Raw genomic sequence first — 72,089 nt, 5'->3', positions numbered from 1 at the left:
AACCATATCAACTCTCCCCTCCCCCCCCCCCCCAAAAAAAAAAAAATGTGAAAAGGCGGAATTTTTCTTTCAATTCAATTCAGTTCAAAATGATATTTTTTTTTCCACATAAAGTAATACAATGTAATATACATGACGCTTACATGAGTACATAATATTCAAAGGAACTTTGAATCACGTAAGTTTCAACAAAACATGAATACAATTTTTATGATGATATCAACTCTGGTTTGGATAAATAAACAAGTAAGCAATACAATCTTGATTTATAACTCTACATGGAAAGAAGGAATTCACGAGAAAAGCATAGCTTGTAAAATTTGTGAATTACTCTAGAAGGTGAGGACATCTCAAGATCCATCAAGGACTCCATGTATAAAATTTTGATATCCTGATGTCAGGCAAAATAATCAGAAAATGAAAAAAAAAAAGGACTATGACAAGGACAAGAACAAAAGCAGGGACAGAACAGATAGAAAATAAAACTAAAGATAGGCATGACAAAGAAAGGGAGTGAAACAAAACAAGACACTGTCTACATTCCAACTGTTCAGCATTCGAAAGACATCATGAAACCCTCTCTGATCTATTGCAAGAGTGCCGCATATATATGACATTGACTCACACTATCAAGTGCACTGCATGTTTTATTGTGCAATTCAAATCTAATTCCACCATGATTTGATTGTCATCTATCTCCCACGACAGATGAACACACCAGAAAACACACACACACACACAAACAAGACAGAAAATAACTCATGTATGTATGTTGCCTTTTTTTCTGAATGTCTAAAACAGCTACTTTAAACTGTCCAAACAAGGTGTGAAAAAGATTGTCAGTTCATGGAAGGCACCTACACAAGTATCAGTGAAGGACTCACTCGAGTACTAACACTGGAAATAATTGCGGAAACCATGGTTACTGCCGGAAATTACCTAATCTGCCATTAGCATTGGAGTAATTGCTATGTTATGACTAACCTTGCAAGCTTGGATGTATACTAAAGTAACATTAACCCCACTTTGGCTTCAACACAAAATAGTATAAAAATTAGACAGACAGGGCCATGAAAACTCTTTGATAGGAGATAGAAACAAGGACATTATTGAATTTGAAAATTTCAATTTTCCAGAAAGTTGACCGAAAAGAGAAATCAGTGAAGCTCAAATAAAAAGATATGCTGAGGTGAGATGTCATGAGTTCATATATTCCAAATTTTACACAAATCCTGACTTTTTCTTTTACATGAAATCAACACACACACGCGCACACACACAAACACACAAACACACACACACACACACTATAGTGAAAGGAATTAGACTTGAGGTGGACGTTGCTCTTGATCAAGATTGAGAGCAATGTCCGCCTCAAATCTAATTTCTTTCACTACTGTATACGCCGAATATTTCACGAGGTTTTTATCTTCGCGAATTTCGCGAGTCAGGTGCTATTCGCGAAATTAAAAACATGCGAAAATATTGACTCTGATCCCGATGTGGATGTGAGGTTTGCGTGTACATTTCTTCGTTCAGTACAGGACTCCACGATCGCGAATTTAACCACTTGCGAAATCGTCGGGAATTCCCGATTCGCGAAAATTTAGATTCATGAAATGTATGGCGTATACAGTATATGCTACCCACAATGAGGCACCGCGTATGTTTGGGAAGGGAACAATCTCTCGCACTTATATGTATATGTCTTTTTAGCAGTCCCCTCCATTTCCAATCTTTTTTTTTTTTTTCTGTACTGTACTTGTCTTGAAATTACAAAATTTTACTTTTGTTCACAGTTTACTTTTCATTGGATTATTGTATCATTAATATACATGTATTCAAATGTTGTAATCATATGTGTTGGACATGAAATACATATACTCCCTACAGTGTACTTCCGTTATAACGAAATCCTTGGGATCGCTGATTTTCTTTTGTTATGCTGAAATTTTGTTATAATGAGAGATAACAATGATAACAAAAGACCAGTTTAACACTATGAGATCGATTTGAATAAAATATTTTGAAAAGTTTTGGTTCTCTTTATCTCTTTATAACCTCAACAAAAAAGTGGATAACTGAGGGGAAATAGGAATTTTCTGTCAACTCAAACTTCTGACATAGGGAGCAAAGGCACAAAGAGAATTTAAACAGAAATTCTTTAGTTCATTCTTAATTTAGGAATTTAAAAATTCAAGAGACAAACATAGGTACCAAATATAAAGTACAATTGTCCAAATTCTTAATAAAACAATCAAATTTCTCCCATTTTTTAAATATTGCTTCTCTTATTTCTTTTGAATTTGGATGTGACAAAAGATTCTTCATATTCCTCCATTATTTTTAGCCTTTATTGATTTTTGGGCTTCAAAGATATTCTAGAGATCATAGGTATAATTTTGCAGATTATTTGATTCATATTTCTTATTGTGTTAAATTTGGTCTTTTGTTCTTATCGTTATATGGAAGAGCACTTACGCATGAGTGACACATTGTTCATTATTGCAACTTTTACTTTTGTGCCTTGAAAGAGAAAAACAAAGGTGTTGACTCATGCATAAAGTTTCCCTTTTTATTGTCATACCAGGTTGATAGCCAATCAAATTACCTTTAATATGGTATATGATGCAGGGCATTAACTTTTAGCCAAATATTCTATGAGAAATATAAAGTTGAAAAGTGTTCATTTTCTGTTTTTGCTGAGTGTATTATATATCTTTCAGATCAAATTATCGTACACTTGCAACACCTTCAAAAATAACTCTTCATAGGAGAGGTGGAAAAGAAGCAGCTGCTAAATTATGACCAAATGGAATTATGTTATATTTCTATACAAAACAACAGAGCAGACTTGGGCAAAAATCATAGCACTGACTTTTCCAGTTGCCATGGATATGTAACTGTGACCTAGAGTGCTATTTTCAAACTTTAAAAAATCAACAAACTTTCTACACCCCCTTATTTCAATGAAACTCGAACTTCTCTCTTTGTTTGGCTTAACCTTTCTCATCACAGTCAACTCAACTGAATCCCTCCCCCTCTTTTTTTTTTAATAGAACACCATGATTGTGTTACACGTGTCATGAGATACACCACTAAAATGTCCAGGTAGTGAAACATGATCATGCTGTACTAAATGTCTATATCATAATGTCATGTTTAGAGAAGATGATGTACAGTAATAGACACTCAGAGAAAAGTACAAATAAAGCACAGGGCAAATACATCTCTTGTTCTGCTTGATATTCTTTAATATATAACTTTTCATTTTTTTTTTCAGAACAATTACAATGGATACCCCAAAAATTTCAGTACTTTTTGAATGGAAATTATAGTCGAAATCCATGGTTCATCTCCAAGTCAGTGCACACAACTGATATAATGTATACGCCATATATTTCGCGAGTCTAAATTTTCACGAATTGGGAACTCCCGACAATTTCGCGAGTTGTTAAATTCGCGATCATGGAGTCGTGTACTGAATGGACAAAATGTACATGCCTACGTCACATTCACATTGGGATCAGAATTAATATTTTCGTGTGTCTTTAATTTCGCGAATAGCACCCGACTCGCGAAATTCGCGAAAATAAAAACCTCGCGAAATATTCGGCGTATACAGTAATAAACGTGATGAACCATCAAGAGAGAAAATATTTTACACATGTAAAATGTAATCCGCTTCCTACTCGCCTGGATAGAATGGAATGGAATGAAAAAGGAATACACAGACACATCCCGAGATGAAACCATTGCACAGAAAATAAATATTGCTAGACACGTAGCCTCTACACCGACAGCCTGCTAAAATATAAACTCTAGATAGAATGTCATGGTAAAACCACTTTAAATGAATACCAGTAAACTGAGCAACTAAAGGTGTATCAATATATGTATCTGCAAGTCTGAAAATATATTGCACTTAGCAAAATGTAACTGAAACCTGATGAAGCCCGAAAGAAGGAGACTCTATTGTCTTAAAACATTACAATACATCCAAATCACTCAACATTTTGGTTTTCCCTTGGAATGACCATTCAAGAAACCAAATAAGAGTCTTCTGATTCACTGAAGGTAATTGACACACATCTTGAACAAACTAGAAACAGTGGGTATACAGAATACATTGCATGTACACACTCAAAATGTCATCATACCTGCAATACCTGCATTTATACAAAGCAAGCTAACATCTAACTCATTGTGCATGAACACCCTTCTGATGTATCAAAAAATAATATATTAAGCACAATGCGTTGCAGAAAACAAACAAACAGAGTGTTTGAAAATTTAAGGAAACTGCCACAAATCCGCAGTTTGGCAGAACAACAAACAGAATCCCTGCACTTGCCAATTCATAACTCTGCCATGCATGACAATTGGCTAGGAATAAAAACAAATACAGTCAAGCTTGCAGACACATTGTATCCCAACATTATGTACTCATTGGAGTCTACAATAAGATATGATGTCTTCACTATTTAAAGCCACTGAAATGATCAAAGATATGTTTCACATGCAATCTTTCCTCCCAAGTCAAAAAGTCAAAGTACATTTATCAAGGTGGTTTGGTTGCTTACTTCATCACTCAAATGTATATGACACACTGAAGTTGTCACAGATGAATACATATATATGTACTTTGTTTGTGTGTGTATATATATGACACTAGGAATGAAAATGCTAACTACATCAATCAAAAAAATATACTTAACTTAAAAGAACATTACAAGTATTTGATTTATTCATAGAATCTAATAAATCAGACATGAATTGTTTTATTCAAACCTATACACCACAACATTCAATAAGTTTTTACCTGGATTGAAACCTGGTTAATGTCTTCACACTGTGAACCAGAAAAAATAGAATACATGAACCATTTTACCATTCCACCTAAATATCTCACTAGCATCATGACAACAGAGCCAAGAAATCCCTCCCCTGTGTTGACAGTCGGAAATGTACGCACAAATTACAGGTTAACATGAAGAAAACTGCTCTTTGCAGACTCGCTCCAACCATGACAAAGGACAGGAAAACGCAGAGGATACATACATGATATTTGCAGTGTCAACACCCAAGTTTCGGTTGGAGAAAAGGCCCCCTGGTCATTGTGGGATTCCTGTTACACATCAGGTTATAAGTACTACACGAGAAAACATTTGGCAAACACATGACAGTAAATGTTCACTAATATTTGCAAACTGCAGCTTCTCTTCATATTTGACAGTGACAGCCAGCGATTGCAGCTACAAGAGGCAACTCTGTAAAATCAGGGCCCACTAGTTTGGTGCTTTTTGTGCCACCTCTATTTAAATGCTGCGCTCTCTAAAAGTAATGTGGGCATTGCAACACAAGGCAGTTTCAAATACGAATACCACTATAGGAATGTCAGCCTCCACAGAGATATAAATCAAGTGCTATAACAGTGGAAATAATGAACTCCCCACTCTCAAATAAAGATGAATTTCACACTTGAGTAAGATGAATCTCTCAAACTGCCAATGCATTCAATACAGGGAATAGTCATACTTCGTGTAAAACAACAGCAACATACAAAGCATTCACATGTTTGTATTTGTGAGCTGCATTCACACGCTGCTAAAAAAATAAACATCACAAACTCTTCTACATCTACAGTGTATCAGTAACTGATACAATTACAGCTAAAAGTATAATTGTCAGAGTAGACTGTTCAGTATCATTTTCTACTAGAGGATCAGCCTAAGAGAAAATTGTTTGACCTGAGGAGCATTCAGAATTTGACTGGTGATAATCAGTATGTGTACAGGTAGGGGATCAATCATCATAATACCCTACACTGACCAACACATAACTGTGGTGAAAAAGACAGAAGTAAGCCTCCCTGCAGCTAAAATATTCAAATACTTTCAAACTTTTGAAGTAAAACTCTGATGAAAGATAAAACAGTCCAATATTTAAGTAAACAAGCCCAATGTATTCACAGAATCCACCATACACTACAATACTGTACATAGACACTAAAGCCAATATCTGCCTCATTTAACATACATAAGCATATATAGTAGATATGTACACATATTCCTGGAATTGGTGGGTACACCTTTAATTGAAGTGTTTCTTTGTAATACTATCTATAATACTATCTATAATATAGGAACTTTCACAGATAATATTTCCAAGGCATGAAAGACCTCGTGCGAGACAGTGCGAGGCTCGGCCGCGGCTCGGCCACGGCCGAGCCCACCTTCATTTCAGTGTAAACGCCCAAAAGGCCAAATGCGAGGCCAAAATTGGCCTCGCATTAGGCCACGCTCTGGAGGTGGTCTCGGCCGCGGCCGAGCCGCGGTCGCGCCCGGCCTTTTTCTCAGTGTAAACGCAAACTGGGCTAAATGCGCGGCCAATTTCAGTCTGGCTTCCAAACCCTCTGCCTGTACTATTTTGCTATTCAGGATATCAACCCCCTCAACGTCAAAAACTAGTATAATTTAAGGTGGTTTTGTCCTGCAAAGGATTTTTTCCTTCGGCAAAGGCCTTTGCCCGAACGGCCGAGCCCACCTTCATTTCAGTGTAAACGCCCAAAAGGCCAAATGCGAGGCCAAAATTGGCCGCGCATTTGGCCACGCTCTGGAGGTGGTCTCCGCCGCGGCTGAGCCGTGGCCGAGCCACGGCCAAGCCTGGCCTTTTCTCAGTGTAAACGCAAACTGGGCCAAATGCGCGGCCAATTTTAGTCTGGCTTCCAAACCCTCTGCCTGTACTATTTTGCTATTCAGGATATCAACCCCCTCAACGTCAAAAACTAGTATAATTTAAGGTGGTTTTGTCCTGCAAAGGATTTTTTCCTTCGGCAAAGGCCTTTGCCCGAACGGCGACTTTGTCGCCACGGAATTCAGTTGGCAAAGGGTCTGAAAACCAGACTATACCAAACTGCGTTTATTTACAAGCAGAGCGCCACTACGATAAAATATTGAAAGGTTTGAATCAAAAGCACGGCCGAGCCCGGCAAAATTGCGGGGCTCGGCCTCGCAATTGAGGTTGGGCTAGGCCGCGGCTCGGCCACAGCTCGGCCTAGCCCCGCACTGTAAACGGGGTCTTATACGCTTTGATATCAAGAGGGCCACCATATGAGGGGTGACAACTTTGTAAACAGCACTGCAATATTCAGAGGGCTGAAAAACAAACAAACAAACATATTTTTTGGGGAAAAACAGTGTTTTCACCTTTCCTATAAAATACATGTGTAGTATTACAATTTGGGAAAAACAGCATTTTCCATGAAACCTGCAGTATTTTTGCAGAAACGGAAAAAATACAGCGAAAAAAGTAACAGTTGGCATCTCTGCCATTTGGTCTCAAGGACTACAAGAATCCAAAAGAGAATTAACGGCCCAATTCATAACCTGCCCCTATTTTGTAGAAGTAGTCTGAGCTCATATCTGACACCCTTATATGTTACGCTCATACCATACTTATCTGCTAGGAAAGATTTTATGGACAATGGCTGGGCTAACGAGAAAGAAAGGGTTGTGACATTTTATGCAAAGTTTCCGAAGATACTTTCAAGAATATGCTTGGCTACATCATGTGGAGACTACAGAGGTATTTGGAGGCTTTTCATTGCCTTGCAGATGAACAACCCCTCCCCCATCTCTCTGAAGATATGTCTAATCGCATTTTCATTACTCCGCAACAAATATGACTAGAAATGTCGCTTTGGCGACTGGTATGCCTCCGCCATAATGCATGATTTTCCCAATAGGTCTAGATAGTACATGTGGACACTATGTGATTACATTTTCACAAAATTGGCAAAATATTGGAATGACAAGTTTGTCACAAATGTGTTGAATGTTCACCTTCCTTGACGTAGGTTTAATTGGATGAATAGGAGAGCATGTATCTAGGGATTTAAGGACTTTAACTTGACTTTGACCCATTCATACATTTAGGCATTGAGTAATTTTCAAGGTACAGGTGTGGAGAAAAAGTGCAATTTCTGAATTGAATAGTAAATTGTTACCATTTTCATCTGGCCCTTGACCCTAAAATTCATAAGATAATTACTTTCAGGTAGAACATGCATAATATGTACTAAGTTTCAAGGTAACTTGGGCCACTTCCGAGATATGGAGGAAAAAGTTAGTTCAGCACTTTCACTTGATCTTTGACCTTTTGACCTTCGAGGCAAAAAGAGAAAAAAAAAACTTTCCAGAGAATTTCTATTAGGTTACACACGCATACACCAATTGTAAAAAAATAACCCTGCTGGCATTGCATAAATATGAGGGTAATAGTAAAATTTTGAAGTCTTGCACTTGACCTTTGATCCCTGACCTTTGACCCCATGAACCCTACATTCTCTAGATAATCACTTACAGTCAGTACATGTATATACTATGTTCCATGAAGATACCTTGAACAATTTTCCAAGGTACGGAGAAAAAAAAGAAGTTTTAATATTTTTACTTGACCTTTTGACCTTTGACCTCATGACCCAAACTTTCACCAGAGAATCTTAATTGGGTAATACATGTATACACTAAGTTTCAAGAAAATATCTTCAGGCATTCAATAGATATGGTGGAAATAGTAAAATTTAAAGTATTTGACCCTGACCTTTTGACCTTTGACCTTTGACCTCATGACCCAAACTTTCACCAGAGAATCTTCATTGGGTAATACATGTATACACTAAGTTTCAAGAAAATCTCTTCAGGCATTCAATAGATATGGTGGAAATAGTGAAATTTTATTTATTTTACCCTGACCTTTTGACCTTTGACCTTTGACCTCATGACCCAAACTTTCACCAGAGAATTTTAATTGGGTAATACATGTATACACTAAGTTTCAAGAAAATATCTTCAGGCATTCAATAGATATGGTGGAAATAGTGAAATTTTATGTATTTGACCTTGACCTTTTGACCTTTGACCTTGAGCATGTGCATCCAAAAGTTGATAGGCACAACTTCACCCCCTAATACACATACATGCCAAGTTTCATTAGGATACCTCAACAGGTTTCGATAGTTACCTTGTCCACAAAATTCATTACGGACGGACGGAAGGACGGACGGACGGACAACCCGAAAACATAATGCCTCCGGCACCACTTCGTGGCGGAGGCATAAAAATGTGTATCATTGTTAAAAGACAGATTTCTAGGAGCCAGAAGGACCACAAAAGCCAATAATGGTTCACTTTCAGTAAACTGCAACATAAAGATATAATATATATATACAGTGTATATATATATATATATTTATATCAAGAGTAAAAACAGTATATATGTATACATATGACAGCAATAGAGAGGATCAAGTCCCAAAGACACTTACATACACTGCAATCCTGCTGGCTCACAGGTTATTAAACTTTGTTGCCATTTTTGGCTCCTTGCGTGATTAACACTGTGTATTCAGGCCGTTGTATGAAAAGCAGCATATTACAATGTATCATAGGCAAACAAACAGAGGCTCGAGATGTTGACATTGCATCTATTTGCTGATCGGCACGCCACAATTTGACAAAGTGTCTAGATGAAGTATGCGATACAAGATTACGAGGAAATGCATTATGATGAGATAAGCTCTGTAAAGCAAGAAACTTGACAGTTCAATTAGCTGCTGTAGTAACATCGATCATATTGATGGAAAAGAAAAACGCTAAATTTCTTCAAAAATATGAATAAACCAATTACCTGAACAATATCACGCTTTCTGTTCTCATTTGCAGAAAATATTGCTGGTTGTTTTCAGCACCTTTGGGGGGTAAAAAAAAAAGATAAATCAAGAATCGTGTAAATACCGTTATCACAATGCTGGATAGAGTCCAATTCTACTTCAGCTGTACTTCAAGTTTGCTCTGGAAATTTGGCAGGAACTCTTTGAGTTCAGTCATAACAATGTACTCGTGTGCTTTATCAATGACATTTTTTTTTTTTTTTTTTAGCAAATTGTTGGATTTGCTGCGACCTTTAGACATGAAGAGTGCATCAGCAATTCAAATGTACTACTTTAAACCCTTGCTACACTGAGACATTTAATGCTGAATTGTGTCAAAATCCAAGCTTATCTTCTCTATCTGATTAACAACATGCTTATAACATTTTACATCATGTGATTCACAATAACAAGGTGGGTAGACTTCATCCACTGACAACAACAGTAATGGTAAACTCATTTTGAATGTACATGAGTACCATAGGATAGGAATAAAAGTCATTCCAAACATACAATGTCAACACAAACAAACCCCTTGTACAGAAGTTGCGGCAGTCTCCAACGGCATCACTGCAGTGGCAAGAATAGAAACTATTATATACCTCATATATAGATTCCTCTCATCTGATTGGTTAAAAGTGGAGTCATGAAAATAGCTGTGCCCCATTTTTTATAAAAATGACATCATGATTTACTGTGCCCGGGGCATAGAATCAACTGTGCCCTGTAAATAGGTTTGGAGACAGTCGCAACCCCGTACACATAGATCACTCATATGTACGCACCAATGATACGACCGCCGCGCTGTCGATCAGCGTTGATTACGAGTGCTGTAAAAGAGACTAGAATCTATATTTTTGGTATTTATATTTTGGAATCTATATTTTTGGTATATAAAACAAATAATGACAGCTTGATATTCGGGGCACAGTTAAAATTATGTAGGCCCTCGGTGATGTGAAAACCATAACCGTGCCCTCAGCTTCGCTTCAAGCATAGTTATGGTTTTCACATCACCTTGGGCCCATAATTTTAACTGTGCCCCTCATAGCAGTCATTATTTGTATACTGTTGACCTCGCTAAAGTTGAATCCGAAGGGACCAGAGAAAATTCGACCGACGAGAATTGCGACTTACAATGTACACAATATCATCGACACTTGTTTAATACATCTCTTCCCGGACAGAATTCATCACCGGCGTAGCCGATTTTCGACTTGTTCGAGGTCAACGTAGGCAAAGGTTGACTGCATGTCATACTCATGATTTATACATGTATGAGTAAGTACATTAAGTATTCATGTGCGATATCCTAGCTGTAAAATAAGAATGGGCATGTTACACATCAAATCTTTTCTTCTTCACTTAAATCTGATTACTTGGTGGATGACCACATCATATATTCCCCTTTTTTGGGGAATATATACCCTCTTGACCAATATATCACCACATGTCAATGCTGGCATGCCATATAAATCCAAATCCAATCCATTATCACCTCACACAGATGTCAAGAAGTAAGCAATGTGTCAGGATGACTACTTTCTCAGATTTCTCACAACTAAACTGCACCACCCCCCAATTTTAGTCAGTGTATCATAATTTAGCTCATTGGGTGATTGAGAAACCGACTGTTGTGAGACGAGAAGGATGCATTAAAAGCTGGCATTCAAACATCGAGAGGGAGGAATTTTGTTAGATTCTGCACAAGTTACCACCTCATTACTCATAGGGTCGAAAAAAAAATAGTCTTAATTAAAAAACAAGAAATGTGAAAAGTGTTCATGCCATTATGTACATTCAGAAGCACCACAAATTCACCCATCTGTCTGTAAACTTGAATTGTTAACTCCTTACACATGTATCTGTACAGGTTTATGTACTGACAAGTAAAAAAAACAAAAACAAAAACAAGAACAACAACAACTTGAATCGGTCTCAACATGCAACCACTTTACCACCCCCATCCCCATTTTTTTTTCTCTCAACACAAAGAAGACATATGCCTGTATAAACACGAGGAAAAAAAAAAATGAAAGTAAAGGCCACATCAAAGTCTTTGTGTTTTTTGGTTCGACTCTTGCTGCACACGTTTAATGAACAAGTTTCATTGTGAAGCTGATATGATGGGGCAAAGTATGTTGGCAATGTACACGGACAGCTATCTCTGGAATGTTGGAAGGTGGGGGCCCATGACAATATTTATTTACTCCACTCTGTGAAATGATTGTTGCTTGGTTGTTATGTGGGGTACAAAGTGTAAGGACAATCTTGCCACATTCACATCCAAATTAGAATTTCCCTATGTCCTTCACTTTTCTCTCCCGAGGGGAAAGTTATGACATTGATGTATTGAATGTACTTGCAATGAGCTCAAATAGCTACATGGAATCCAAACCTACATAATCTACATGCAGCAGAAATGGGGAATCCCCACAGTACTAAAAAACAAAACAAAAAAAAAAAAAAAACACACACACACACACAAGAGATTGTCTTGCTGGAGGACTCTTGATACTTGCCATGCCACATGGCCTGATAATCGGCATGAATTCATCATCATTTGTAGCAGTGAGTTGATTTGAGGTGTATCTTGTCAATTTGACTGCAACACTAATGACACATCAGGCACAGCATGGAGGTCAGAGGCATGAAAACAAATATTCCCTTAATGTCAACAACTACTAAAGCTATGTTCAAAATACATTTTCATACCCATCTGTGTGTGTATGTATGTGTATATATATATATATATATATATATATATATATATACACACACATACATATAAGAACCGAAAAATTAGTGCATTGGGATATTCACTTTCCAAATACCTAATTTGAATAACGCCTTCAGTGACACTTTGTGGCGGAGGCATAAAAAAAAAAAAGCATATGGCAGGTATATGTACAAGTAACAAAATTGAAATATGACCTATTGGCATTTAGAAATCTGACGACCTAACGTCATTGCCTTCTAGAGTATGAACATTAATCAATATATTCCATCATAATAAATAAAGTGACATCTTTGAAGGCAAGACAAATGTACGATGTATTTACACGCCTTAGTTTCAGAGTGTCAGCATGCGATGCTCTGATTGTCAAGTCTACACATTGAATACGTGTGACTGCAAGATCACACCCTTTAAAGGGCGCACTATGCACCTCAGTACCACAAAGAGACAATTACAGGTCCCCTCACACGATTTTGCTGGTTGTCATTGTCAATGTTATGTATCTACAGATACCATAGATTCTACAGATAATGGAAGTGGGAAGTCAGCAATACTGAGATTGGTGTCTGTGTATCTCACCCATGGTGGGCTGCAGGCAATAGACCGTTTCTGTAATTACTCACAATTCCAATATGGATGTTTCTTTTTCTACATACAGCCTAGTAATGAACACTTAATTCATCTGCTTCCTCCCATTAAGTTCCGTAGGCAGGAATTCACTTAGCTGTGGCTAGGTAGGGCAAGCCTCCGGCAAGCTTTGTGGGTGTTAAGGGCAACTTTTGCATACAAAGCATGCATAAAATCTGGATACATTACAGAACGGATCCATTGGCAAAATTTTCACCAAAATATACTGTAAGGCAGAGATTCTTGCTGCAGCATTTTGGGGATTTTTTTTTTTTTTTTTTTTTTGACATACCACCCTTTCTTTGTTCATGTATATTTGTTATTTGTTCAATTGAAAAAAACAAATGTTGGAAAAAAGGGCCAGATGAGGGGACAAATTTTTTGACACCTCTTAAGTATAAAGCAAATATGGACCCCCGATATCAGTTAGATAGGAGGATGAATTCTAATCTAGGTGCTTCTCAATAGCATAATATGACCATGACTGAAGGTCATCCTCGCAAGAGTACACAGAATCTTTGCCTGTCTCACCCTTGGTAAGAGATGTGCATTCGGGCCAAAATTAGCAAGTCAATAAAAGTATGCTGCTAATCTTATTCTGTGGGGAGCCAGCTGTTTTGTGTTTTTGGCTCATACACTATAGGGAGAGTTTTTAGAACTTTCGCTGACCCAAAGTGGGTAAGTACTTTAATTAAAATGGATAAGTACATTCATGCCATAAAAGAACATGATGTCCTATTCATTCCATCTTGTTTTTGTTTTTTTTAATTTCTTGTCCTTTAATGTTCTTCAGCTCTTTATTGCTGCCCCTTTCTATTCATACATGAGATGAGGTACTTGACTGGAAAGTGAAAGCGCAAGAACTGAACTACTAGACACACTGAGGGGTTGTATCTATGACAGCCACATTTGATTGGTTCTCCCGCATCAGCAGAGGTGACGAAGGATGACCCACTTCTTCCCTCTGGAGTTCCTGCCTCTCTCTGCTCTTGAGTGACAGCTTCTCAGCCACATTGTCAAAGAGGTTTTCCAGCGAGCTGGTACTCAGCCTGTCTGCTGCCGGGGGGGCGGTGTTGAACTGAGGGTCGGAATCCTCAAGAGGCACTTCCAGGATAAGCTGGTCTTCCTCGGTGTCTTCCATTTCGTCGCCGTCCAGGTCGCTGTAAAACTCTGCCCCGTCCTCGTCATAACCCTCATGACCTCCACTTCCGAGGGTGATGGTGTTCTCCTCGCCATCTCCTCCACAATCACCTTGCTCTTGCTCAATTTCATAGATATTCCTCAGCAGTTCCCTCTCCCGCTGTGCAGAGACATCCCCGTGTGCGTCTCCGGCACCATTGGTGCACCTCTCCAACGCGGGAGCACCATCATTGTCACCAAATGTGGCAGCATCAGCAGATCCATCCCCCTGTTCCCCGTATCCGTTGCTAGGCGTCGGCTCACTGTGCCATCTTCCACCCGCATCTCCCTGACTCCTCTCCCCTGCGGCGGCATTGACATTCTCGCCATCGTGAAGCACGATCAGTCTGCCCTCCGCGATTCTGCCGGCGCTCTCTTTCGGCGGGCGGCAATCAGATGGGGAGCCGGAAGCCGCAGCAAGCGCAGTCTTCTCCGTCGCCACCGCCCGGTCCTCCACCTCATCCAGCAAGATGAGGCTGTCCTCCGTGTCCTGGCGGGCTAACTCGCCCTTGCGGCTGCGGAGGGGTGGGGAGGCGCTGTGAGAAGGGGTGCTGCGGGGAGTGGACCTCGTGGAAGATGGGTGGCTGTTGGCATCGTCAGGACTCTTGGGACTCTCGTCGCTACTTGAGGACACCTGGTGGGGTAGCAGCGTCTTCAACCCAGACGCCATCTGCTCTTTCTCTTTGGCCAAGAATGCTGCACTGCGTGCTGTGAAAAAAAAAAAAAAGAAAAAGAGGCATGACATATTTTACCATATGTGCTCCTTCAGCAGGTGGAAGGTGTATCATTTTGTATGTCCAAGGAGGTTTTATACATGGAGTTCCAACTGGCTGTAATTTATTCAAACAGTTGTCAGATTTCTATTGATGTACAAAAGAATTCCACAGGTGCACTTGTGCCTTTGATGATCGATGTTCCAAACAGCCGTCTTGCTGAGCAATCTGAAGATTCATTTTGAACGTTAGGCAAAAAAAAAAAATTGTTGTATTGGCGTAACCCGCCCGACCCTAAAAATTCCGCCGACCCTATGTTTTTTTATTATTTTTTTTGCTATCGATATCAAGTATCTTGGAAACGGCTCTGAGGATATCGGATGTACGAAGGAGAGATCTCGCTAGTGCCTCGCATAGCCTCGCTTGATCAGTACATCATCTGTTTCCAACACGGACGCGTACTCTATCAAGATTTATACAGTGTATACTTAGCATTCAGACTGCAATGTATTGTGCACAGTTTTGCCATAGGTTTCTTGTGTGGAGAACTTTAACGAATCTGTATATGTGGGACTGTAATAGAGATCGCCGTGTGCGATGAAAAGATCGTACATATGGGTCAATTTGCATCTATCTTATCTAAGTCAAAATAGTAAAATATGAAGTGAAAACATTCAGAATAGGGATTTCAACATCTTTAAATTATGTGAAGGGGTATAATTTGAGTAATATTGGCCTCATAAATGATTTGTAGAATAGATGAACACAGCACATACGGTGCAGCAGTTGTAACTGTTTACTGAGCACGAGTTTTACACGTAAAATGCAGGTAGCAAAAAAATAAAATAAATAAATAAAAACATCCGCCCGACCGACCCTATTTGAAAATCTCATGTTACGCCAATACAACCTTCTTTTTTTTTTTGCCTTATCATAATGTTGGCCATATTTTGCTTATCTATTTATTAAATGAAATGAAATTTCACTTAATAATAAAGCATGTAAAACAAAAGTCAATTCCGTTCAGAAATTTGCGCAAAAGTGTAAATCAGAGCTGTATTATGTGAAAATGTTTAAAACTGTACCATCCTGGAAAACTGGTTTTATCACTTTTAGACTTAATTTCCCCAAATGAAACTAACATGTAATAATCTTCAAGTATAATTCTTTATTGATAGATATATCAGATTAGTGCCCGCGTATGCCCAGTCGAGTAATTTTCATTTTCATTTCAGAATTTTTTCCTCAATTTCTGTTCGCGCATCCTCGTGTCTGTACCACCTAGCTTTTATAAGAAGGGATAGCGAAAAGTAATTACCATCACAAAGACATATCTTCCTTTGAAAGTCGCTGGTGATTATGCAATGAGACGCGAGTCTATTGTCTTCGTATCGGCGCGACAGATCCTGTTTGGCACAGGCTTCAAATATTTTTGAGCGGCGGCTTCGAACATAGATCAAAGGGAATAACTCTGTTGTTACTCCATCTCTTCAACCTCCTTGGTATGTCTAAGCATTGATGATTACAGTAAATACAGATGGACATTTTCCTCTTTCTTAGTGTTGTGGTATGGTGTACATACTGTATACAGAAAACCATGCAAAAAAAAAAATCACACAATCCACTCCACATCTCATAGGGATCTGGTTTACTTATCTTTTTAAAACAGAAATAACCCTCACTGCTTCCTTTACAAAGTTGCTCTTTCAAGCATAGGCAAATATTTAATCCAACAACAACCCCCCCCCCAAAAAAAAAAAAAAAAAAAAATTGAAGCCACTGACAAGGACAGCATTTCTTTTCATAATCAAAGGTAATGTCTTCTTTTCATTTGTACCATTGTTCCTATTTCATTTTCCGAACAATAAATCTCACTCTATACCCTCTTATGAATATATACAATCAAACATGCGTCAATGAATAGGCAGATTGGCAGATAAATAGACATGGATGCAAAAAAAAGTAAAGTGATCTAACATGGATAAATAAATGAATAAATCCATACATGGGCAAAGACCAAAAATGGAACACGCATTTTCATTGGTTCAAGATCTCTTGGATGTCTGTTATAAAGGTTGTGAGCAAGTCATTCACATCACAAGTACAAGATGGTGCTTTATTTTAAATTTCAATTAGTAACCCTGAGTACAGAGTTTCAGAATCTACAGTGATTGGGATGAAGAATAAGAATGTTTTCAATTAATAACAAATTGTAATGAACAAGGATGGTGACATAGACCCCGTTTACAGTGTGGGGCTGGGCCGAGCCGCGGCCGAGCCCAGCCTCAATTGCGAGGCCGGGCCCCGCAATTTTGTCCGTTTACACTGCCGGGCTCGGCCGCGCTTTTGATTCAAACCTTTCAATGTTTTGTCGTAGTGGCGCTCTGCTTGTAAACAAATGCAATTTGGTATTGTCTGGTTTTCAGACCCTTTGCCAAATGAATTCCGTGGCGACGAAGTCGCCGTTCGGGCAAAGGCCTTTGCCGAAGGAAAGAATCCTTTGCAGGACAAAACCACCTTAAACTATACTAGTTTTCAACGTTGAGGGGGTTAATATCCTGAATAGCGAAAGATACAGGCAGAGGGTTTGGTAGCCAGACTAAAATTGGCCACGCAATTGGCCGCGCATTTGGCCCAGTTTGCGTTTACACCAAGAAAAGGCCGGGCTCGGCCGCGGCTCGGCCGCGGCCGAGACCACCTCCAGAGCGAGGCCAAATGCGAGGCCAATTTTGGCCTCGCATTTGGCCTTTTGCGCGTTTACACTGAAGCGGGGCTGGGCACGGCCGCGGCCGAGCCGCGGCCGAGCCTCGCACTGTAAACGGGGTCATAGCAGCCTCACCATAAAAGCGCATGAGTTGGGGCTCAAGGAAGCAGAACAAAAGAAGAAAGCATGCATAGATTATACACAGGTGAACTTGTTAAGCAAGTCGTATTGTAATGGAATTACACTGCTACATTTCTGAAATATGTGAGCCTCCTATGTTATCATCATTGTTCAATGTAATTTGTTTACAAAAAGGTTTTTCATAGTATTGCTTTCTCTGCTCGAGGACCACAATAAATTCCACAAATCTATACATGGAGCTGTCGATTTATGTACTACATGATGTGAAATTATGAAAACTGTCCAGAATGCCCCCTTTAAATAGGACAGTCTACAAAGGAAGTACTGTTAACAAACCTGCTGTGGAAGGTGGTAGGTTCCAGAGACCCGCTACCTCAAGGGTCTTCAGTTTCTTCTCCAGCTCCGCCACTCGCTGACCAAGAATCCTGCGTCGATACACAAACAAAGCCACACTCACCATAAAATACACTGCAATCCCGTTATAATGAACACGGTTCAAACAGAATCATCGTTACAACAAAGTAAAAATCTAGGTCCCAAAATTATCATCATGTTTATATGCTTTACTGTCTGGCTATAATGAAATTTCAACATAACAAACAAAACTGCCGGTCCTGATGATTTTGTTATAATGGGAGTCGCCCGTAACATGTTAAAACCCGAAACTATGGACTCTATCACCTCTCAGCAACTCTCCACAGTTTCTTCAGAAATCATACTTCAATCCATTTTACAGATTTTCTGCAGGAAGCTCTGAAACTAGATCAGGTTTTTGGGAAAATTTCTACCCACTTTAATAACCATATCCGATAACCTGTTTCAGAACTATTTGTTTAGCCTGTGCATCAATCAAGCAGCTAGTAAAGTATCCAATAGAGAATCCAATAGAATAGAACCCCATTTAGCGGAGACTGCTGTACACTTCAAGTTTAATAATGACTCTTAATGTCATCTTAAAGTTATTTATTGGACTCCCAGATGGTCTAACAAAAACAAAACCAACCAGCCACCCCCTTAGAAAAAAAAAATACAGAAAGTCCACCCACATGAGGCAGAGAAACAAAACATAAAAAACAAAACAAATCAACTACAGCCATTTGATTGCAGCACACAGTTCATAACTTTCTTATTCAATATTTGATATCAATAAATCTTCTACAATTGTTTGCTTTACTTCACTCTATCTCCTAAAATCTGGATTACTTCGAGGATCTAACAAATGGGACTCTCATTACGAGGTTCCGGGATTAAGGTTCAACTTGAACATGAAGCAACACTCCAAGTAAAACAGTGTTGAAAGGATCCGGGACGTACAAATGCAACGCACAGACGGACACCTTAAAATACCATGAAACACCCTGATAAGCAAAGCTGATGGCATAGAACATCTTCACGGAGTACGAATGAATAACACACATGAGTACTGTTGGATCTAAGCACGGTATTACTACATGAACAGCAGGTTAGACCCTGTACATCACATGAACACTCAAACCAATTGCAAAAGTCCACATGGTGTCAATGTAGCATTTATGGGGCTTTCAGACGTCAATGTGTAAACAATGGGATAGGCTCAAGACCAACTGAGAAGGTTGGTAATATGAGTTCACTTCCCAAAACAACTCGCAAGGTAAATAAACAGATCACTCCATGTCTGTAAGAGAGGGATTTAAGTTCAAGAGAGACTTATACCATGGCATGTAATAAAAGAATAAAAAAAAAAAGAAGCAAAAAAAAAGGTGTTTGGGTAGCTCAATTCTGTATTTGTATTCTTCAATGCCATTAAAGCAATGCATACAAGTAATAAAACAACAACAACAACAGCAAAATTTACACTTGTTTTGATACAATATTGTTCAAACTTGTTTGGGGGCTGCCTCATAGCTTGGCCACTCCAGCAATATGCCCTTTGTGTTCTATTAAAGAAATAGCCCTGTTTATATATTGGATTATCTGCTTTACTGTTATTATCAGAGAAATTTTTTTGAAGTAGACGAGATTAGATATCTTTAATAAACCTCACTGTGGCTTCACAGAATTTTCCATGAGAATTTAGCCAAGAAATACAAATACAATATGCAATGAAACTGAACCTTCCCCCACACAAAGATGCTAAGTAAGGATTAACATGTGGATCTTGTAATATTATGTAACATCAAGATCAGAGGTAGGTACTAACATGAGCCACTAGATTGTCCTATCAAGTGGGTTTTTATTGATACCACTCAGCTGATTCCATGCCATGTTCTTTGTTTGTTTGTTCTTGGATTTTATGGAAAGAGTACAAATCTAGTGAACACACAGAAAAGTAGAACTTTGTTACAAAAAAAAAAAAAAATATTAGCTCCTACATAGAAAAGTTATATAATTTTAAAGTTTTGCATTAGGAGCAACCATACATTTAAATTAGATAAAGTGATGACATCATTGCTTTGAAATGATACAGAACAAAGCTTAATGTATCCCTTTCATGTAAGTTTTGTTGTGCTGCTATCATTTGACAACGATAATATTTAGAGGAATGGGTTATTGTTACTAAATTATCAACAGATAAAAACAAACATGAATTCAACAATAATTTTGTGCATACGCCAATGGAAGAGTGGCGAGTCAATGACATCATCGTGTCAGCTCATTTGCACATTGTAAGAACATCATTGTGACCAATATGACTATCATAACATGAAACTTTGAATCAAACTTTCTTATCACATTTCTGGTCCGATTTTCTGTAAAACTTCTGCCACTTGCTTTGTCTGATTTTGCTCTCTTCCTTAAAGGTAACTTTGAACACAGAGTGGAATTGCACCTTTAACAATGCTATGGATGTACTGCTAAAGAATAAAGGTATCAAAATGTATGGAACCGGTATACACAGGTGAAATATTTCTGATGTTATTTGCAATGCACAGATATACTAATAGAAGTGACCTCCTGGCAGCACATGTGATGAAAAATCAACTGTCTATTTGGATCGCGTGAATGCTGAACAAACATGAGCAAGAGATCACAAGAGTAAAAATCTTTCCACCAGCAAAACTGACTACCGAGTACTATACCTGGTACTTAAGAGCAAAGTTATGCATGTGTGTGTGTATGAGTCTGGGAGGGGGCTTCAATGTTATAAGAGGCCAACCATGAAAAGATACAAAATGTAAATCAAGTCAAACATGGGTCTAATAGCATACAGAAGTGATGATGGCACTGTCTTTTATTAAAACTTAGTGCTTGTTCCACACAAAATAGCCCTTGCACAGGGCTTCGGGCAGTGAGTTGGAACCGGGTATGATCATGGTTTCATAGCAAAGGTTGTGTTCACAGATATTTGGGTTATATGAGGTTCTTTAGAAGCAGTTATGATGGCAATGAATGGCTATGATGTCACACTTCAGTACTCTACATGGTGCACTGTAAAAGGTTAGTGGGGCTCGTGGCTGAGAACTGAGCATCTGGGGGCCATTCAGTGGGAAATCTCCAGATGCATGCTCTCTGCCACTCAAATCCTATCTATCAAAGTATTGAGGAATGTTGCAAAAAAAAAAAACAAAGCGAGAACATGGCACACATTACATCATGTGATAATACCACATACTCAACTTGACAAAGCGCACGGTCATCAAACATTACTTTGTGTTCCAAAGAGATAATGTTCCTGAACCAGATATTGCACTAGTGGCTACCAACAACAGACACGCTCACTATGGATACAGCTTTGTTTAGTATCTGTATCTCGTCTCCAGACACGATATTCTTCTAGCTACTTAAAACTCCATTTATATATCTCAAGCATCTCTCTACATATGAAGCCTCCTTATCTTTCTCTCCCTTTCTCTTTCTCTTTGATTCTTACACAGACAATAAGTGACCAATCACCACAATGGCCAGGCCAAGCTGAGAAAACTGCCAACTATCTCAAATTGGCTAAAAGTTAATGGATTTGCTGTTTGTTTCAAAACATATTAAGTGTGATGTCATAAATTTGAAGAAATTCAATTTTATTTTCTATTTTCTTTTCCTATGAAGAATGTTACTCTGGTGTTTTGAACTATTAGAGTCATTGTATTAGAATGCTCATCTCTAAAAGGCTTAAAGAGGAAATACACCCCAAAAGTAAATAAACTCCAAAAATCTGAAAAATTTTGAAATTTCAGAATGTCATAATTTCTTGATTTCTTATCTGATTATGATCCTTTTTGCACTGTTCTGCTGGGAATTTTTCTCTCTCTTACGATGAAATTGAAAATATTTTTGAGTGGATTTTTTTTCTTTAAAGACTACCTGGTATGGGGATCCATGGGGGCCTGATTCATTCACTGCCCATTGGGGTACATTAAAGAACCATGAATAGCACCAGTCGGCAAATATGTGCATCAGAGCATGTGTGACCCGCTACAACAAAAGGATCCTAAAGTCGCTGACGGCTGAGCCGAGAAAATCGAATTTGAAGTCACATCATCAAAATTGGTCAAAACAATTGGATTTCTGTTTTTGGCATAATTTTGTAGTCTAATGTTTTGTCTATCATCTGCCGAAATTTCAAAGCTAAATGATCAAAGGAAAGACCAGAAATCAGCGTTTTTCTGGGCCATGATTTTCCGACTTTCAGCGTAACAGAAACGTGTCCGAAGATTTGGATTTAGCGCCACAGCTAGACTCCGCCCCCAGCAACGAGGGAGTGATCATATTGGTCAGCGCGTGGCATCCTGATTACTGATTACTGATTGGTCATGCAGGCAATGAGGAATTAATGCATCCACTCAATCTATCATTGACTTTAGAGTTGTTGCTTGGCAATGCATGACTGAACGGAATAACTTTCAGGGAAATATCACAACTGTGACAATCAGAAAGCCACAAAATTTGTGTCCTGCCATTTTATCAAATTCATATTGTAATATGGAATATCTTTATGAAGACATCATGTTCTGCTGACCTAGCAAGAAAATATACAAATGTGTGAATATTGGGGGGGGGGGGATCTTGAACTATGTGCAGAAATGTTTTTATTTGTAAATTTATTTATGATGAGCAAGTAATTGATCTCTGAATATGGCCCAGTGTAAAGAAGCTGATCTTGCAAAGGTTTCCACTTTCACGACAGATGAATGAATTTTCTCTGTCTTTTCCTTTCATAAAGAAGTGTTGTCTACTTGTAGATGCATTTTGTTCAAAATATGAATTCTATATGTTGCAGTAGACACACACAGCTATTTGCTGTCATGCTGAACATACCATGGTAAACACTGACCCCCCCCTTAAAAAATAAAATAAAATGAAAAATCCCTGACCTTGTCAAATCAGACACTGGAGGACATAAAAGTGATGGCGGTATCCCAAGTAACACAACAAGACAAGGTGTGTGCCAGCAGACTCTCATAAAACTGGGATCAAGATTTGAAACTGATCATACTTCCGGTCTGTACCCATTGGTAACAGAACGTCTGCAATCCAGTGATGCAATGTGCCCAATATATCCATGTTCTGGGTGGCAACCACTGGCCTCTGGAATTCTATACTCGTTTAATGGCGAGACTTTGGATCTGTGAGATTTTTTTCCCCCTTTCATAATGGGGTTAATGAGTCTAGCTTTCCGCTGATGTGATAATTTGATATGAGTGGTTAGAGATGAGGGCACGTATGTCTGGTGAGCATGGCTTCATATTCCCTGCAAACCACATACATGGGACACATCCATCTAATGCTTGATTTGTAGGCCCTGGTAGATATACATAAAATAAAGATGAAAAGAAAAAACCCAAACAAACAGTGGGTTGACAGCAGCGATAAACAGCTGGTATGCAAAATGAAAAAATGTATAACACCACTCGGAGCGTAATTGACTGTTTCCAACAACACTTGCTGCCACGTTCAACCAAGGAGGTACTAGGCTCGCCTAGTACCTCCTTGGTTCAACATTCACTGAAACTTAAAATTTCAAACAAGAGCAATTGTGCAGTTTCTGTTTGATATGAAGTCCACAGTGCACTTGGTTACACAAAACTCAAAAAGATTAAAGGGAAATTACATGCTGTTTTAAAGTCTGGCTTTTCAGGTCTGTTAGGTAAAGGACACGGAATAGTAAAAGTTAATCATCAAAGTCATGTCAAAAGAATGCCAGGTTTGCAATTTTTGATATCTCACATATTTGTGCAAAGAGAGTGGTATTTGTAAAGATATACCCAAAGCTGAATGAAAATCTGACGCCAATGTAACTCCCTTGTACTGTTGTTGAGTAATAACATTACAATTTGATAATTGTACTGTAATAACAGTACAATTTGATGAATAGAATTAAACGCAAATTGTTATAACAGTACAATTTGATGAACAGAATTATATGCAAATTGATTATTTGCATTTAATTCTATTCATCAAAATCAACTTACAGTATAGAGTGGATTGTCTCTTGTCATTCCTCCAATATGTTAAGCAGGCACCTTGAAGGCTCAAATATGCATGATATCAGGAAAAAGGAATCTGGGAAAACCTTAGGGATATCTGAATTGCCCACTACTACATATACATGTACACATGCACATTGCTCATGCATACTGGAGAGTGGTTATATCCATTTACAACTGCACTGGTGAATCACAGAAAGAGACAGATTGAAAAGAATAAAAATGAACTTTTATCGTTTAGATGTCAAAGACTATCCAGACACAATGTGGCTTCTTCTTAGAATTGACCTAGGTTCCACCATCAACCCAAAATTTGGCTGAGGAAGGAAAAAAGGTGAAACACCCAAAGAGAGCTGAATGAGCAGAGTAAGATGTTGGAAATAGGAGCAGGATTGCACCTTTGATATTGCACATTGAATAAGTCATTCATAATTTCCAGGCATTGCAGCCTTACTGATGTCCCTATAGCATCATCAGATTCAAAGTTTTCATAATTCTATATTGGCTATTCATCTACTTGTATATTAACCCCTCCCCCTCCCTGATTCGGAGAGGTGGGACAGACGAAAAACAGTACCGGTACTCCAGCCTATCTGATGTATACTGCAAAAGTGGACATTTTCGCGGTGTTGAAATTTTTGTGCATTTCGCGCAACCAAAAATTAGCGCGAAAATAAAAGCATGCAAATATTTTTGCCTACCATATGTTCCAGTAGGTGAGATCTTGATTCCATGGAATTAAAAACATGCGAAACTCTTCTTTCCCCGCTGAGCGCGAAAAATTAGTCGCGCGAAAATATCCACTTTTACAGGACATGCGATACCTTCATTCTCAATCATTTGTAAGCTCCCTCTTCGGATTCTTCAACCTGCTACATTCTAATCAGTAGGTTTTGACATTTATTTTTAACTTTAACTGAGCTTCCCCATGAAATGTAAATCCAGCTATCAAAAAGCCCTCTCCTGTTTTCTTTGTTGTAATGATAAGACTCATGTTAGCTAATGGCCTGCTACACTCAATGAGGAAATTCGGGGGCGCAGTGCATTGCATGCAATGCCCCAAGTTTCATGCATACCAGGGAGGTGTTACAGAGATGGGGTGGCAACTCTTCGTAATTCATGCAAACACATGTTTGGGTTCAAGGCGTTACAATGGGATGTCTAGCATTCCACTACGCTTTTAAGTCATGCTCAGCACCGCTCTAGTTGCAAGACGAAGTTCGGAGACGAAGAACGCATTTCACCTTTCGTTGAATTACAAGCTTTATTTCACCGTAAAATTTTAAATGAAATACTCAAATTGATTTAGAATAGTTTAGGAAAGAATTCAATATCATAAATATGTATTTCTAGTTTCTCAGTAATGCGCAAATCGAAATGAAATGAAAATTAGGCCCTCTTAAAAACCTAATATATTTCTATAATGCGCACATTTCTGCATGTTAGTTTTCTATCTTTTAATCTGGGATAGTACTCCGCTAAAGCGTGTTCCAGCATGCTTTCAAACTATTTGCTGTTAAAATTGTCAGTTTTACACTGCATTTTGATTCGTTGCTCCAATTCAAGTTACACAAATTCATTGTTGCCATCACATTGTAAGAGAGAGCGAATTGCAGTAGGGGCAAGTATTTCTAGATATGAGAGCGCTAGTCCCGATTATTGATGCTCTCTTTTGTCAAAGCACACGGGTAACACCTGTAGTTGAACGCATAACTTCTCGGCGGTGCCGCGCATGACTTCAAAGGAAAGCAGTAGTTGTCTCTCCTTCTCTAGCACCTCCCTGATGCATACCAAGCATTTGTTCAAAACCTCCCTAGTTACAGTGTGCGAAAATTCCAGGTGCTCAAATACAGGAAATAATCAAACTCTTGAGGGCTCAAGCTCAACTACAATGTTGTTGTCATTCACTGCACTTACAAGTGTACAAGGGGCAACTAACTACACTGCTGTGCGGGGAGGGGGCCCCTATCATCAAGCTAAGAGCTAACTTTATGTTAGCTAACTATGAGTTTAATACATTCACACAGTTCCTTAGGGACGCGCTATCATCAAAGTTAGCTAAAAGCAAGTCACTGCAACTTAAAGGGACTGTACAGTACTGGTTGAGGTGAGGATTCAGGTTTATAACATTCCTAAGTGAGATAATGAGAAACCTCTTATGAAATATGAAAGAGCATGTAATTTTAAGAAGGATTCCACTTTTATTCGAAGAAAATTGGTTCTCAAATGGCTGATATCTCCAAAAGTGGTACTAACTAGAAATGTCGCTATGGCAACTGATGCCTCTGCCATAATGCATGATTCTCCCAATAGGTGTATAGTACAATGTCTTCACAATGTGTGATGACAGTTTCACATAACTGGCAAAATACTGAAATGACAGGTTTGTCAGAAATATCTTGAATTTTCACTTTCCTTAAACTGGGTTTGCTATAATTGTCTAAGAGTGCAGGTACACGTATATTGGGGAATTGAGGATTTTTACTTGACTTCTGACCAACCCATTTATAAGTTTATGCATTGAGTAATTTTCAAGGTATGAAGAAAGAGTGTAATTACAGTACAAAATATTTTTTTTTTTTGCATTTAAACCTGGCCTTTGACCCTTAACCTTTGACCTTCTGGCTGGAAATTTCCCAGAGAATCTCCATTAGGTAATACATGTATATACCGTAAAGTTCCGTGTATAAGACGCACCCCTACTTTCGGACCTAAAATTAAAAAAAAAAAAACATGAAAATTTCCATGCAAATATTGCATGTGTCATATATATTATTTCAGCTTAAAATTTCTCTAGAATGCAGCATTTATTTGCTCTATTTTTCGTTTCCTTTTATACTTTCTTTAAACGGTATTCATCGGACATCGGCAAAATATGGAAGACGCAAAATGCGAGACTTGTCTCAGTACTCACTTGCTATTGTTGCGCCTTTCAATGTATCATCGTACTCATGAGTGTACAGTACGATCTTTGCTATCATACATAGGGTGTCTCGCATTTTGACGCATGTCAGGCTGGAAGGTTCATTACGAAAAATAAGAAAAACATCAACAAGTGTAGCAGAGGGGTTGTACGGCGAGACGTACGGTGCGTACGGTAATTACACTCACTGTTGTTTCTCCCGGAGGGATTACCAGTAACATGTGTGTCTCTTGTACCATGCTTGTATGCACAGTGCGAGCCTTTTGCAAAAGGCAGCTCGCTATAATTTCAGCACACGCACACAGAGAGCAATGGACTTGCACACACAGCGCGCAATGGGCAAGCATGCTCCGATCTGATCGCTGTGTGCACGCGAGTCCATTGCGAGAGCCTCTCTGCAGCTGCAGCTGCTGCCTTTGCAAAAGGCTTGCTAGCTAGCTAGCTACAGTGTAGCTATGCGATCCTGGCGAGAGCAAACGAAAGCCATGGATAAGCATGCATGCTTCACACATCGTTCACATTACGGTGACATAGTGTCGATCCTACTCCGTATTTTACAGCTTTTGTCTATGGCCATATTGATACTAGTACATTGATAAGTTTTACGATATCAGTAATTTAGTAATGATACCTGTACATCGCATATTTCAGCTACTAGGTTGGCTGTTGGTAGCTTGGTAGACAGTGATATACAGGTACATCGGTAGCTACAGCTGTTGTCTATGGCCAGATTGATACATCGTTACTACACAAGGCCGATGTAAGTTTATCCCGTATTTACAGCTGTTGTGCGTGTCCAGATTGAAAGATCGCTCATTTATCCGTAAGTTTTAGTGATTGCTTACCCTTCGAATGTCGATGGGCATACATGGCCCCAAATTGACCTTATAAAATTGGGTGTATATGACAGATTTTTTCTGTAATTCGACTGTACCTGTGTATAAGATGCACCCCCGATTTTCTACGTTTTCTGAGGAAAAAATAGTCCGTCTTATACACAGAACTTTACGGTATTAAGTTTTAAAACTAATAATGCAAGCATTGCATATACTAGTATATGAGGGAAATAGTAAAATTTTGAGGAGTTGACTTTGACCTTTGACCCCGCCTATTGACCCATGACCCCTAAATTCCCTAGATAATCCCTGCCAGTCAGCACATGCGTATGTACCAAGTTCCATGAGGATACATTGAACCATTAGCGAGAAAAGTGATTATAACATTTTTACGCAGGAGTGCATGTTTACTCTAAGTTCCAAGAAAATAAATTTGGGCATTGCATAGATATAGGGGAAATAACATTTTTAGCATTTGACCTTGACCTTTTGACCTTTGACCTCATACCAATGTCACTAAAATCTACTCAACTCATTGCCCCATCATACATCATCCTTGGACCAAGTTTGGTGAAAGCTGCTTCATCCAGTTTTGAGTTATCACGTAAACAGATAAATTTTAGGATTTGACCTTGATCTTTGACCTTTGACCTCTGTCCGATTTCACTACAAAACCAATCAAGTAATTGTCCCATCATACATCATCCTCGGACAAAGTTTGGTGAAATTTGCTCCATCCAGTCTTGAGTTATCACGTAAACGGATACAATATCATGATTTGACCTTGACCTTTGACCTTTGCCCTTAGGCCGATTTCACCCAAAAATCTAATCAAGTAATTGCCCCATCATACTTTATACATGGACCAAGTTTGGTAAAATTCCAGTCAATATTACTCAAGTTATCGCGTAAACGAATGCGGACGGATTTACGTACGGACGGACGGACAACCCGAAAACATAATGCCTCCGGCACCACTTCGTGGCGGAGGCATAATAAAAGGCGACAGGCTACGCCTTTTATTAGGCTCTCTTTGTTTCACCTTGTTTTTGGATATCTCAGCCATTTCAAAACCGATTTTCATCAAATAAACTTTTGATACCCCTTAGAATTGCATGCTCTTTGACATCTCATGGAGTGTTTTTTTAATATCTCGCAAAGCATTAAAAACTAAATCCTCACCTCAACCAGAACTGTACAGTCCCTTTAAAATTATGGTAGCTCCATGTTAACCTTATTACGGTACTGCTCTGTGATATCATGCACCCCCTCGTAATTCCATTTTTTTCCTTTCTTTTTAGGTGATCCGAGTATCCTCTCGAATCACCTTCTGTATCTGTACGGATTCTTTCTTCTTCTTTCTTTCTTTCTGGACAAAAGTTGTGTTTCGATTAGCTCAGAAAGTGTTCCTCCTATCAATTTCAAAATTATACCATATATGTATCGTGTCCCAAAGTCGACAAATTTTATAAAATCATAGTGATCAGTCAACCGTGACGTCACTATGACGTCATTATATGAAAACACATTTTCATGCATATCTCATTAATGGAAAGGAATTTTTCAATGAAATTAACGTCACATATATTTCAAGTCAAGCGCATTCTACTCATATTATCAAAATTCACATTTATTATTAAAAAGTGCGCGTACGCGTGCGTTGAAATATTTGTATGCTCAAATCGAGCTCAATTTTTTTTGCACACGTTTCAGACCATTTGGAGCATTTTTTGAAAAATTGAAAAAATTGGACGGACGCGTACGCGCGCGCACATATACGCACGCACAGCTCATATGCAATAGAAATTTCCCGTTTTTTCACACGGATCGAATGTCTGAAATGTCAAGGAATGTTTCTACCAAGTTTCAAGTCAATCCGACTCAATATGACGTCATACGGGCCCGTCAAAGTTGAAATTCCGCGCGCGCGTCAATGGCGATATACAGTGCAACAATGCCAAAAAACCGCCAATTTTAAATCCGATTTTACTCGTCAGGATGGACGGTGACCCCCCATTTTCTTTACATATTTTGAAAGCTGATGAGTTGTACATATCATTTCATGGGTTGGCGATACTGAAAAAATGATTAAAAGATATCAAATTTCTTAATAAAGTAAAAAAAGTAAATTTTCAAAATGACGTCATCAAATTTCAAGTTCACTCGAGCGTATCTCACTTATCCTTTGCCAATTTTCACACAAATTTCAGTATGTTGTAGCTTATTAAATGCTTTTTCATTGATATAATAACAGCATTTTGATTGGATGACGGCATCACCTCGTAAAAATGGATTCAAAGTAATCTTGTCAAATTTGACCAGTTTACGTGTTATCTCTATGGGAGTGCAGTTTTTCTGGAAATGAAAATTGACATGACTATATTTCTCGAGCACTATCTCACTTATGCTTCGGTGAATTTCTCCCAAATTTTAGTATGTTGTAGCTGAGACTTTGGGCTATCGTAAGTGTGCCCTTTATTTTTTCATACGACGTCGGCATCACGTCAAAAAATTTGGTTGAAATTAAAGCTTATCTTCGATGTATTGAGATATTTCTTTCTTTCTGCAACTTTCTTTGCAATAACTCAAGAAAGACAGCCCCTATCACCCCCATTTTTTGCACATGTTTAGTTCATGTTACGTACATTATTTCATAAAATAACAACTACTTGATCGGACACCATCTTGGGTATGTAAATTAGGGTCAAAGGTCATAAATATTTCATCCTGTATCTTAGTAAATACATGTCCTATCTTTCCCATATTTTGCACACGTAAAGACCATGTTACAAGGATCATTTCACAAAATAACCACTTTTTGCTCAGATGCCATCTTGTTTGTGCAAAGTGGGGTCAAAGGTCATATGTATTTTTTTCTGTATCTTCGTTATGACGTGTTATCTCTATGGGAGGGAATTTTTCTAGATGTGAAAGTTGACATGATTGTCTTCATCGAGCACTAGCTCACTTACCCTTCGGTGAATTTCTCCCAGATTTTAATATGTTGTAGCTGAGACTTTGCGCTATCAGAAAAATGCCTTTTGTTTTTCATACGATGTCTGGATCATGCCAAAAAACTTGGTTGAAATTAAAGCTTATCTTCGATGTATTGAGCTATTTCTTTCTTTCTGCAACTTCCTTTGCAATAACTCAAGAAAAACAGCCTCTATCACCCCCATATTTTGCACATGTTTAGTTCATGTCACGTACATTATTTCATAAAATAACAACTACTTGATCGGACACCATCTTGGGTATGTAAATTAGGGCCAAAGGTCATAAATGTTTCATCCTGTATCTTGGTGAGTACTTGTCCTATCTTTCCCATATTTTGCACACGCAAGGACCATTTTACAAGAATCATTTCACAAAATGACTACTCTTTGCTCAGATGCCATCTTTGGTGTGCAAAATGGGGTCAAAGGTCAAATATACTTCATTCTGTATCTTCGTTAGTGCATACGGAATTCGGTACCCAAGATGGCAGGTCTGACTCCCTTTTCAAAATGAGAATCCAAACATCACACGACCAATGTCCCTAATCTCAGGTGAAAACTCGAATCATTGATTAAAAAGAAAAAAATCGGATCACCTAATTTGTCAATCTTGACAAATTCTGAGTCTAGTTTTGACTAATTTCGTTTAAATGTTCAGTGTCTAGTTTGGTTTACTTAACTCTTTTTTTTTTTTCTTCACTTCTTAGTCAACCAGACCATGAAGTAGATGTTCCTTTTTTTGTGTATGCTTTGGTCATTTGGAGATTTGCTCGATAGTGGACCTACTTCATTGTGGCAAACATGTCCAATGTGTATGGCATTGTATTAATGACACTAATCATTAATCTTCAGCTGTGAGACACTAAGCATGTGAGCTATCATTCCAAGCTACAAACTGGGACTTGAAATATGTTTGAGACCTGCCTCTCACACCAAATTACTCTCAAGATGTAATTTGCTACTCTTAATGCAAAGCAATTATCTCCCATTAATGGGAGACATGAAGAAAGAAAAAAACAAAAAGACAGTCATTTGTCTGTGAGTATTTCTCCTGCAAAGAGAACAAGGAAGACATATGCACAGTTGGAGACTCTAATAACAACAAAAAGACATCAAAACAAAACAAAATATTATGAAAACTTCTTAGAAGCATCCTCCTCTGCCCAGGAAAGAAACTATAGACGATTTGCGTCTCATGATTGATGGCGGTAGAAAGTACCAGATCACCGGCACAACACTTAATACCTTCCGCTCCACAAAAAGTACTAATGCTGTCGCCTATCCATCAAACCCTTTCCAGGGGTATCACAACAAGTTTACCACATGACTAGAATTAGACTGAAAGAAAAAAAAAGAAGCAGGCCATGGTGTGAATGATACCATCGATGGACTAATCTCTCTCTCTCCCTCAAACTCTTATGCAAAGAATTAAACTGTGGTCAGCTTGTCTCTCCTACCAGTCCTTCATTTCACAATTTATTAGTGCAGAGTGGAGCACTCCCAGTGTTTCTTTGCTCAATTTTCCGCTTTTAATAGCAAATGTATCAAATTAACAAAAATGGAGTTAACCAGTTTTGCAGTCAAGCTCTTCATATCTATGTCTCCATCTATCTTTGCATCTATCTCACATCTACATCTATCTATCCATCTATCTCACATCTACATCTATCTATCCATCAATCTATCTATCTATCTATCTATTTATCTATCTATCTCTCTATCTATCTGTCAATTTCATATCATTACATTATCTATCTACTGCATATTGTGGATGTGCGTGTGAGTGTGTATGTATGTATGCATAGACACATCTCTAAAAATTGCATTTCAAGATTCTCTTGAGCTAGTACTGCCCCACCCCCCCCCCCATCCCAAATTGCCAGTAAGGTGGCATTTGGTGGCATTGTGCTCAGTTTGATTCCACTCACTTGTTTGTATTTTTCTGGTGGGACAGCGCCAAGTTCTTGTCGTGGATGGACTCCAGGAGCGAGGTGGCCAGAGCCTGCAGGTCAGCCACTGAGGCCGGTGACGCCGAGAGGCCGCTCGCCTTGCCCTGGGCGAGGAGATTCTCAACTGTTGGACAGAACGCCGGAAGAGGGTTGTTATCGGAGGTTGTTATCTTCCATTCCTTCATACCTCAATTGGATCGTGTGCAGCGACTTCAAAATTCTCCATATCGCATATAGCCGATATCAAGGCGATATCAAGTGATATCGTTCGATACCTCCGATATCGAACCTCTCAGGTTGGGACAGTAACTTCCGGTTATTGATTTGCGTGTGTGCTTTTCTGTAGGCGAACTTACAAGCTTTGTTTTGGATCCAAAGAAATATATTTGTTTTGACTTTAGTTTGTTTATTTCCCGAATATAACTATCCATTACACCATGGGATTTTTCTGTGAGGCAGCAGAGTGTACTTCTGATGATGCTAAAAGGAAAAAAAGTGGACAAATATCCGTGCTCCGAGCAGTAGAGGTGCACCACATGCACAGGCCGCGAATATTTTTTCCGTACATGGAAACGCTATGGGCCTGCTCTCTGCGTGTGTACCTGCTCTCCACAGTCGACTGCATTTTCTTCGAACCATGCTCGCCATGCCGCGGCGCCGGCTGCCTTGGCTGACAATCACGATGCACGATGAATAATGTCCCATAGCGTTTCCATGTACGGAAAAAAACATGGTCGCCGGTAGCGCATCGATCAGCTAGCTCGCACGCATGAAACCGGAAGTTACTGTCCCAAGAATTAAGGTAAGAAAATTAGAGCGCCACAGGCGTTCAGATTCGGAGAGCTATATGCGATAGGGAGTATTGGGCAGCCCGATTGGTGTTTTAGGTTTCTAGGGACTACCCATCTCAGCCACTTCTGAAGTCGTTGCACTGGCTTCCTTTGAAGCAACGGATAATCTTCAAACTAGTTTTGTTTGTCTCTAAAATCCTCAACAATCAAGCTCCGAAATATCTAGACGCCTGTTTGACTTTATATACACCTACCAGAAATTTGAGGTCATCCAGTGATCTGCTTCGTCTCACATACTCTGTTACTCGCACCTTAGCCGGTGATAAGACATTTACTGTGTCTGCTTCAAAGCACTGGAACAATTTACCACTTACCGTTAGACAGTCTCCATCAGTCAGTGTTTTCAAAAAAGCCTTGAAAACACATCTTTTTAGTAGCAACTAGTTCGTAGCTGTAACATTTATCCAATTACATATACTGTCATACATGCTTTGAATTGATTGTAAACGCTTCGGGCCTTGTGGGAAAAGCGCATTATAAATAATAGTTATAATAATAATAATAGGCACAAAAACAATAGAAGAAACAAAGGACAGAAGAAATTAAAAATACAAGTCTCTAAGATTACCTCTGTCATATCCTGTCTTAAAGGTCCTGTTTACCTTTGGAAGCAGTGATTTTAAAACTGTTCAAGATATCACATTTGATGTATATATACGTAGGCTTGTTGTACCACAAAACATCCTAACATATGAAATTTTCACAATAAAGCCTAAAATATAAGGAGATATCAGTAGTTTTCTCAACAAACTGTAACTGTAGACGGTTTAGTCTGGAAACATTTTTATCATAACTATCATTTACATTTTGTATATTTAACAATACTTAACATCGATTTTACTCATTCAAATTTTACAGTGGTTGTTTCTATCCCTAACTCATATTTTAGAACTATTTTTAAGCACTAATGCTAGGTTTGTGTTTAATGTGCAAATAGTAAATTATGCCTTTAATTCAAATTACAGGAAATTTAATCAGGGAAAATGTGACTACCTCAGCAGTTGCTTGGTCTACACAAGTACATTGCACTTTAATAAAGCACTATTATCACTATAGAATATAATGATTCCTACTTGAAAACTAGAAGTGGTTTATTCCATTGAGTTGTTTCGGAAAAGATGCTGACATGGCAACAGATTGTTGGGGAAAAAAAAAACAGGTTCTGTATAAACTTCCCTGGGTTATTACATACACAAAGTTCAAGAACAGTTGCTAAAAAATTGTGAATGTATTATGCACCACAATGTTTCATCTCCTCCCCCTCCTAAGTAAATATCATCGGTCTTATGCCAAAAGGGCCTTAAACCTCTTTCACTGTTACAGACTTTGTACATTATTAGTGCCCTATTGGCATAACAGGGGAAGTTCTTTAAGGCCCTTTTGACATAAACGATAGATTATATTTGGTAAAATCGCTGAAGTAATGGCAGTTCACTTAACCTATTGGTGTAACTGACTAACCAACTGCCAGTATGTTGATTTCTATTTAGCCCCTGCCACAACTTTATTAGGCATGGCAATCAAAAAGTGAATAAAATAAACTTTTATGACATCTGCAGAGGCCAATAATGTTGAGAGGCCAGGCTGCCAGATATTCATTTCATGGGCAAGCAGATTCTCTGCTATAATATAAACAGAACAACAGGTCTAGTCAAGTGGAATGACTGAAAGAAAAAAAAAATTATTCCTCAAACCCCTTTCCCCCCCCCCCCCCCACACACACACACACAAACATACTTTTACTGTACATCCACTGAGGTGAGCAATACTGAAGGAGTCATATGTGCGCCCAGGGCCCTGTTTCATAAAGAGTTGCGATTGAGCTTATGCTCGATTTATTGAGCGTAACTTGGTAAATCGCGAGTAAGTTCAATATTGAGCATAAGTCCTATTTGATAAAGACACTTATACTTGATTTCAAGAAAAATAGAGCGTAACTTTCAGTAGATTGAGCGTTATTTGCGATCAATCATGAAGTTGTTTATGAAACGCAATTTGCAATTGATTGCAACTTTAACTTAATCTTTATGGAACAGAATCCTGGGCTGACAGGCTCCCCACTACACACAGTATATCATGGGTTTTAACTCATTGGGTGGTGGGCAGAAAGAGGGAGTAAAACAGAAGGAAATGACATAGAAAGAAAGGAAGTAAGAAAAGAAAGAGAGCATGGAAAAACTAGAATTATCACTGAAGGTGATTAATACCCCCGCCCCTAGTGTTGCTTTACAGTATGTGATGTCGAGGGCAATGACGTTAATACCAAGTTTGTGCACTTGTCGAATTGGAAACAGAATAATTTTAGTTTACTGTACAATTACAGAGTTGACACTGAGATCCACAAGGTTTGGGTAAAAAGTGTGGTTACCATGGCAATGCATTGTCGGATACAAACACAAGGGACATTTTGCATAACTACACTTAAAGACCATCATACACACCAAATTTGACCTTCATAGCTTGAATGGTTTATTTTGATACAAAAATGAGTGGTTACCATGGCAACACATTTTCCTTAAACCAACACATTGGTGTCTTGCAAAACTACACTTCTAGATCATGATACATACTAAATTTGACTTTTATTGCTTGAATAATGGAAAAGTTATTCGATCTCCAAGATTTTGGTAAAATTGTGGTTACCATGGCAACGGTTTGTGTGACAAACACAAAAATCATATGTTCCACATCTATACTTCAGGGCCATAATGCCGACCAAATTTGGTTTCAATTGCTTGAAAACTGTGGAAGAAGTTCACTCCACAGGATAAAAAAAAAAAACAACAGGCGGTTACCATGGCAATGCATTGTCCGATACAAATACAAAGGACATTTTGCAAAACTACACTTAAAGAGCATCATACACATTGAATTTCACCTTCATAGATTAAATGGTTCAATTTGATACAAAAATGAGTGGTTACCATGGCAACACATTTTTCTTATATTAACACATTGGTGTCTTGCATAACTACACCTCCCGATCATCATACATACTAAATTTGACCTTAATTGCTTGAATGATGTGGAAGCTAATCAATCCACAAGGTTTTGGTAAAATTATGGTTACCATGGCAAGGCTTTGTCCGCCAACACAAAAATTATGTGTTGCACATCTATGCCTCAAGGCCATAATGCCAACCAAATTTGATTTCAATTGCTTCAAAACTGTGGAAGTTGTTCACTTCACAAGATTTCGAAGAAAACATGCGGTTACCATGGCAACGCTTTGTCAAGTACAAACACAAAGAGTGTCTTGCATAACTACACCTATAGATCATCATAGATACCAATTTTGAAATTGATTGCTTAAATACTATGGAAGTTATTCAATCCACAAGGCTTTGGTAAAATTATGGTTACCATGGCAACGCATTGTCTGACAAACACAAAAAACATGTCTTGCACATCTATACCTCAATATCATCATTTACCCCAAGTTTCATTTAAATTGCTTCAAAACTGTAGAAGGAGTTCACGACGCAAGATTTTGCAACAGACCGACCGACCGACCGACCGCCCGCCCGCCCGACCAACATCACGGTGATTCCTATATCCCCTTCACACTACGTGTGGAGGGGGTATAAATGAAAGAGAAAAGAAAGAAAGAAGATAGAGAAAGAATGAGAGAAAAACAGAAACAATGACAGGAAAAAAAAATGGCCTTGTAGATTTTGAAAAACTAATGAAATTGGCCTAAGCTAGCAGACTATCCTTTGCACAGAATAATACTAGAGGAAAGGATTTGGATTATGCAGAAAGAAAAAAACATGAATGATCCCCCCTCAAAAAACAAAACAAAAAAAAACACACACACATACAGTGTGACTTTCAATGATATGCATTTGCATGAAATAGAAAGCTCCATTTAAGGTTTTCTTGAGAGAGGAGGAGAGCACAAGCCATTCTAAACTGTTCTAAAGTATGTTATTTTTCCGTCAGAGCGATCGGTAATCACTCTTTAGATTGTTGGGGTATCATTTTGACATCACCGTGTGCCTCTTAAATGTCCGCGTTCCCACGCTTATGTACCAGGTACTTTGATGTTTTTCCGCCCTCCCTAATGGCTACAATGTATGACATGCAAGCTTGTGAGCATTTGAGACAGATCATCGTCATCATTTCCATTCTCATATTACATTCTAACAGTCAGCGTTTGGGAAATGAAGCACTCTATCCGAGACATGAAAGTGCAATTCCATGCCATGTTTAAGCCGTACATCCCTTTACATCACTTTCAGCTTTCCAACTTTCCATTTCATTGAAAGTGATAGGAAAACATGATGCATGAAAGTGTAACTAGGCCAGAGGACACATTCGCAAACATGCATGCAAACAGCTGCAAAAAATTGAAACAAGCACGTCAACAAACACAAACATATTCACGCAAATACACACACTTAGCATAAGTGCTCAACCTAGTGCTTTACCTCAACTCATTTTTTTTTTTAAGTTACACTGTGATGTCGACATACATTTTAATGCACTATGTCCCAAAATGCAACAGTTTAATAAGATTGAACCAACAACATGTGGGCCAATGCAACCTTGAAAATACCCAGAAACCTACTTTAGGAGATAGTTAACCTCTTCTACAAACCCAGGGGATTATACTAAACATATAAAATATGCAGACAATTACCTTCATCATGTTAGGCCCCATTATGATGCATTTCATTTGGTATATATACAAATGGACAATATAGCTTCTAAAAAACTCTTTTTGAATCTCTCCAAGCTGCAAGCAGGCGTCTTTCAGATATTTCGTCTGTTTTCTCCTGCACAATATTCATGACAATAATATTATGATGATGATGATGAATGATCTTTAATAGCATACCATCTTTTGTTGATAAGACTGCAGCACCGCTGCCGCCAAGCCTGGGCAGTCCCTTGCCTTTCCGCCTCTCCAAAGCCGTCTGTCAAAAAAGTTCAGCACGAATAATTAATCACAAACTATCGCAAAAACGCCATCACACACAGTAAAAGACAAACATGGCATTTGCTAACACCTCTTTCCCCTCTCCACCTCTCCAAAACGTGAGAAAGGACATGGATATAAGATTGAGATGAAAAGGAATCAAATTTATAAAGTATTGTCTCTACGGACATCACATGGATGACCACAAAATGCTTTAAAGGTCTTTCCACATTCTTTGAATGCAATAACTCTTCTGCACACAACCAATAACTCTTATACATTTGGATTTGACAGTTCACCCCCCCCCCCCCATATTCCCCACTCCAGTCTCCTCCCTTAACCCGTTGAGGATGAGTCCCAAGTATACAATTTGTACTTGGACAAATGTCTGTGGGAAATGCATGTTGTAGCAAAATCAGCCCGCCTTCAATGGGTTGAAGGGGCCAAGCAAGCTTTATTAGTGTAAGTAACATATCAGGACAATTACTACCCCCTCCCCCGCCCCCAAGCTAAATACTGGTTAGTGATAGGATTAGATGAAAGATTAGACTTAGGGTTAGGTCTAAGGTTAGAATTTAGGTTAGGATTAGGATTAACGATTAGGATTAGGTTTACGGTCCGGGGAAAGGGTCTGGGGTAATTGTCCAGGGGATAATTGTCCTAGAACCGAAAGCAAACATAGACCTGATTTTTACATACCTTGTACTTGGTCAGCATACCCTGAAGTGAAGCCTTTTCTTCCAGACACTGATTGATTTTCTCATTCAAGTACCTTAAAGGGAAAGGTCAGATACTAAGCATCAGCATTATGAATGGTATTAATAACTTTGGGTGGCATATTGGCCAAAAGAAAGAAGAGGAGGGCAGACAGATGAAGATCATGCAACTTTGGATTCTTTCTTTTTTTTCACCCTAAATCTAAATTTCATTACCAGAATGCATACCAGCAAGAGGGGAGATGAACATCCAAAAGTAAAGACTTTCATAAAAAATGAACATCAAGCCAGACACATTTTGTTACCCTGATTAAGTCGCAGAAAACAAAGCCAGAAAACTGAACATTTAGGTGATTTTGCTGGATATGTAAGAAACATGATGCATTTTCACAAATTCAAAGTTTGGTTTCTTGACTGCCTCACAATGAAATTTCAATATCTATAAAGGATGTTCTGAAATGTTTAAAATGAACAATTTTTGGTTTCCTTCAAACATGCCATTGTGGATTTGGTGTTGGTCTACTGTGTTTAAATGTCTAATCTCCTGCATGCTTGAAAATATCTAAAAATTGCAATTGATTTTCTATAAACTATGCTCATCAGGAGGTCAGCATTCTTACCGTTTCTGTGTTAGGTTACTGAAAATAGAGTGGGACAGCATTATCGCATCGCGCAATTTAGAGTGTACAAAATGCATGCGACCAACATGGAACGTACAAATATACAGCAGCTCTGCCAGGTTATTGTGGTCACAAATACAGCAGTACTTTTATCACAAAACCACTTGCCATTACTATTCATAATCGGATGATACTCATAGAAAAAAAATGGAAAAAACAATAATAAACCCTCTATTGACATTATACATTTGAAATGTTTATATCCAACTCCATTTAATCTAAACTAAAAGTGAAAAGGTGAGAACCATCGTGACTGCACTTCAATGCCAAAGAAAGGCATTGATATCAAATATAATGGACAGGCAACCAACACAAACATACCTCTTCTTAAATGCAGTCACTCAAGAACGGGTTAAGGATGCCAGCATGATACAATGATAGCTCAGGTGAACTGAACTGAAGTGAACTTAACAATTTTGGGCGAGAAGAGCATTCGTGGACGTAGCTAGTGATCAACGTATGTGTTTATTGCCGAGCTTTCGGTCTTGTTACGACCTTCATCAGGGCTGGACATGAAATGATACAAAAATGACTCACTCGTATGGCTGCACTCGTAACAATATAGACCTAACTAACGTGAGTCTATATCATCAATGAATCTGTAGTTATATAACAGAATACAATAATAATATACATAATTAATTTCATATTATGAAATACATTTCATAGGAGTATAATTGTATCAAATTGAAATTCCCGTGTTATTGATTGTAATAGAAGTATATAACAAAAACGCCAATTCAATATCTTCATATTGTATGTTATATGACACAAAACTATAGTGATATAAATACAATATTCTGTTATATAAGTTCTACGGATTCATTGATGATATAGACTCTTCTTCTCGCACAAAATTGTTAAGGGGCCCCCCAAGAGGGACATGGTGCCCATTTGAAGGAATTGAGATTCTATCCCCCTAGGGATGCTACCTGCTAAGTTTGCTAAAAATTCATCATGAGGTTTTCAAGAAGATGAACAAGTACAATTCAGGCCCCATTACAACTATAGGACTTCTCTCCATCCCCTCTCCTGGGTCTCAAGGGGGGGGGGGGGGTACCCCTGATTCTGACAATCCCATGAACAAACTTGAAACTACAGTCATCAATGTACTAACTCTAATTATCTAAGCCCTATCACTTCTGGTTCTAGGAGATTTTGAAAGATTCCGTAATTTTAGGGGGTTTGGGCCCCCTGGGGGCCCCCAGGTGGGCCATGGTGCCCATTTGAACAAATTGAGATCCTATCCCCCTAGGGATGCTACCTACCAAGTTTGGTGAAAATCAGACATGGGGATATCAAAGTGAAGATGAAAATGTACAATTTAGGCCCCATTAGGACCCCTCCCCACCCCCCTCCCCTGGGTCCCAAGGGGGGCACCCCTGATTCTCCCATGAACAAACTTGAAACTACAGTCATCAATGTACTAACTCATAGTATTAACTAAGCTCTATCACTTCTGGTTCTAGAGAAGAAGGCTTTTAAAGATTCCTTAATTTTAGGGTGTTTGGGCCCCCCTGGGCCCCCCCCCCAGGTGGGCCATGGTGCCCATTTGAACAAATTGAGATCCTATCCCCCTAGGGATGATACCTGCCAAGTTCAGTGAAAATCGGTCATGGGGTTCTCAAGAAGAAGATGAAAATGTAAAAAGTTTACACACAACGGACGGCGCACGACAGACAACGCACAACGGACGCCGGACGAAGAGCGATCGCAATAGCTCACTTGAGCGCATCCACAAATGCGAAGAGATATTCGGGAGAAAAATAAAGAACTCTTCTGGTGCATACATCACAAAAGATTACAGCCGAAATAATTCATGAAATCAACGCAATCCCACTGATTTTGAGGGAGAAATAGGCTCAAAAAGGATCATGAATTCGGCCGACCGTGTTGTATAACTTTTAAGAACGCATGTATGAAATGCAAAGAGATTATTGGGAGAAAAATAAAAAACAAATTTTCAATGCCTTTTGGCGCCTGCATCATAAAGGTTACAGCCGATTAATAATTCATGAAATCATCGCAATCCCGTTGAAGTTTGAGGAAACAATAGGCGCAAAAAGGATCTTGAATTTGGCCCTGCATGAATTTGGCCATGTTATACATCTTTTAAGAACTCATTTACGAAATTCGAAGAATCTATCGCGAAAAAATAAAGGACACATTTTCAGCCCCTCTTGGCGCGTGCGTCATAAAGATTACAGCCGAATAATAATCCATGAAACCATCGCAATCCCGTTGAAATTTGAGGAAACAGTAGGTGCAAAAAGGATCTCGAATTTGGCCCTGCATGCTGTGTATTTTTCAAAAGCTCATGCACAAATGCGAAGAGATATTCAGGAGAAAAATAAAGAACGCATTTTCAACCTTCTGGTGCGTGCATCACAAAAGATTACAGCTGAAATAATTCATGAAATCACTGCAATCCCGTTTAAGTTTAAGGAGACAATAACTATAGGTGCAAAAAGAATCATGAATTCGGCCGTGAATATCTTCTAATCCAAGAGGATGCATTTACGAGAGGCGGAGAGATTATCGGGAAAAAGTAAAGGACACATTTTCAACCCCTTTTGGCGCGTGCATCGTAAAAAGATTACAGCCGTAGTAATTCATGAAATCGTCACAATCCCGCTGATGTTTGAGGTAAAAATAGGCGCAAAAAGGATCATGAATTCGGCCATGTTGTAGTTCTTTTAAGAACGCATTTACGAAATTCGAAGATTTTATCGGGAAAAAAATGAAGGACACATTTTCAACCCCTCTTGGCGCGTGCATCATAAAGATTATAGCCGAATAATAATCCATGAAATCATCGCAATCCCGTTGAAATTTGAGGAAACAATAGACGCACAAAGGATCTCGAATTCGGCCCTGCATGCTGTGTATCTTTCAAAAACGCATGCACAAATGCGAAGAGATATTCGGGAGAAAAATAAGACACATTTTCAACCCCTTGTGGCGCGTGCATTATAAAAGATTACAGCCGAAATAATTCATGAAATCATCGCAATCCCGTTGAAATTGGTAAAAAAAAAAAAAAAAAATGGTAAAGCGGAGTATTTACTGGTCCGACAGAGACAGGTCGGACCGGCAGAAAAAAATGGGTTAGTGTGTAGCCTATTTTGTTATTTATTTATCTTTTTTTTTTTTTTTTTTTTTTTTACTGCTACAGGTATTTCCATATTGTTTTTCTAGTCTCTGGATCAAACTTTGAGTTTGCCTAACTGCAAGAAGTGCAATATCTAAACAACAACAACAACAACAAAACTCTCCTTATTTACTTTGTGTCAAACTTTCATAAACTACAATCTATCAAAAAGACAGGTCATTCTCACATTGAACTGAAGCATGATCCCAAAATAATCCTGATTGTGATCTATTTGATCTTGCACACCTCTAGGGTCATATCAGCATTTAAAGTTATTGTTTACAATTGGGAGCAGTGATTTTAAAAATGTTTGAGTTATCACATTTGATGCATATGTGTAGGTCAGTTGTATCACAAAACATATAAAAAACCATATCAAAATTTTGCAATAAAGCCTAAAATATGGGAGATATCACTATTTTTCTCAATAAACCATAACTGTAGATGGTTTATTCTAGACACAATTTTATCATATATTGTTTACATTTGTCTATTTTACAATACTTATCATTGATTATACTGTTTTAACATTTCTTACATTACAATGTAGTTGTGTCTATCCCTAACTCACATTTTAGAACTGTTTTGAAGCACAAAAGCTGGGTGTTTGTTACATCTGCAAATGGTAAATAAGGCCTCTAATACTTCGGTAGATGGTACCCCTGGGAATGCCCCTCTTGAAAATCGCTGAACTGACTGCAAATAATTACACTTTTACTTGTGTACCAACATATGCTTGTATAAGTGTGTGTGTGTGTGTGTGTGCGTGTGTGTTGGGGTGGGTGGGTGTGAAGTACTGTATAAATGCTGTTATTTTCACATACAGATATTTTCACAAATGAGGAGGTCACGGACATTTTCGTGTGATGTTGTTTTCGCGAATTGACACAGAGGCTTTCATAAGTGCACTGTTACCTTAGCGCATGGTGACATTTTTGCATGTTGTCAAATTTGCAGTCCAACTGTGATTCGCGAAATTCGTGAAAATTAAACCCTCGCGAAAAATGACAGCTTATACAGCATGTTTCTTTGTCTGAGTCATATCATGCCATTATCACACCACTCTCCACAAATACATTATTGATTTGTTTGCACCAATGCACAGTACCATCATGGAGCTTAGTAGCTCCATGGTACCATGAAGGTTGCTGCTTCCTTTCCTTGAACACAAATTGAGGGTATGACACCATCAACTCACTCATCTGAATATTCATAAGGACAGATAAAAAATGTCAAAAAACGAAACAAAACTGGAATCTAAAAATGTCATATCTTCCTTATTTCTCATCTGATTTTTGTCTTTTTGTATCATTCTGAAGGAAATCATTTTCTCTTTCTTTTGAAGTTTATGTATTCTTTGGGTGGATTTCCCCTTTAAAAGTATCAGTTGTTCTTCTATGGGTTAGCTTGCATTTCACAACCAGTAAGTTAAAAGTATCAGTTGTTCTTCTATGGGTTAGCTTGCATTTCACAACCAGTAAAACTGGACTAAGTCAATGCAACTGCAAAGGGGGGGGGGGGGGGGACCCCACTGGATGAGGGACAGAAGAAAAAAAAAAAAGAGTTAATGGCTATGATAAAAACAGCCATAACTACAACGATGATATTTCTTTTTATAAGGCCACTGCTAAAATTATATGAGGTGTCCAAGGCCATGCCTGCATGCTGCATCAATTCATGTGTGTCCAGTAGAGTAAGGAAGACCATTAAGCAGTTGAGATGTCCTGCTAAATCCTGAAATTGCCACTGGAATACACTATCATAATACCAGCAAGCTACCCACATGGCATACGTGCAAAAAGACAGAAGAGATAATTGCTGATAAAAACAAACAAACAGCAAGCAAATGATAACAATACACAAATAAAGAAACAACTTCATTTTTTAATATCTTTTTGCATAGACTGCAGTGCACGCAATCATGGTTGGGGGAAAGGTACGGGCGGTATATTTGTTTACAAACTTCTTGCCGGCATGTACTTCCATGTGACGGGCCTTGGAAAACTGAGACAGGGATATCCGACTGCTGGTCACGAAGGTCGCAGTGAATACGATATGAATCATGTGAAGTGTGTGATGCCTCTCACTTTTTTTTTTTTTTTTTTTTTTTTTTTTTTTTTTTTTAAAGAAGATAGTCTAGAAACAATATCCTGGCAGACCTGGACCTCTAAATTCTTCTGTCATGGCACACAGAGCAAACTCTCTGCCTATTACTTTCTTGTTGCAATATACTGTACATGGTTTTATTTTTGCGTACTACAGATATTTTCGCGAATGAGGAGGTCAAAGATAATTTCGCGAGATGTTGTTTTTCCGAGTTTGACACCGATGCTAATCATAAGTGCACTAATGCCTGTCAGTTTGAGATATTTTGGTGTGTTGTTAAATTCGCAGTCCAACAGTGATTCGGGAAATTTGCGAAAATTAAACCCTCGCAAAAATAACAGCTTATACAGTAGTGGTCAATAGCACAATCAGGGTATGCAATTGTGTAACAGGGCAAAAATGAAAAAACTTGGTGAAAATGCTTTTTTTGTTGTTTGTTGTAGCTGAGTGTTCAAATTTTCATTTCATGGAAAGAAAGAGTCAAAATTTTGCATTAAACTGCGCATAAATTAGCATTTAAATTAGGGGTGTCGAATTACATTGAAATGAGTAATATATTGGAAAAATTCATTAAAAAAAAGGAGAATGTTTTTTTTCATCTGATATTGCTGTTAGATATTCCTGATAAATATCCCTTTCATTCACCACCAATACATAGCCATGACATATCACAAAATATGAATGAATTTCATATTTTCACTTCTCGAAATGGATGATCAATTTTGTAGGCATTATTTTGAATTCAAATAAAACCACTTTTACATATTTTATCATATTTCACTTTTGCCAAAGAGTGAAGAGACGAAACTTTCAGGAATAGGTAACAGACATATAGTGGCCATTATTACAAATTTTTATGAAATTAGGGCTGGTACTTTGGAAGATATTATATTTTTCATTAAAAAATTATCTGTACAGTTTGACCTTGAATGTGCGCACAGTGTTTGGATCAATTCTCATATTTGTAAACACAGATAGAAGAATGAATGTGAGATTTATGATGACTTGAGTTGATATCCAAGCCGTGACACTCAAACAATGACATATTAAGCCAAAATACTATGTTTTTGCTTATGATATCTTTAGAAATTGAACAAGCATTGAAATATGAACAGTGAACACTTATCATATGACCTTCATGCAGTATAACATGGGCGTGTATCGCACTTTTTTATGCTCAGCAATTTGTAATTTATATAAAAAAATAAGTTCCTATTGCTCAAATTTGCTGAAATTTTCACACAATAGATTTCTACATGTACAATTCATGGTTAAAAAAACAAGGATATTCAATAAGGGGAAAAGATTCTTTAAAGTAGTCAAATTAGGATATACCTCACTGAAAATACTGAAAAACAGCTGCACTTATTTTACTCAGCATTTGAAAATGGCTCAAAACTCAAAACTGGCTGAACATTTATTGGCAAACAGCGCACCATATTGTAGTGTGTCTTCAGTACTCTCAGGAAAAGCAGAAAAATAAGCTTTTCTCCATGTATAGCTGTACAGCATGGGTTAAACGGTCACAATGTCACAAAAATAAACCAGCATTACACTCCTACCAGGATGGCACTTCAGACCTTATAACTTTCTCCAGCTGAAAGAATCACTGTTTTTTATTGCATGCAAGCAATGCCAGGAAAAAATCCATTAATTTGATACCAAACACAGAGTGGTAGACTTAAAATATGGACCTCAAATCTTGATTTTACGTAAGTTGTAAAATGCTTTTTTTGACGCATTACGTGGGTTTTGAGGGACTTTTTGGTAATTAATCTTTAATAATTAACAGTAAATGAGAAGAAATTAGCTATTGTCTTACCACACGTGATTACTGATGTCTTAGCATGCTGCATGTGAATTTTTAAGTCAGTTGGTGCATTCTTTTAGAAGTTACAATTTTTTAAAGTGAGAAAGTCATGATTGCATACCCTGATTGTGCTTATCACCTAGTGTGTTTAACCTACCCCCATGGAGAGCTCAGAAAGGTATGTATTGTAAATCCAGCAGACCTTCTTTCTTGGTTTTGTGAAAAATATTGGTTCTTTTATTCAAAAATTGCCTGCGGAATGCTGTGTTGATAAGCAAACAGGTTTGATTTACAGAAACCCATTGTAACTATTTTCTGACAAAAGGGGAAATGGGACATGGTTATCTTCCCTCCCTCCCCCTCTCCCTCCCCCCTACCCCCATCTAGTTAGCTCCTATCAATAGTTAGTGATTACAGTGCTAAGGGCTGTTGCATGTAGGAACTTCACTACAGGAAATGCAATTTGACAGGCTTTTAACTTACACAACCTCACAACGCATAACACATGTACACATTTCAAAAAAGCTCAGGGCTTTAGATGGTCTGCACATGAGGGTATAATACATTGTATATCTTGTTAACAGTTTCATATGCACTTTTAGAACAGACCTTGTGTATCACATGCTTAGAAATTATGATTACATTATAAAATTTGCTCACACACATACACACACACAAACACACAAATCAGAAAGTGATCATCTTTCATATTTGCATAAATATATCACAATGCACACCACTTTTACTTTAAATATCAAAATCTGTCTTGAGTGACGACGAATACTTATCCTATCTGTACAAACATCTTCTAAGTATGAAGTCAATTTCACATCAAGGACACTGACTCTAATCTTGTGATCTGACCTCTATGCACTTATACTTTTACTTTGGATGGAAGGGAAAACACATTAAAACTTCCTGCGAAATATGATACAGCTTGCACGGGCCGCCTCGTTTTTTTCATCCCTGGATACTTCAATCAGCCCTGCCATGAAATATCACTTCCTGATCTCCCACGCCTGTCACAACCTTACCACATGATGGGGTAGTGGTGGCTTGGTGGTGGGGCAATGTGGGAATACTCGGTGCATATTGGAGATTACTGTAACACCAGACAACACTCGCGGCATGACACTCTTGCGACTTGGCGATCACGAAAAACTACACGAGTTTGTTATATGTACTGGATTGTTTAGCGTGCATTTTACTTCTGCAAATCATGGTTCCTCACAAAATTCGCAAAAATCTCACACACAATTTGTTTTTACAGTGTATACAATGTACCTCATTTCATTAATCCGCATTTCTGATTGGTTGAGATGGGGGGGGGGGCATTAACTCAACAATTGCCTTCAGAAACAGGAAGTAGCTTGGACTACAGACTTCAACACATTACTTTTTAGATGAAAATTCACATGAAATGGAGGAGCAGAATAGAGACAGCAAATGACTTCATGGAGACATAAAAGTTTGTTTGTTTGTTAGTTTGTTTTTGTGCTTGTTGCTGCTGCCATTGACCATCATCAGCCGGCCTGCTGACAGCAGATTTGTTAACTTTAATATAAACAAATGATACACATGGCACAGCAAGTTACTGAGAATTATCCATCCCAGAGCATCATTTGAACATTTGGAAATGCATGCGGAAAAGCCGTGTGTATTTAACCTTCCAAAACTTACAGAGGATGGAAAATTTGACAAACAGCTGACCTGCATTATTTGTTTTATAAAATAGTGACGTGATTGAAATTCCAAAGCAGATACTTTCCCAAGATTTCCAGACCATCACCTGCTCCAAACTGACTGAACTGCACACACAAACAATTGTAATGCATGTATGATAAACAGGCAATGCTGCTGCAGACAGACAAGCGGTCAGTACTGTCGGTCATTAGTTGACTGATGCCAGGTAAAAAGTAAAGTTGGGATTTTAGGCGAAAAAAAGGACTGATCATAAAATAGCTCTAAGCCAAATTTTTGAGGAGGATCTCGCAATACATTAATACTTTGAATATACCCTATAAACGTTGCATTGAGCAGATTTTTTCTTTTTTTCCGTAAGGGAATTTTGTCATGTGATCTAGAGATGAATGCATTTTCGGGGAGTTTTCACTCAATCACAACAGAGTTGGTAAATCTGCAAAAAAAAAAGAAAAGAAAAGAAGAAGGCAATTCTGTATTTCTAAACAAGGATTGTCACATATTAACTCCCAGATTGCTTTTTAAAACATACAAGAGTCTTGCAATAATCCAAAATAAGGCTAGTTTGTATTTCCAAACAAGGTTTATCGCCTAGTAATACCTAGATTGCTTTTTACAACATATGAGAGTCTGGCAATGATCCAAAATAATGCTAGTTTGTATTTCCAAACAAGGGTTTCTGCTTCGTAACACCTCGGTTGCTTTTTACAACATGTGAGAGTCTTGCAATGATTTGTGCTTACTTGTTTTCCATGACCAAAGCGTCGACGTCCACTATCCTCCGATCATCGCCATCGAGAACATAGTTGAGCTCCTGATTGAGTCTTTCTGTCTTGGTGCGGTAGTAGTCTCTCTCGGTCACAAATTCCTGTTGCTCGTCAATCTTGGCCACCATGTCTCTTTCCAGGCTCTCAATCTGGCAAAAAAAAAAAAAAAAAAGGATTGAAAAACATATATAACAACTAGAAAAGCGCTCAGAGAATACAGACCTCTGCCAAACACATATGCTGAAAATGGCTTTATTTCCAAATGATACAGAATTCTTCCAAAATTCAGAAAAATTCCTGGATCCCGACAATGATCCAGATCATTACCAAAATTTACCGTATTCGCCGGTGATAAGGCTGCACTATTTAAACAAAAATAAAGCAGTAAAGTTGCCAGCCAGCACATGCAAATTACTATATTGTCTTTCCAACTCAGAGAATCATCTGCCTAACCGACACACATAATCATGTATCGGACTATGCAATGTGCCAATGTTTATAATGTTATTGTTAGGAAACATGGAAACATATTGTGTAGAAATAGCAAAATTTCTTATTTAACTAGAAATGTCGCTATGGCGACTGGTATGCCTCCGCCATAATGCATAGTTATCTGAATAGGTCTATAGCTAAATGCCTTGACAATGTGTGATGACAGTTTCACATAACTTGCAAAATATTAAAATGACAGGTTTGTCACACATGCATTGAATGTTCACTTTCCTTGAACTAGGTTTATTTGGATGAATGGCTATACTGTCTAATTAGAGTGCAGGTATTTGGGGATTTGTACCCAACTTTTGACACTTTTATAAGTTTAAGGAAGATGTAAAATTTAACACTTGACCTTTGACCTTTTGGCCTTTGACCTTTTGACAAGAAACTTCCCAGAGAATCTGTATTGGGTAATACATGCATACACTAAGTTTCAAGAAAAAATCCTGCTGGCATTGCATAGACAAAAGGGAAATAATGGCATTTTGATAAGTTGACCTCGACCTTTGACCCCTGACCTTTGACCCATGACCCCTAAATTAATCACTGCCAGTCAGTACATGAAGTTCCATGAAGATACCTTGAAATATTTGTGAGATATGGAGAAAAAACTGAAATTTTAACATTTTCACATGCCCTTTGACTCTTGACCTTTGACCTCATGAGCCAAAACTCTCTCTGGGGAATCTTTATTTGGTAGTTCATGTACACACCAAGTTTCAAGAAAATACCTCCAGGCATTGCAGAGATATAGGGGAAATAATGAAATTCTGAGCATTTGACCTTGACCTTTTGACCTTTGACTTTGAGCATGTGCACCCAAAAGTTGATAGGCACAACTTCGCCCCTCATACATATACATGCCAAGTTTCATTAGGATACCTCTAAAAGTTTTTTTAGATACGCTGTCCACAAAATTGATTACGGACGGACGGACGGAAGGACGGAAGGACGGACGGACGGACGGACAACCCGAAAACATAATGCCTCCGGCGACACTTCATGGCGGAGGCATAAAAAAATGCAGAAAAGTAATGAAGTTTTGATCAGCACAAAATCCCTCTATTTTTCTCCTGTTTGTCATCACCAAAGTCAGGATGCGGCTTATTCGGCATTGCGGCCTTATCGCCAGCGAATACGGTAATCATTTGTTTCTTTGTGTCAACAGGAATCTTTCAATTTCAGCCTTGTGTGACAAATTGTCAGAAGGTACTCACTAGAAATATTTACAGCTGAATCATTATAATTATTATTATTATTATGGTAGGTAAAGAGGATGGAAGGTACAGCATAAAATCTATCAACACATGTGCCCAATTGTACATCTATACTGTATGTCATGTTCAGAACAGTTCTCTGTAGAAACAGCATTCGGTCTGTAAAAAGGAAGGAGCAGCTAGCTGATGTATTTTTAGGTACAGCACACGCATGTAACAGTTTACACAGTACATTGGATGCAACAAATCTCTTTGGGATGCAAGCCTCCCTGTTCATATGGCCATCCTCAGAAACAGAATAAGTCAACAAATAAGGGGATGGTGGGTTAATTCTCTGTCCTGTATATCCCATCATCCCTATTAGAAAGCTCCCTATTATCAACTTTTCCTGAAAATTTTATCCAAATCCGTTCATAACATTTTGAGTAATTTTGTGCACACACAAACAAACAAACCAACGCTGGCAAAAACGTAACCTCCTTGGTGGAAGTATAAATGTGGGGTATGATACCTGCCGGTGGACAAACTAAGAAACACTGCTCATCATGGGCAATGTCTCCATCATATTACAACCTCACTTTCGCATCTCTTGACAACTACAGAGGCTGCAACTCTGTAATGAGCCTACTGATTTAGGCCCTTAGGATATACAGTTATATTGCAAAAGGAAAAAATGTTCTCTCAACCTGAAATACCCTCCTACTAAACTATCTCTCTGGTCTGTTTGTCTATATTCTTATCGGATCTAACCTCTCAAATCATCATCCCCATCATCAACACACAAACCATCATCCACACATGGCTGAATTGGCCAACTCGGTTCTAAGGCAATTACCCCCTGGACAATTAATTGTACCCAGACCCTTCCCCTGACCCTAACCCTAATCCTGAACCTAATCCTAACCTTAACCCAAACTCTAACCCTATACCTAATCCTAATCCTAACCCTAATCTTTACTTGAATCTTATCACTAACCAGTATTTATCGGGGGGGGGGGGGGGGGTAATTGCCCTGATATGGGCCAACACTAAAGACATGCACTCTTTATTTCTTCTGAATGTGAATGGCTTTTCTAATCCCATCATGTGACTTGAGTCACTCTCCCCTTCTAGCTGACAATGTGGTAGTGGTTGTGGCAGTCTTTTGCCATATCCGACTTCCATTGCCCCCCTCCCCCCGCCCCTAATACATGGCGAGACAGTGACAGTCGGAAGAAGACTGCAGAACGTGGGTGAAAGTGTCACCAAAGCAACAATTTGTTGACTGTGAACAATGAAAATGTTGAACATCATCAATTTATCTATCTACTGTAAAACCAGACGTTTTCGCGTGCATGAAACTGTCGCACATTTCGCAAGGAGCCAAGCTCACAAAAGTTAAAAGCACGCAAAAGTTTTTGTCTATACAATGCATTGAATGCCAGTGGCGATTCGCAAAAGTTTCATGCAGCGAATTAGGCCATCGGCTACAATTCATGAAAGTTTCATGTCACAAATGTTTCTGGTTTAGCAGTATAATATTTCATATCTATTCTAACGCTACTTGTTTCGTCATAGAATGTGTCTGTCTGACACGTACATTTCCGACTTCTGTTGTCATTCAAAAGGCTTCGAGTGTCAAAGAAGAAAAAAACTCACCTGTTCCCTGGATTTCTCCAGCTGCCGGATCAGTTCCTCCCTCTCGTGGGCAGGGAAGTGCCTGGTTCCTATGCCCTCGTCACCTATTCTCTGTCTGGCTATGCTCTCCCTCAGCAGCTGGAAGGAAGTAGTTACACCAGTTAGGGTCAAACATGGCACAATGGCTGACATCATATGTGACCACGGACAGACCGCCTACCTTAAAACCCACAAAAAGTAGCCCACAATGAATTTCCACTTTTTTACATAGTTTAAAAGAGTAAACTCTCTGCTTGAAATTGAGATATAATTTTTTTTTTTTTAGTTAGACCATGGAAACCCATTCAAAATGTGACTGAAGTAAAGAGAGAGTCAGGTGGTGCAGGTTCATTGGAAAAGGAGAAAAGAGCATTTAAAGATTAAGGCCACTCAAAGGAGCTATGCTCAAGTATCAATGAAAACATGTTCTATTTCCTAATGAAAGCAGCACTGGTCCAAAAAGATATGGTCCAGAAAAATGTCAAATATCTCAAGTTTGGTTTTGTTTGAAGCTGCCAAATTTTCACAGCAGGTAGAGATTACTCTCCAAGGTAAGACAAACTTCAAAGATTTGAGTCAGTCAACCCAAATGACACATTTTGGTCCTTTACAGAGAATCCCATTCTGTGACTTGCTGGGAAATTATTCCCCGCCTAACTACCAGTCCTTACTCAAAATGCCCCACCCCTGATACCCCCTACGAGAGGTAAAGGCGGGGGCATCGCTCCCTTCTCCCTCCTAGTGTTTATATTGCCCCGCTTTATTGGGCGCATTCGGGATCTTGCGTGTATTGTGCACGTACTTCATCCATCATCGTCACTGTACGGGTGGGTATACAACGGAGCTCATTACCCTAGGCGGAGTTCAGTCTTTTTCTCCCTCACAAGTTCAGCTCAGTCGGTGCTGAAGAGCTATCCCAAAGAATTTGTCCCCCTTTCATCTCTACCACACCGTTTCACCGTGTCAACTGGTGGCCCATATTATGCGTCAAGGACCTTGTGTGTAGTGGTCACATATCGAGTATCTATACTGTGTACCATGGCTACTACATCACTTGTGAATCATGTGTCATGTGTGAATGTTACCAGTCAGAGTGGATTTTCTTTCTGCCAGAATGACCGATTCTTATATAATGGCCACTTCAAAAGGCCAACCACAATATGAAGCAAGAGTTAGAGACAATGAAAGAGATTTTTTTTTTTTTTTTGGCCACTCATCCGATTCCATTTTATGGCAATTGGCGACTATCAGACCTTTTACATATCTTTGAAGTAAACGAGACCATTTGGCACATTCATTGCCACAGGCATTGTTTAAGCCAAATAAAATCAAAGTGGCTGCCAGCCTGTCTTAAGTAGTCACCTGTCTACAAAGGCCATCTTACTCCCTTTCGTAAATGCTATAAACAGGTTCGACAGTATTACTCCTTGCCAATCTGATATGATTCTTATAATACCATATATGATTCTTCACACCAAAACTTATCACTTACATACAACATGTACTAAACCACCAAATTTATTATTATTTTTTTTTTAAGTCAATGCCCTGGACATGAAGACCACAAGTGAAGAAGCATGGAGGATGATGGTACAATTCTCACACTTTTAATCTGCTGAAATAATACATACTATAAGAGTGGAAATTTTCACAGTGTTGAAATTTTTGCACATTTTGCGCAACCAGAAACAAGAGCGAAAATAAAAGTCAGCAAATATTCTTGCTTGTCATATATTCCAGTAGTTGATGTCTTGATTCCGCAGAATTAAAAACATGCGAAACTCTTCGTGCCCGCCTGAGCGAAAAAAAAAAATTAGTCACGTGAAGATATCCACTTTTACAGTATTCTCTATTGATCATGGAGCGAGAATCTTCTTGGCTCTTCTGCCCAACAAAAAACTTCACCCAATCACAGCAAGAACATCTTGTCAGCTGAGAACCACAAGAGCATTAACTCAAATTGGGGGGGGGGGGGGTTGAGTTACTGGTATCATGTTGTCAAGCTTAATCTCCTCTACCTAAAGGTTTCAAGTTTGAATTATTCTCATTTGCAGTAAAATGTTACAAATCAAAACCACATGGGCACTATTTTCAACCAGATATTTGAAACAATGCTTATATGTCTACCCCCCTTTGATAAATAAACTTTTCATTTCATGAAAATTGATTGTTTCGTTTTTACTTATGCTGAAAATGTTAAAATGTGATAGCGCCCTTCTGGTTCTCAGCTGACAATATATGGCAGGGTTTCCTCAGACCTTAATGTCTCCCTCAGCCTCAGACAACTTCTGCCTCAGCTCCGATAACTCCAGCTCCGCCAACCTGGTCTTCTCTCGAGAGTGACACAGGATCTGGATGAGACTCTGCACAAAAAAAAATAATAATAAAAATGATAAAACCAGATATTCCCAACATTAAATATCTTCTGATCATTATCATTGTTATCCTATGAGTAATATTTCCTACAGTGGTGAACGTATGAAGAGGTGCACATGCAATATTGTTACACCGTGTATGTAACCCTAAAGATATTTACCCATCTAACACATTATTCAATCCGATCTTCCCTCCCATGCCATGAAATGCTTAAATAACTGAATCACATCAACAATTTCAAAATTCCCTGATGGTCACACCCTGTATCTTGTTGGTATACTGAAATATTCATCTGGCAATTGGTTCCAAAATTAAGCACACACACACATACACACACAAACACATTTAGATGCACACAGATATAGCATATATCATTTTGAAAGCAGCACTAGGAGAAAAGATATTGAACAGGGATAAATGATGAAATCAAATCATCAAAGCAGCCATGCAGGGTTTAATGACATCATGAGAACTAGTATCGATTGACTAAGCTTGTTTTTCCTTTCAAAATATATAATGATTTTTGGTTCAAACCAGTACAGAGAGCACAGTATGAGACTGCTGTACATAGTACAATGCAATAGTACAATGATTCATTGTCCTGGCAGCAGAGTGTGAGCACCGGACTGTGCACAACCTAGCTGTGTGCACCAATGCAAACTTAAGCTCTTTTGATCAACTCGGCTGTCTCTCACCACGCAAATTGTGGCATCTTATGACATTTGATATTCCAAGAAGTTCAGATTTACTTTTATCATTATTATCATAATTTTGTTGCTGTTGTTATTCTGAACTTTAGAGATCTACTTCTATTTCTACAAGTGTTACTACTACTGATGATGATGATATTAATGATTATAATGATAAAAATGATACTAACTTTCATGGTTCTATTGCACAAATTGGTAATAAAACATATTATTAATATTTAAAAAATCTGGGCCCCATTGCTAGAAATTTTGTGTTTAAAGAATCTTATAGCAATTCAGAAAACACAAGTCCCCAAATCACACTCAACTTTGCATTTAGATGCAATTCTGTTGTTGAACAGTGACTGAATTTAAATTCAAATATCAAATGCATCTCTGATCAAATGCAATGTTGCATTTGACTCATAATGGTCAAGAAACTTGCCGACATTGTAGCAAAAATGGAATCGTCCCCACTGATATGCTGATATTTCATTAAGCAAACTTTATTAAATAGTGTGAAGTAAAACCTGTCACTACAACAATGGTGAAATTCATCTATTTAACGGTCAGTTTTCATCAACTGTGGATATGTGGTCCATTGATGGTAACTTACACTTTCTGCCTGTTGTTTGTGTTCAGCTATTTACTTGACAGCTTACTTCATACGATGACTTCACTGAGTTAACACCAAATCATACCATGTAACTAGCTCATTGACACTGGTTCACATCAAATTAAGTCAATTCTGGCAAACTTTTTACTAGCAGCTCTACAGTACAAAGTCTTATATGAGTAAGCTTCCAGACAAGAAACAAGAAGTATTTCAAGCCTCTACAAATAGATCAGGAGCAGATTAGGCTAGCAGGTGAATGTGACTAGCCTTTTTCCTTTCTGGTTTAGATTTTGGTTCTCCTTTATTTATCTATTTTTTTTTTAAATGCTTCAGTAAGCTTCACAAGGAACTAGAAATCTGGTTTCTAACGTTGTAGTCATGGTCATTGCTCACGGTGTAGTTTTCGTTCTGTTGAGTGTTCTAGGTGGGCTTTTGGTTTTGGTTTGGGTTCTGTTTGAATGCCTTTTCTCCAGGGTCAGTGAGTGAGAACAAAAAGAGTCTCCTCAGGCATCAACATATCAGTTGTCACCTGTGACTGGTGATCACTTGCATTTAACAAAGACAGACAGGCACGTGCAAATGTCATGGGATGATAAGCATTGGTCCCTTTACTTATCAACCCATTGAGGACAGACTAGTTTTGCTATAACATGCATTTCCCACAGCCACCTGCCGGAGTATTCTTGGGACTCGTCTTCAACAGGTTACACAAGAAACAAAAACCCTTGCCTGAAATCTTGGTTCACTTTCTGCAGTTCACAACAATTGTGTGTGTGTGTGTGTGTGTGTGTGTGTGTGTGTGTGTTTGTATGTTCAATGCAAGTTATAATTTACTAGTACTATGTTCTGCTACTATGGGGTTATGGCATACAATGTGATACAAAAATTCCAAAAAGATATACACAGTAGCTGGCTTTAAGAGGAAAAAGATTCTTCAAATAAACCTAAGAGACATGGAAATCACATTCCCTGAACGCTAAATACTCAGGACTGCCAAAACACATAAGCAATAATAACCACTAAAAACGTTACAATGAAGACGTTCTCCATTAGCATATATAAATCATAATGTATCTCACTGGCAGTAGTTCACATGTCTGAACCCCAATCTATGCAATCTTAGAATGAGCTTAGACTATGCAGTGTAGAACAGTTTATTTTGTGGCTGCAAAGATCAATCTACGGCTAAGTATGTGTGCAAATATGCACTGAAAATATGCAAACATAAATTGGTGTGTGGCACATAGCAGGTAGGTATGAAGTTAGCAATGATATAGTGAACATAACAATAGAACCCTCTTGTTAAACAGTTTCCACAAGCACATAAAATGAAAGAATTAGCAAAACAGAGTGCATATAATTGTGCCCACTCTTACATGGACATGCAGATTCACTGTATATCAAAGAAACCTGATTCAAAGTAACTTATGTTGAAATCTATAATAAACTAACAGACATTGAAATGGTTCATCTATTGAATCTTTCATACCTGTCCGATGGCATATATGTTCAATCTAACTTTTACTAGATTCATTCCTCTTTACTTTTCTTGAGCTGTGTTAGCATAATTTCTTACTGAGACTTATTCACCTTACTAACTTTGGATTACACAACTGCCCAAGTATTGTCACGTATCCAGAGAGAGGGGAAGTGCTCAACTTTTAAAAAAAAAAAAAGAAAAAAAAAGTTTTGTTCCATGTGGAACAAAGGATATTTATGTAAATGCAGAGCTTCAGGGGACAGGGCTAACAGAGCACAAAACCGTTATACCACAAGGGAAACATGACTCAGGACAATGTGGTACTCTGGTCTCAATCATGGGATTGCAAATAGAGCTAACTGAGACTACATACATTGTATGACCCCTGAACTTCTCTGCTTATCTGTACTGGTTGTCATCATCATCATCATCACCACCACCACCACCACCACCACCACCACCACCACCATCATCATCATCATCATCATCATCATCATCATCATCATCATCATCATCATCATCATCATCATCATCATAATCAAGTCTTTTTACAACATGGTGATGCAACAATATTTCAAAGAAATTGTGTCACAATATGCCCAGATAATGACTGATTACAAGCACGGAACCCGATGAATACCAGACTTACGTGGTTTCTCCTCTCTGCTATTGGATCTCCGTCATGCAGGGAAAGACCAAGCGCCTGTGGATAGAGCAATGACACAAAACACATGGTTTCTTTCCAGGTTATTCTCCCAGCTGTAAATTCAATTGTAGGGGCTATGACAGCTGCACACTGTAGCGGGGAAATCAGCTTTAACAAGTACGGCCATCTACGAGATAGTGTATTTCGAATCCTGACATGAACTGTATGCTCATTGATGGCGTGGCTTTTGAATTGTGCATCATGCTCTACCTTTATAGTATTAACATTCCATTGCACAATAGGACCAGAAATTGAAACAATCTGGTCGAGGTGACTGGTAAACTGCCAATTTGAACATGTATTTAAGAAAATCATATTTTTCACGAGACAAGTTATCAAGGAGGAACGGCCATCAGTGCATATCTAAATATACTCAGGTGATGAGGAAAAAATGTCTATATTTTCACTTGAACAAACAGTCTCCCTCATAGAATAAAAAACAAATATGAGCAGAGCTCTCAAGAAAGGTATGGTTATAGGAACATTTCATGTCTTACCTATACAATGCCTAGAACTGGTCATGTCAATTTCAATTTCAATCTATTTCTGCATTTGTTGTTGTTGTCGGGAATACAATGTACAAATGAAAATACAATAACACAGATTTTTGTTAAATTACATTTTCTATGGAGAGCAAGTGTTCAAAAAAATCAATAAGTCATTCAAAGGAAGAATATAGTAAATTGCTGCTCATTCACTTTCATGGCATACTCCACATTGCAGGGGCTGTCACAATAAACATACAGCTGTATGTAATGATGTTTGATGAAATGATAGCCCTTTCCTGAAAGAACGACTAAAAATTATTCTCCAAGGATTTATTCGAAACAAATAAAGGGGGTAAAAGATTGGGAAAGAGAAAGGGGGTTCCATTTCCAAATTCCTTTGTCATTCTTCCTCTTTGAATGCCACTGAGATTGCATTGGCTAGAAGTGCCTGCTAAATCAAGCACTCACCCTTTCGCGCTCCTCATACTTCCGGCGCTGGGCGTGGAATTTCTCTCTGAGCTGTTCTGCCATCAACTTGTAGGCATCCTTCTCCTGCCTAACGTTATCAAGCTCCTTGGCAAGCACGAGGAGGGCTTCTGACTTGGCCTGCAGCTTGCGCTTGCAAATGTTGAACTGGGTCAGGAAAAACAAATCATTTGTGAGATTCAGAACATGGGAGAGTTTGGGCAAATGAAAAGAGGATGGGGGAGGGGGACAACAAGGAGGATGAAAGAGAAAGAAAGGAGACAGACATAAACATAACACAAAGAAAAATGATAGTCTAAGTCAACAAACACAGAATAGTACCTAGATTGAATTTGATGAGAAGAGCTGTAAACATGAAGTGCATTTTGTAACGATGCAGTACATCAGTAAATGTATGTCTGCTCACAGCCTGGAGCTGAAAAAAAAACCAACAAAACAAACTGTTGTATAGTTACACTTGAATATAACCTTTTATTCATCTATGTGGGAAAGAAAACACCATCTGTCATAACTGACAGCTTGTCAACTTGTTTGAATTTACACCAGAGGAGGTTCTTCACATGGTTGTAAAGAAGATGAGAAAGAAGAGAAAGCATACACTTTTCAAGGGAATGATTTGTACATTACGACTTACGTGTACAATATGCTTTCTATGACCTTTCTGTTGATGCACCAAAATGACCACAAGAGGTTAATTTTAACGTTAGCTTTTATAACCAAATTACTCATTCAAGACAAGCATTGTTTCACATTGCATGGCAAAAATAACACAGTAAAATAAAATACAGTGTATATCTAAAATTTACAATGACAATGTAAGATGTACACTTTTGTACAACACATGGAGCCAGCAGAGTATGATTAGAATTTAACTATAAAATGAACTTAATATTCAGAATAATCGTACAATGGAACTATAGTTTTCTAACTAGTCCAGATTAAAATTTCTACCTTCTCTGCATTAAAAGAAAAAAATGGCATTGAAAAATGCCATTCTTGCTAAGGGCCAACGAGGGCCTGCACACATTCACGCTAGCTGTCCAGACCACAGTATGCAGTACAGGCAGCTCGACATACTAACACTACAAAAAATAGGTTAGATCGCAGAAATTTGTATCCATATCACAACATCGCTGTTCGCTAGCTGTAAGTCGTACATACATAAGCCATGCTCTAATTGGCCGAGGGACAATTCCTGTTGGAAGAACAATATATGTACATCGCATGTGATAGGCTAACCGATTCATTTGTTAAAGAGCCATTACAACTGTAACGATGGATTGGTAGTTGTGTCTTTTGCAATGAAAATTTCACTCAATTCTTGGATATATTTCAAACACCTGGTGAAGGCAACACATTCTTGAAACGCTGATTTTTTTTTTTTTTTTTTTTTTATACAAGTTTAGATTTGTCCATCATAGGGCTGTGAATTAGATGCAATCAAGAAGGTACCCTCACCCAATTCTCCATATAGAGACAGTGGTTAAGAACTTCACTGCGCTACATATGTACAGCGACTGGGCTGTGTATAGTTAACCTGATGGGTGCTAATTACATTGTATGTAAATAAAGCAGCAGCTTCGTACTACCTCTGTACTTGTCCTCTCTCAGTTTCTACATACAAATAAAAATTTAGACCAGTAATTGGCAATATCGTCCTGTAGGCCTACACGAAAACTCCCGAGTCCATCCTGGTAATGTAGGTAAGGGTTTGGGTTTGATATGGCATGGCATTAAGAAACTGCATGCATTAAAGGGACTGTACAGTACTGGTCGAGGTGGGGATTCATGCTTTGAACATTCCCAAGTGAGATAATGAAAAGCCTCTTCTTATGAAATATGAAAAAGCATGTAATTTTAAGAAGGATTCAATGTTTATTTGATGAAAATTGGTTTTCAAATGGCCGAGATATCCCCAAAAGTGCTAATAATTAAAAGGCGACATGCCACAACTTTATTAGGATCTCTGTTTCACCTTGTTTTTGGACATCTCAGCCATTTCAAAACCGATTTTCATCAAATAAACTTTTGATACCCCTGAGTCCGAGAACTGCATGCTCTTTAAAGCTTTGACATCTCATAGATCTAGAAACTAACCACCTAACTGGTTAGAGTGTAGCGACAGAGTGGTTTCTGAAATATCTCGCAAAACGTTAAAACTAAAAGCTAAATCCTCACCTCGACCATAACTGTACACACCCTTTGAATTTAGCGCCGGTAAGCCTTGTTGTATTAAAGTGTACAACTATACAGTACGGTACGTAGCCGTAGACTGCAGTGTAGGGGTAGCACTAACGTGTTAGATCTAGGTCCTGGATAGGGTCATCGCTGTAGAAACTACGTCGTCGTTCAAAAAGTAAACACAAACGCAGAAACCAGCACATGGGATTAATGCATAATTCCCAGCTGTAGGCTGTGCTGTGCCTGTGAAACCCACTCCTGCACGAACATAAAAATGTAAGAATTACTTTAGTTGGTCACTTGCTACGTGGCATGACAGAAATACAGGATAATCAGATACAAACCTCTCCGCATAATTGCTGCCAGTCTTGGTGGCTCCGAAACTGGGAATTTTGATCAGGCTTTCGCCTTTTTCCCCCAGCCCCGAACGCTGCCATCGCATCACGTCGTGCCAGTTACAAGTGTTTTACACACGACTAGACTGTGTGACCCCAGATAAGATGTACGCATGATGCGCATACGACCGTTCGACTCGCGACATCCCACGAGCGAGAGTAAAGTCGAGTCGTCGCGATCGCGAGTCGAAGCGTCGACGTACTGGTACATGTATGTCTCTCGTATATACTCCACTGTGTCAAATCGGGACGTCAATGATGCTTTCAATTTCAATTTATTTCACAACTCATTCACATCACATGTCACATAAACCCCTCATTTGGACATGTACATTATTTTATACATAATTACAAAATTGAACCAGGTTTACTTGAGCATGGAGCTGGGACCTCCACCCGCCGACCCACCTCCTCACTCAGTCACTGGATTATATAACGGTGAATGCAGCAATAGCGGAACGCATCCATGGCATCAGTGACTTTGAGGAAAATCACACAATCCTTTCAGAATTATGTGATTTCTTGAAGAAGAAAAAAATGGGCAGCGATTGCTAGATGGGAAGACTGCTACAGTTTGTGATGTCACATACGAAGAACAGTAAAAAAAATATATTTCTAAAAATCAAATAATTTTCCTCTTTTCTAGCATAGTAACAGCTAGAGCACTTATCTTGCTTCTTTTAGGGAGAATGATACCCTGAACACAATGTCAGTTAAAGTCGAAGAAATGTGTATAGGCCTTACTTTTCATAAAAATGAAGTTTTGTGGAATTCTCTCTATATTTTCTTTTATACCTGCCGTTGTGGCATCACACACTGTTATAGAGCAGTCTTCTCATCCTGCGATGGCGGCACTGAAACGTTACAAATTCATAAAAAGTTTTTAGTCTGATTTTTCTCTCCTTTCCGCACTGATGTGTTCTACTTAAAACTGCCACATTCACTCAATCCATTTGGATGCACTTGTCGTTCAAGTTTTCATTAATAGAGAGCTGAAAATATTACTAACAGAACAATGGATGTTGCTTTTATAGCTGCTCATACAGGAAAGAAAGAAGCCGTGTGTATAGTTTGTTTGTTTGTTTGTTTTTTTTTTTTGTTGTTTGGTGTTTTTTTTTTTTGTAATAAACAGAGATATATATCGGCCACAGCCATGCATGACACACAGTGGATGAATACGTTGTGTAGAGCCTACTGAAAAATGATAAAGTGATGACGTTAAATTGCCCAAAATTGACAGGCCTACGGATTGGCAACTATAAAACCCTTTATTTACCAACATCAGTGTATAGGCCTATTTATGTGCTGTAAGTTGCACCCCAATTATAATTTGATGCGGTGGGTATACCTCTTCATTTAATCTTTATTTTACAAAGAGAGAATGATAACAAATATCAAACGTAATCCATTATTATGAAATAAAGTTCAAGAGATGTAGTCCAACTGGCTATATTATTCAAAGCTGCTTGTTCGTTTGTTTCATTTTTCCATCTGAGAATAATATGGCTGGATAGCCCATATTCCATATGCATGGTTTTCCATGGGGTCCAGTTTGATGTGAGGCGAGGCCACCGAGTTATATAATGCACCCTGCTCTTTGCGATGAAGCGCGATCTTTCCCCTGCATGAGTTGTGTCTCTCTCACACATGGGGCCTTTTTATCACAATTTTATGTCCTATCCGATCGAGGGTCAGAATATTTTTGCCTCTTAAGAGGACGGTATGATACACACAATATTGCTCAGCTGTATAGATAGACCCAGGAATCGAACCCCGAGTCCTTTGGATTTGGAGGCATTTTTATTGCAGTCGTATGACTTTGCAGGACACAACTAGCCATTTGGTCTTCTTTCTCACATACAGACTTACTTTTTCCTCTTTCAAGAATAAATTGTAATCTTTTGGATGTCTGCTGCTATCTACGCTTTCGCCAAAAGAGTCAAAGACATGAATGTCTGTCTTATTCCTGTTCTCACGTCCCTTCATTTCCTTGCTTTTCTCCTTTCAGACGCTACAATCACTTTTTTTCCCCTCCACAACCATTATCTGTTTCTCTTGATACGCTTCTGTCGAAGATCGCTGTCTCTGTTGTGCATTTTCGTTTGCTATTTTGTCTTCTATTTGTTCAGCGTTTCCATTCCGTTTTGTCCCGTACAGCCTTTTCTTCGGTAGTTGTTTTGCTGTTTAGTCTTGTTTAATGTTTGTTCGCGTCTGTTAGTCTTGTCCATCCCGTTTTGTTCCGTACAGCCTTTTCTCCAGCAGTTGTTTTGTTGTCTAGTCTTGTCCTATGTTGTTCACGTCTATGATAGTAAGTATATTTATCTGTGAATCTAGTTCTCAGTGGGCTTCCAGACTTCTTCCTCTTTTTTTCCTCTCCTTTTGTATTTATGATGCTTCAATTAATCTTCCCATTGATGTTATTTTTCCAGAGGGGCCCACATTCTACAAGCTCTGTCTTTTTAGTGGGTCTCTCCATTTTTCGCACTTTAAGCAAAGTTATACATGTACCTCATTTCGATCACTTCTGGTTTTTTTTTACTACAATGTATAATTACTATAAGGTCCTCCTCAACTGTTTCACATTCTTTTCGATACATAATGTTCTGTTTACCTTATTCTCTGTTGTCAAAAGAAGTGTAACTTATATGTTTTGTCGAAAAATGAAATAAACTTTGAATTGAATTGAATTGGCATCCCAGACGCGCTACCGACTGCATAAGCCAAAGCACCGCTGTCCAGTTTTCTATGATTGCACAAAAGAATTCCACAGAATTATTGCGCCTGTGATGATAGGGTTCGATTTCGCTATGTTTCTATTTCTGGATCCCCAGGTTTAATTAGCTAACAAGCAAAAAACAAACAAACAAACAAATAAAAACAAAAACAAAAACAAAAACAAAAAACAAAACAAAACAAAACAAATATAATAAAATAAAATTAAATAAATAAAAAAAACCTTACCCGCGCTCCCACTTCAAGATTTCATCGTTGCGTTCTATTTTTGTTTTTGTGGTTCAATTTCCGGGGTAAAAAAAAAAAAAGTGGGGGAGGGCAAAATAGTTACACCCTAAATATTCCTCTATCTTGTGCAAAAAAAAAAAAAGAAGAAAAAAAAAAGAAAATGTGGGGGCCGGACCGAGCCCAAAATGAATTAAAATCACCAAAAATTGTATCTCCCGCCAGCAAATTTATACAAATGAAGAACACACAACAAAAAAGTCAATGAAATAATATGATGGGATGATTATTAAAATGATTACCATGACACCGTGTATATAGCTGCGTATTGAAAAGAAATTCTATATATAAACCGAAAAGACAGCCCCCTTTATACTGGAAGTGAATTTTATGTGCATCAAACTTCACTTGGATGTTTGTTACAGAATGAAAGTTGAAAGAAGCTGTATGGCTGTGAAGGACCCACCTGTGACCTCATCAAAAAAGAAGCTGAATTTCCCATAGTTTTGTTCATGTTTGTGTTTCGACTGATAATGGAACGTGTTGATTATGAGATTTTGAGCATTAAGAATACATAGGAATTTCACATTTTCGGCGGTCATCTTGAATATCTCAAACCCTCAAAGATGCAAGACTTGCATCATCCAGATTCGGATTCAGCACCCTCGAAATGGGTACAATGTACAATGCCGCACTTAGTCGATTTTTGAAGATCGTAGCGGAATCGCTGCCTGTAGTGAGATGGGGTCAAAGAGATGGATTTATTATCTCCTTGGATTGGGTATTGAAACGTGCGTACGCGTACGTACGGAGGTCGCACGTTGTTAGCTAGCCCAGCATACTAGCAGGTAGGATAGGAACCGTCCACCGCGCGCATCGCATCATCCACACAATTTAGCTCGCTCCACACATCTCTTATCATATGTCCGAGATAGAGAGAATCACATGTTGTTCGCATACGTATACATACCGCGTACCGGTACACAACTCCGGTATAAAGATTCTCTGCACGCAATATCACCTCGGAAATTCTTTTCAGTTGAGCGAAATTATGTCCAAACGACGTCTAGACATAGATGATTCTTACAGTCGGAGGAAGGGAGGCGATGGAGAATACAGGTGAGTCAATGCAAATTTGTTGAAAAATAGAGATTCTAGTAGAATCTAAAGTAAAGTCAGCATAAAATCGTCCATGACCATGCCGATGCTGCATGTACATTAGCCCGACCAGACGCTGTACAGCGGCGACTGGGCTGTGTATAGTTACATGTACATGTACGTCCAACATTGATTATAGAGTGTACACCTGTGTAAGGCTGTAGTACCATCCCCTACACTATACCTGCACATGTACCGTGGCCAGTACTTATTTAAATGACTTGATTCGACAACACATGATTTTACTTAGTCTCATGTAGTGACTGTGCAGATGCTTTAAAAATTCACAACTTTTGAACGAATTTTCCCCAAACTTTCACTGATGTGCTCTACTGATATTGTTGCCTTCACTCAATCCACATGTGAAGGTGGACTTGTCCTTTAAATAGAAGTTTACATTTTAACAATTATACTAGTGTTGGAAAATCAGTGCTTGAAATGCTGCTCTACACACAAGCAGTTGCTACGGTTCAATTCAGCATTATCAGGGTCGATCATTTGATATGAATGTAGCGATCACAGGAGCTTTTTCTAAGGTGTCTTTGAAAAGCTAAAATTTGTTTTTCCCTTTTCCTCAGCCACGTCTTGCAGTAGTGGGTGTTTGCAAAGCGGGTGAGCGCATGTGTATACATGCATCCCCTTGTATTTTTCTCCTTATCTGTCTTTCCTTCTTTCCTTTTCTTTCACTTTAAAGGGTGTGTACAGTTCTGGTTGAGGTGAGGATTTAGCTTTTAACGTTTTGTGAGATATTCAGAAACCACTCTATGAGATGTCAAAGAGCATGCAGTAGTTCTAAGGGGTATCAAAAGTTTATTCGATGGAAATCGGTTTTGAAATGGCTGAGATATCCAAAAACAAGGTGAAACAAAGAGATCCTAATAAAGTTGTGGCATGTTGCCTTATATTATTAGCACTTTTGGGGATATCTCAGCCGTTTGAAAACCAATTTTCATCAAATAAACGTTGAATCCTTCTTAAAATTACATGCTCTTTCATATTTCATAAGAGGCTTTTCATTATTTCACTTAGGACTGTTCAAAACATGAATCCCTACCTCAGCCAGTACTGTACAGTCCCTTTAAGGTATTCCTCGCTTTCCCTTTCTTTCCTACTAAATATAAATCATTTCTTTGTTGTGGGTTTCCCCTTGTCTAAATTTTCTAAATTTCCTGTTCAATCTCATTTTCTGCCTATCACTCTCTTCTTTTTTTCCTCCTGGTTATCTTTCCCTCATTCTGCCTTTCCTTTCTTTCCTCTCCAATATCTTTTTCTTAATGTTTCCTTCTGATGTATCTTTTTCTTTACTTCCTTTTCAACTTTTATAACTTTTTCTTTCCTTCTTATTCATCACCCCTTCTTTCATCCATTCTATTTTTTGTTTGTTTCCAATCTTCTGTTTTGTTTTCCTCTTTTCTTTTCAAACATCCCATCCCTCCCTTTCTTTCCTTTATGATGTAAGTTTCTCATCTTTCTTTCCACTATCTTTTTTATTTTCAGTCTGTTTTTTATTTTGTAAAACTTTTGTTTTATTTTTCCAGGTTTGCCTAAACTTTTAGTATGTTTTCAGTCATTTCCTTCTCCCCTTTTCCCATCCTTTCTCTTTAGATCTGTATTCTTTTAGCATTGTCTTATAATCACATTTTTCAGTCTTATATCATTCAAACCCACACCCTTACACACACACACACAGACACACAACACAAACAACCCCAAAAGGCAATCGCTACCGCAACACTCTGTACACGTTGAGGAAAGGCGGAAAAACAAGTATGTTTTTAAAGATGCCATATACATTGTAGAACTTGCTGTGATCACTATGAAATTACTACAACTGTACATTCAGATCAATCGCTGCGCTTGCTGCCGTGCAGTAAATGTGTTTTGTGTACCATGCTACGCTGTCTGCTCCTGTGCAATGCAGTTATTGCAGAGCAATCTAAGTGCTCTGCGATCGTTATTATCAGAGGTGTAAAAGTGTCAAATGGCAAATATTCCAATTGTACTGGACTTGGGTCTCACTCAGATGTAAATATTCTTAGTTATTGAATAATATGAGTGAGTTTGTGCATGTTTGGAGATCATTTGACAAAGTGCTACGAAAGTACACTAGTGCCTACAAGATTTACTTCACTCAAATTATTACACTGGAACAGTTGGTCTAGATGGTCAGTGGGCCAGATCAAAGTTTGTGAGTGGTTACACTGGACATGCTAGTGGTTTGCTGTCTCAAGATCGTATACGCGATCTGTATCTGCTGTATCTCGTTGTCGAGGATATGTTCTGTATAGACTACAATGTACATCCACCTGGCTTCGCAGAATCCTCTCCTGTCTACCTAGGAGAGCTATAAAAGTCAGAAAATGATTTAAAAACTCCTCTTTCCATATCTTGATTTCAATGCCATAACAATCCAGGGGCCCGTTGCATAAAAGTTACAATTATGGTAACTTTACCATCCAATGGTAACTACATTGTACCATGGTAACAATACTCAACAACCAATCAAAACCAAGAATTCCATGGAAGTTACCATTGGATGGCAAAGTTACCATAATTGTAACTTTTATGCAACGGGCCACAGGTATGTGAAGTCAGTGCACATTTATGACCTCAAACTCACACTTCTTGATAGTTATGCATTCTGCATCAACAGTCAAGTACATGTATTTCAGTATGTTTTAGCTTCAAGACTATTACATGTAATTGTGACTCTACTTTGGTTTTTTTTTAAAAGAAGATTTTTATACAATCATTGTCATAAACATTGCTGGATACATACATCGTACAGTAGATGTGCATTTTCTAGTACTACTCTCATGCTACTTGTTAGAATCTTTGTACTAAGTTTAGAACTACAAACATGTGCATGTCCAGATTGAATTGACCTTTGTTAGTTGTCAAGGTTTGGCAGTCTGTGATGTTCTTGAACATGTGGATGAATACAAAAGTTTCATTCGTTTTCTCATCTCTTTTTTCTTTATTCCTTTGAAGCATCATTAAATTAGATTACATTGTATTTCTACCATGATGGTTCTCCATCAGAGTGCTAAAAGGCAAAAGGAAGAAATTTCCAAAGGATCTTTAGTGACTTTCCACATAGCAGTAAAAGAGTGTGTCTTTCTGTCTTTATCTCAACTCATGTATTATACTATTCTGAACTATGACTCGCTGGATCATGATTTCAAGGTTATACCACTCCAAAGTTTTAATATGTAACTGAATGGCTTCAGGCAGGATGTGTACATTAAAGCCCATCACAAACATGAGCTATTTGTTTGTAGCTCTACATGTAAGTCATTATGTTTCATACTTTATGAACATTTTATGAAATTGTTTGGTTCATGTAGAGACAGAGAGCGAACAAGAGACCGAGAGGATGACAAGGATAGAGGAGATGGCCGGCGGGAACGGGACAGGGACAGGGAACGGACACGATGGGAGTCTGCAGGGGTGACAAGTGCTCCTCTCTCTGTCCCTCCACCTACAACTCCAATGGCCATCAACCCCCTCACTCTCACCCCCTACTCTGCCAGATACCACCAGATTCTGGCAAAGAGGAAAAACCTTCCAGTGTGGGAGTACAAGGAGAAGTTTATGCAGGTTATGGATAAGAACAAGATTATTGTGCTTGTTGGAGAAACAGGGTCTGGTAAAACAACACAAGTGAGTTGGCATGGTTTTAGTTCCATTGGATGTTTGTGGTCTTTAGAACAACAACAGTGAATTTTTGACAAATTTCCTCATTTTCATGTTGCACTACACATTTGTGTATGTGATTTCCTATCCATGTGAGCACAGATAAGGTCTGTTGATTTGATATTTGGTTTCCCTGAATTCAACAAAGTTTGACATGTTGTTTGTTTGTGGAAGTACCAGGGTAATATCTTTACAAGTGTTCCATTATAGCAACAGTACACATGAAACACTCTTTTTGACATTATGGAATAGAACTACAGAGATATAGCATTGTTTATGAATTAAAGGAAGTTTATATTTTGGAATCAAGTTCTCATTTTAGACTAGTTGACTAAAATCACAACTTTTTTTTATTACTGTGAATTGTTCAAAAATGTCTGTACTCCTACCTTGTTCAACTTTATGCCTTTGCATGTGCTTATGAATGACAGGATGAAAGTACTAGGTTAAAATCCATCTGAGTCTTCAATTCAATCCATCACAGGGAATAATTTTCCTAGTATCCCATCGCAATTTCGCATGCATTTTTTGTACCACTGCTACACAAACTATCTTTTGTGTTGCACTTTCTTTCCATAGAAGTGCACAGGATACCATTCAAAATAATATTTAATGGTTAAAATTTCTACCAGGTAATCAAATCCAAGTTAAAAAATTACTACCTGCATTAGACATGAATTCATTGATTATTTGCATGCATTCTTTCCTCTGTCATTTAACTTGCTTGTGGACAGATTCCCCAGTGGTGCATAGAGTTTGTGAGACAGAAGTTCCCCCTGCAGAGCGGAAAAGGTGTGGCTTGCACTCAACCAAGGAGGGTGGCAGCCATGAGTGTCGCCCAGCGTGTCGCTGATGAAATGGATGTTGTTCTTGGCCAGGAGGTTGGCTACAGCATCCGATTTGAGGACTGCACGTCACAGAAGACCATCATGAAGTAAGTTGTGCTATCAATTGTAAAGATTCTTTCCCCTCTGTTTATGCTTCCTCCTCTTTTTATGCTTCCTCCTGAAGTGTTGCTGGAGGCATTGTGTTTTTGGGTTGTTTTGTTTTGTTCTGCTTGTTTTGGTAGAGGCAGCAGCAGAAGTGATGCTGCATATGTTTAGAAATACACCATGCAGCAGAAGTGTAAAAATATGTTTTTCCCTCCACCCTTTACCATGTCAAATCATCGTTCTCGTTAAAGGTACATGACAGATGGTATGCTGCTCCGTGAGGGTATGACCGACCCCCTCCTGGAACGCTACGGTGTCATCCTCCTTGACGAAGCCCATGAGCGCACGCTGGCCACAGACATCCTGATGGGTCTGCTGAAGGAGGTGGAGAAGCAGCGCTCGGACCTCAAGCTGGTCATCATGAGTGCTACGCTGGATGCTGGCAAGTTTCAAGTAAGTATGACAAAGAAAATGATGTTTCAGTCAAAGCTGGTCCTAGCCATTCGTGTAACTAAAATTGGTATATAGGCTGACCTAGACGTCAACTGCTTGTAATGATCATTGGTGTAGTCAGGGTAGGCGATGTGTTGCCCAACCCCAGTTTGCACATTCGGTCTGTGTACGGACACCATTGCTCCCTATTTCTGTACATTTCAGTCAGTTTTAAAACAAATGAATATGATGTAAATGGTAAGATATGTCCGGACGTAACAGATTTATAGGGGATAGGGTTGCATAGTGTATGAAGGTGTATACAGCAAATTTAGGATGATGACAACAGACGCGAAATGATGATGAAGTGATGAAAGCTCTCAAGACATATGTTGGTCACAAAGCCTGATGTATTAAATCACCACAGACCAGGTATTCATGGAGGCCATTTTGTTGTTCTTGTTTTATAGCTGTTTTTACCAGATTTCACTATTTTTGTAACTTCTT

The 72,089-nt window shown here is 38.5% G+C and overlaps 2 protein-coding genes across 2 annotated transcripts in view; one reads left to right on the top strand and one right to left on the bottom strand.

Moving 5' to 3' along the window:
• Window positions 1-12,567: 12,567 nt before the first annotated feature.
• LOC140241597 (uncharacterized) lies at window positions 12,568-62,448 on the bottom strand. Its single transcript, XM_072321332.1, has 11 exons — window positions 62,356-62,448; window positions 59,813-59,977; window positions 58,800-58,853; window positions 55,248-55,352; window positions 52,972-53,088; window positions 49,598-49,770; window positions 39,390-39,462; window positions 38,610-38,688; window positions 32,898-33,042; window positions 18,150-18,238; window positions 12,568-14,963 (listed from the first exon to the last, which is right to left on the bottom strand). Exons 1-11 carry the CDS (start codon window positions 62,446-62,448, stop codon window positions 13,948-13,950), a joined length of 2,109 nt encoding a protein of 702 aa, XP_072177433.1. The 3' UTR covers window positions 12,568-13,947.
• Window positions 62,449-66,347: 3,899 nt separating this feature from the next.
• The window catches only part of LOC140241342 (putative pre-mRNA-splicing factor ATP-dependent RNA helicase PRP1), a 17,010-nt gene continuing 11,268 nt past the window's right edge, over window positions 66,348-72,089 (top strand). The window contains exons 1-4 of the mRNA XM_072321075.1: window positions 66,348-66,483; window positions 69,870-70,185; window positions 70,953-71,152; window positions 71,402-71,603. Coding sequence (XP_072177176.1) covers window positions 66,416-66,483; window positions 69,870-70,185; window positions 70,953-71,152; window positions 71,402-71,603 — 786 coding nt within the window. The 5' untranslated portion in view covers window positions 66,348-66,415. The remainder of the gene's footprint in view (window positions 66,484-69,869; window positions 70,186-70,952; window positions 71,153-71,401; window positions 71,604-72,089) is intronic.

Source organism: Diadema setosum, chromosome 18 (assembly GCF_964275005.1).
Source record: "Diadema setosum chromosome 18, eeDiaSeto1, whole genome shotgun sequence".
Taxonomy (NCBI): Eukaryota; Metazoa; Echinodermata; class Echinoidea; order Diadematoida; family Diadematidae; genus Diadema; species Diadema setosum.
The sequence above is the reverse complement of the archived record's forward strand: the minus strand, read 5'-3'. Positions and strand labels throughout refer to the sequence as shown.

Coding starts and splice junctions, on each gene's coding strand:
- LOC140241597 (XM_072321332.1), bottom strand. CDS start 62,448: ATGGCAGCGTTCGGGGCTGGGGGAAAAAGGCGAAAGCCTGATCAAAAT. Junction 58,854..59,812: donor AGTATGAGGAGCGCGAAAGG/GTGAGTGCTTGA, acceptor CTCTATCCACAG/GCGCTTGGTCTTTCCCTGCA. Junction 55,353..58,799: donor TAGCAGAGAGGAGAAACCAC/GTAAGTCTGGTA, acceptor TTTTTTGTGCAG/AGTCTCATCCAGATCCTGTG.